Below are 70,966 nucleotides of genomic sequence, written 5' to 3' on the forward strand. Positions count from 1 at the left end.
AAGGTTGGATTAAAAATACCATTTATGGCATCTTACTTCATGAACTTAGTTGGATCTTACGTTCATAAGTTTGACACTCAAAAGCGTCTAAGCTGTCCTACCAAGAATCTTAATTTTAAACCATCTGACTTTATCAAATTCTAAATCTTTTGACATATGTGCAGTGAAAGAGTGCTCATGGAATGGAATGTAAATGAGGCTTAATAAACGGAATAAGGAACTGGATCCGAGTTTATTTCTTGTTTTTTCTTTGTTACTTTGTGTTGTGTGTGCTTAACTCTGCGACTAGTGCGTTGTGATTTCTACTATGAAGACTTGTTTTATTGTGATTTCTTTGAAGTTCTCTAGTAATGGTCTTCCTAGCCCTTTCATTTTTCCCTTCTTCAACTTGGTTCATGTGTTAATAGTGCTTGAATTAACTTATTTCTCGGTTTGGTTTAATTTTCTGTCGATTCGATTTTGGATATAAACTGAGCCAATTGCACAACTCAACAAATGGTTTCTATATACACCAAGGTATTATCTGATATTTATTTATGGCCGTATTTGGGAGCCTATGAAGCATCCTTCAATAGCTTTGAAGACTCGATGAAAAAACGGAAAAACAAAAACAAATTACTCCCTTGTTTTGTTCTTATTTTGTTAAGTTTATTGCATTTAATATTTTAAATAAATTTTTTTTTTACCATTTTTGTTATTCTAAAATGACACTATTGCCTTTGTTAAAAAAAAACTACCAACCGTTCTACATATTAGTATTTTGTATACATGTGTTGTATGTTTATACGATCTTTTTTTAGAAGAATCTTTTAATATGTTAAGTCAATTTTCATATAAAACTTTTGCAAATTTTTTTTTATGTGCTAATTGTTGTAATTTGTATTTATTTAGTGAAATAAGTGTAGTTTTGACTTATACTTTCGTATTAAACCACTTTTGATATAAAAATTTAGTAATTATATTAACAAAATTTATTTATTTATTTTCTTGTGATAGTTTGCCATTATTTTTGCTAATTTGTTCTGGGGTTAAGTTTACAATTAGTATGCAGAACATAACTAGTGATTGTAACACAAGCTAGAATTTAAAGAAAACATAACAAGCTCTCGCATCGTGTCATGCAATCCTCTCACTTCTTTGAACTACTTCGCCGTTGTACATCCTTAACAGTATATTCACCTGCATCATTCGAGCATACTGAGTCTAAAGACTCAATTATCATATTCAAGTATTAATAAGTCCATATAAAAACATATCACATACTTGTGATCTGAACATAAACTTAACTTTCAAAAATACATCGTTCTTTTTAGATGAGATATAATATAATTGTGGTAACCATTAATATGAGATCATATCGTGTACATGATCAAACGTATAGTCGATCAAACTAATCATAACATATGACATAACCTGCATTAGACGAAGCCAATACGCTGCATCCGTACCGAGCTCATCCCATAGTACTAATCTCCTACTGTCACCACAAGTATTCATACAACATCAAAATATCCTTTGCATTGCCATATCGCTCATTCCATGTAAAAATATTTAAGTCGTGTAAGTGATAAGCCCGTCTGACAGATAAACGCATTGGGTATGTATAAAACTGTTCTAAGGCCTAGTCTGGGGTTCGTATAGTGAGCACGGCCACGAGCTCGACGTGACATAAATTGTACCATTTACTCCCTTGGTGTTTCTCTTAGTTCGGAAGCTAGGTCGGGCACCAAGTTGGTCAACTTCCTCGAGGGTCTCGGGGCTTAGGTCAGGCAATATTTTTGTACATTCTTGTGACAAGCATGCAATAAGCCTAATAAAAAATTCAAAGATTATTATTATGCCACTTAAATATTGTATATAAGCTTTATATGTAGGAAGATATTATTTAAAGTGTAATAATATAAATATATCCGTAACTAGAAATTAAAGTTGAGATCTTTATTTAAAAATCAATAGTCTGGTTCCTTATATATTGAATAAAACAATCTTATGGGGATTTTTAATAATGAGATTATTTTAATGAAAATGCTTTCTATAATTAGATTATATAGGACTGAACACGATTAATTTTGAATCTCTAAGTAATTTTAGTAATCATATTGAGGATTCAATATTAGTCAAGATCATATATTAGTCGATCTTAATTGAGAATAATAATAAAATCCTATTTATAATGTTATATTTTTTTGACATATCTAGTAGTGATAGAAATAAGGTAGTGTCATTTGAGAGGATCGAGATTAATACATTCATTCCTAATGAGGAACCCAAACTTCCTTCTAAATCTTAAATAGTTGAGTTTGATGAAATTTCTTTTGAATGGGATTTTGGATTGCATATTTTGATATTACAACACCAAATCATCGTGATAAAATTAGACATGCTTATGTCAAAATGGGACCATATCAACCTAAATTGTCAGAGTAGCCACAGTCTGAATTGTTAATATATGTGTGGGATCTAATTATTTATTAATGATACTTTAAGTATTTGACATATATTCTATTGTAGCCCTAGTTCTTTTTTTTTTTTTTTTTTTTTTTTTTTTTTTATTAGGTGTTTCATTTTTTAATTTATTTTTGACATACACATAACGAGAGACAAAGAGTAACAATAAGTCAAAAACTTGAATGAGACAGACTCACGGGTCGTATTTTGTGAGACATATATCTTATTTGGGTTATCCATGAAAAAATATTTTTTTTATGCTAAAAATATTATTTTTTATCGTTAATATCGGTAGGGTTGACTCGTCTCACAGATAAAGATTCGTGAGACCGTCTCATAAGAGACCTACTCAAACAATAAAATAGTTCTTAGAAGGGACATGTTTTCTAAAATTCTTGGTTTATTATAATGTAAATTTGCAGTGGTGACAAGTGGATGTAGCTATTACATCAAGAGTGAACAACTATACATCTTGTGTGTTCTTGTATTTATCTTTCGTAATCTTTTATTGATTTGGGTAATCAAACTAGAATCATAATTCTTAACCCATATAAGAGCGCCAGGTTGAATTTGAAAGGGATTGATGGCGAAAGAAAGTTTGACACAGGAGATTGAAAGTTTTGATGATAACGCTTTTGCTTTCTGGAAAATATAAATTGAGGATTATCTATATGATAAAAGGATGCATCTGTCTCTTGCAACGATTCTTTATTTTATTATTCAAGCATATATAAACTACGATAAAGAAGAAACTATTAATATTGCAAGATAACACAATTTCATAGTTTGCCATGAGATTTTTAGAGAATGTTCACTATCTCAGAATTGTACCTGATATCCCATGGATGAGCCCACTACCTCTGGCCTATCCTTAGCCCAAATGGAAGACAAGCCCATCAAGGGTACTTGTATTCTCCTATAAATATCAGGGTTGAGTGTTCAGTTAATTCATTCACTATATTATTTTCAGCAGCACTCTTAGCAGCTCCCCCATATATCCTCAGTCTCTGACTTGAGCGTCGGAGGGGCTACGCCAGGACACCCTCCTTGCCCCTTCTAACGGTCTTATTCGTGATTTCAGGCTCATGTTAATTTCGAAACCTGCGTCTGGACTAGTGACACTTGCTGGAGTCGGACCCTAAATTTCCTGTGAGTATCAGTACCGATGGTTATTTGAAATAAAAAAATTGCAACGCTATAGTTTAATCGGCAAATTGACTCGTATAGTTTTAAAATTTCTAGTTTCCACGATAAATACAGAACATGCATATTGTATGTGAAGCATATATCGACAAGTTGATCAGTCAAGTTTTAAATTTTCTTATTTCCACGACAAATACAAAACATGCATTTTTGGTTATGAAACATTATAAAATTGTTCTTCGTAATAGAATGAGATTACTTTCAGAAATATTTTATGATTATAACTGAGAGAGAGTTTGATTAAAAGTATTGAATCATATTCTATATTAATGTATATATCAACAACATTGAATGATTGGTTTTAGAGATACTAATTTTATTTAAACTTGATTAATTTCTTGTAGGATGATGGATGTACAAAATATTACATTATCAAAGTTTTTGTCGAAAGTTTTTGTCGAAAGTTTTTGAATCATATGAGTTCCATAACAAAAATATTGAATATCTTATTAATGAGAAATTTTTTGAGACTATAACGAACAAATATCTTATGATTTAATCTCGATCAAACTAGAGTTTTGTTCATCAACATTCATCTTATCTGTTCACAATTTATTTGGGTCAATTAATGTGTTGAAGGATTATTGTAGGAAAATCGCACATTGAGTGGGAGATTTTGGACATGTATGATGGTCCAAACGATGATTAACATACCCATATTGATATTGTTTGATGGATGTCTCTTTGTTTATTTCGACACAAAAGAGGATTAAGTAATTTTTTTTAAGTAACTACATAGTTGTGTTGAAAACAAACCAAAGAGGGAGATTGTTAATCGGTAATTTTAATTGGGTGGTTTTAATTTTGTGGACTCTGAACATTGTGATATATTAATATGATGATGTGATATTTTTGGATTATTGATATATTTTGGTATCTTGATATGATTGTTGATTCTCATTTAGCATCGTCTTTTGAATAATGATAAGCACGATCGTGAGATATTTTCATGTTGTATAATTGTGACAAATTGTCCTCGTACAATTGTAGCATTATTGTTGTTTAGTGGATTTTCATGATATTTGAGCGTGAATATGTAGACGTAGCTTTTTTGACTGAAACTACGTTAAAATCCTAGTTTTTTTTATATCTTTTATTTCATTATTCAAGCATGTAATAAAACGATAAATAACAAGTCATTAATATCGGAAGATAACACAAATTCATAATTTGTCAAAATTAATTTCAAGAAAATGTTCACAGTCTCATACTTGTGTCGGTGGTTATTTAAAACAAAAAAAAAGTTGCAGCAGTATAATTTTNTTTTGGATTATTGATATATTTTGGTATCTTGATATGATTGTTGATTTCCATTTAGAATCCTCATTTGAATGATGATAAGCACGATCGTGAATATTTTCATGTTGTATAATTGTGACAAGATAACACAAATTCATAATTTGTCATAATTAATTTTAAGAAAATGTTCACAATCTCATACTTGTGTGCTATTGAAAACAAAAAAAAAAGTTTCAGTACTATAATTTAATCGGCAAGTTGATCTGTCTAGTTTAAATTTTCATGTTTCCGCTACAAATACAAAACATGAATTTTCGGCTACGAACCATGTATCGACAAGTTGATTCGTCTAGTTTTAAATTTTTTTTTCCACGACAAATACAAAACTGCATTTTTCTGCTATGAGGTATGTTAAAACAATTCTTCGTAATATAATAAGAGACGATTTTTTGACATTTTCTATGATTATCTTTGAGAGAGAGTTTGCCTCATGTATCGACTAAGATTCTATAATTGATGAATATTATACTTTCAAAAATCATAAATCACAACTTCAATAGTAATAATATGTCATTGCGGATCATTTTTGTATAAGAAATGTTTAATTTGATCATAATATTGAATGATTGATTTTTAGATAGATTATNTTCATGTTTCCGCTACAAATACAAAACATGAATTTTCGGCTACGAAGCATGTATCGACAAGTTGATCCGTCTAGTTTTAAAAAAAATTTTTCTACGACAAATACAAAACTGTATTTTTCTGCTATGAATTATGTTAAAACAATTCTTCGTAATATAATAAGAGACGACTTTTTGACATTTTATATGATTATCTTTGAGAGAGTTTGCCTCATGTATCGACTAAGATTCTATATTTGATGAATATTATACTTTCAAAAATAATAAATCACAACTTCAATGGTAAGAATATGTCTTTATGGATCATTTTTGTATCTTTTAGTTAAGAAATGTTTAATTTGATCATGATATTGAATGATTGATTTTAGATAGATTAATTTTATTTAAACTTCATTAATTTCTTGTAAAATGACGGAGATATAAAAAAATTAATTTTTTGGAACATACAAGTTCTTTAGTAAAAATATTGAAAATCTTGTTAATAAGAAGTAATTCAAAAGTATAATAAACAAATGTATTATAATTATGATTTTNTTTAGTAAAAATATTGAAAATCTTGTTAATAAGAAGTAATTCAAAAAGTATAATAAACAAATGTATTATGATTTTAATTACTATGAATTATTTTGTTTTCGTTGGAAATAAGAACAAACGGTGAAAAGTACCACCGGCCACGTAGCATTTCCGCCCCGACCCACCCCACCCCACGTCTTCTATAAATAAGCGTCGCCTGCGTTTCCATTGCAAACTTCCAATAAAAAAAAAAAAAAAGAAGAGCAAACCCAATATCTACACTATCCCAACCAACCTAGGGTTTCTTCATAAATTTCGATGGGAAGGAAGAGGAAATCGGATGCAACGCGGCTAGACGAGGTGGATCGGAGCATGTATACCACCTTCTGTGGTGCGGCCAACTCTCTCTCCCAGCTCTACACCCAGGCCATGCACCAGCAGCGGCTATCCTTCCAGGCTGGTGAACGCCACGCTATGGTCTGTTGTGTTGCCCTATTTTTGTTATTTTCTTGCTCAATTCTTTATCATGTTGGTCGGTATGCATTTTTAGTGGTTTGTGTAGCTTTTAATTATTCAACGTTTGTTAGGAATTGCCGGATTCATGAGAATTGAATTGATGAAATTGGGCTAATGCGTGCAGATGTACGTAAATTGTATTAATACTGGGTCTAATTTTTTAATGAGTATGATTGTTAGTAATGTGTAACAGTAATAAAGTTCAACTTTTTAGGTGATTAGTTTTCCTGATGTAAGGTTTTCAAATCTGTTTTGTTTCTTTGTTTTGAAAGGATTACTTTGTTTGTTTGTTTGTTTGTTTGTTTTTTTACGTTTTTTGTTTTCAATTATATATGATTATGCAAATGTTGCTAAGAAATTGTATTTTGCGTTTTTGTGAATGCTAGTTTAGAAGCACCAATTAGACACGTGCAATTTTTAGTGCTGAAGAAAGTGTAAACAAGTTTCTATCAGTTTTTATGGCATAATATGTTATTGCGTTGGTGGTAAATAACTGATCAAAGCTAGTACTTGTTTTGCGCAGGAAAAAGTTAATAATTGGATTTTGAGACAGCATGAAGATGGGTTGAGAGTGACGATTGGTGACATATTCACATATCTACAGGTTTTTTCTCTTGCATTTGTGAATTTGTGATGCATAATTGTTTTTATATATCTATCACTATGCTTATAAACTTGAGTGCATTTTCTTGATTCTTATAGGATAATTGCCTTCTTTAGTTAGTTTGTTTATTTGTTAATTTCGGTAGTGTTGTGTGATTGGCTTCAGCTATATTGATTTCGGATTGCATTGCAAATTACTAATGAAGACATCTTTGATTATATTCTTGTATAACTATATGTGATTTTGTTGGCTCACTACTTTTTCCATGAGAAGGATCAGAGTGCATCTTATTATCATTTGTGTCAGCTGTTCTCTGGTTTTTGATATGGCTAGTTTTGATGACGTAGCTTCAATTAACTTGATAGGTTACTGTATCCAGTGGGCCTGAATGGTAGTGTTTTGACTTGTAAAGAAGGCTCATCAGAAACTCAAAATATGTAATAGTCATAGAGCCTACAATCTAGGGTGTGCTTTTCCAATCATCTTCTCCATTCCCAAAAATAAAATTTTATTTTGGGAAACTTATATTCATCCATTTTCACATTTTTAACGTAATCATCGCTTTTAATTTAAAATTCACCCGAAAAATGTTTTTATTATTTTTATTTTATTTTTATGCTATCATTTTAAATTTTAAAATAACCTGCATGCTATTAGAAAGTTATAAATTAATCTTGTGACTGAACTGAGCACATTCGTGTGTAACAAGACATTTTCAACAAAAAATATCTTGTCTGAAAACAAAGCGAATATATACTACAAGTGGATGGGATTTGAATCAGTTGATTCCTCTTTGAGTACTTCGTGTCATATTTTAGCTTAGATATTTCATGATTTCTGTTTCTTCTTGTGATCTTGTATGATGGTTCACACACACAAAATTTTCTAAGATACTATGAATTTATATTCCTCTGCGTGACATCCCTAAGAAGTTGCATTTATTTTCTTATTTTTTGGTTGTCAATTTATTTAGATGATTCAATCATCTACTCCTATTTTGTATTTTTTGAATTTTTTACAAATTTCTGTATGATTCAAATTTGAATCGGTGTCTATATGCTTTTTGGTGTTTCACAATAAGTTAAACTTTCTTGCAACTCTGGAAGTTCGAAATACAATTTTTAGCGAGGAAGTGTGATTTTGTGAGTTTCAAGACCGAATCTTTTCATGAATTAAGGCCAGAGTAAGCTGCTGGACCTTTTCATATGAAATTATTATATGGTACTTGTGTTCCAAGTCATGGATTTTCACTTTTTATATTCATAAAGTTATTCGTGTATCTCAATATCGGAAGTACTAGTTTAAGATATACAGGAAGAAAATGCACTTCCCCTTTTTTTTGCCTTTTTGTTTTTTAAATGATTTTTTCAGGTTTTAACAAGTTATTCTCCTGAATATGTTTAGATACCGTACTTCTGTGCAATAATGCCATGAATTTTATTGTTCTGTTCAATTTATTGTGAAATACAAACTACACTCACAAATACTTTTTTCTGTATGCAAAAAACCTATGTTTGAATTGGGAATTCGGTATGAAATTCATGAGATATCTTTTAGGGTCATGCTTGTTCTGTTGAGAAGTTGACCAGAAGGTCTATCTTAATTGGACATTTGGTCTTTGCTTTCAAAATCTCTATTGGAAAGCAGACTTCAGTTGTTAGGATTTGAGATGATTGACATGATGGGTGATTGAGAAGCTTAGCAATTCAGTATCACACTCAACAGTTGAAAATGTTATGAGGCAGAAAAAGTGTGTACAACAGATTTTCTTTCGAATGCTAATCTTTGGTTTGTTAAGTTGATGGATTAAATTGATGCATACTCATGCATGGCGAGCTGTATTATATTTAATTTTTCTTCCGAGTCATTTTGGCTCTAGCTTCCGTCTCCTCTTTCCCTCATTTTATTCAGTTTCTCAGCTTCCATTTCATTTATATCCTTTGTTTCCCTGTCATACCAGCTTTTGTAGTTTAAACGGAGGATAAAGCTGTTGGAGACCATAGAATTTGACACGTACTGGACTACAAGATGTAATTTTTCTATTTTTTTGTCGAACTCCTTACACTTACAAACGTGCAGAATGAGCTCGATTATGGGACCGATGAACTTCCGTCATCACCGAGGCTGCCATTCCAGCAGCATCAACAGACTCAAAATGCAATACCGGGAGCTGCTGCATTATCTGTTAACGCATTTGGCCCAGCAACTATAGGACAAGGATTCCGTTCAGGCATCTCGGACCAGACTAAAAACTCCGTTTTTTCAAATGCTCTCTCTAGTCCTGTCCGCCGGAGTCTCCAACACTATCACCAGTCGAACAGTTGCAACCAAACCCGAGACCCAAATCCTCCCAGTTCCAACGACTCTTCAATGGATATGCATCCCGATAGTCCTGGGCATGATTCTCCATGCTGAAACCTAATCTGCATTTTGTAATCGAAGAACTATCACCATGAACTTGGTACGAACATAAATACATGCGAAAGTTAAGTTTGTAAAGAGCCTGGTTCGCACTTAAGCGTTCGACAAGAATAGCCAGTTGATACTACTAGTTGAAGGTGTGTTTGGCTTGATATACCTGCTATTGGTTTATTTTTCATGTTTGAATTCATCTAGTAGTTCACCATGTTTTCTTGTTCAGGAACAACAATATCAAGATGTTGCATGCATGAAATATACTCTTTGCATATAGTTCAAGTGATTGTGTTTTTAATTTTTACTACTGCTTTGGGATTTCGATTTTTACATAAGATGCCTTGGGTGTTTGGGCATATCATGTAATTGGTCTTTTAGGAAGACTAGATGTTTATTCAATATTATAGGATGTATTAAACGTTCTCAAATGAATACATATTTACCAATGAATGGTAGTTTATCGATTATAGATTTATATCAATCTGAAAATGCCTTCAAAAATATATAAAAAGAAAGAGCAAGAGAATGAAAATTTTGGTTAAACGTGTAGGATGGAAAATGAACATGGTTCTCTTGATGGAAGGTGTGCAATTCGAATGGTCCAACTTTGGCGAAGTGGTTGAGTGATTTGCGGATATTCAGTATATGTTAAATACTACAGATTGGCGATTATCATGACAAAAATTGGTTATGTTCGTCATACATTAGAATCCCCACGATTTTTTCGAGTTTCTTTTTCCCCCCCTTTATATGTGTATATATCATTTTGTCTTGTGGATTCAATTAATTTGAAGATATAAACCAATATATTTTATAAGGCTCTATTAATTTGAAGATATACAACCAAGATATTTTATAAGCCTATATTTCGTTTTACGGCTCCTAAGTTAATAGATACTAAATATTTGAATAGATCATTCCTATATTGGTACTAATCACATTCATTTTTCATTTATTTATTCATCTTGTAACTAATAAACAGAAACTAATTAAAATAAATTTTATTTTTCCAAAAGAAGGATTTCTATATTGGATTTTCTCAATTAAATTGAGGGTTTATTCTCGCATATGTACGAGTCCAATATCCAGCTAAAACGTTACTTTCTCGACGAAACAGTCCACTTCATTGGGAATGCTTACAATGTTTTCGGACTCTATTGTTTTTACACAAAATGCCGGCTTCAAGTTATTGTCTTTTTTCCAGCTATTTTCATATCAGTCTTAAACAAATTAAACACAAACACAAAATGTCACCGTTTCATGCATCCTATGTTATCACCTAGTCATTATCATCATTTAGACACCTTAGCTAACGTAGAGTCGAGAATATTTGAGATTCGCTGTCGAAAATGGGGTGTATTCATGGCAAAGGGACCAGCCCCTACAGCCCACAAAGAGGTGGCCTCGATAAGTTGAAACTCGAGTACGGATATCATGTCAAAAGACCCGAAAAAGGAGAGATTTTAAATGTTAATAACTCGGTAAAGGGTGGTGGTGAAGCTTTCCATGCGGTCATTTCAGTTGGTGGTGGAGGCATTTCACAGAGGACATCGGTTAAGAATATCGCTGCTGACGAGTTCGTTGGGGGATGGCCTCGATGGCTAGTCGAAAACGTTCCGAAAGATGCTTTGGCCGGCTTGGTTCCAAAGACTGCTGATTCATATGATAAGCTTGCAAAGGTGGTAATCATTGAACTTTGAATCACTACAAATATAAAGAACAGGCATGTGTTTACGACATGATGGGCATTGAGCTAAAATTCTTATTCTTCTCTCTTGGTTTAGATTGCAATCTATCATTTTTCATAAAGGTTGGTACTAGATATTTTTTCGAAAAAATAAAATTATTCATCTTAACAATATCAAATTTGGCCTTATATAACGATGACAAATGTGATAGCTGCGGAGAAGAAGTTTGTATTATCAAAGTGTGCTGAGATAGAAGTTCTTCTCAGATACTTCGTTTGGTTACTTATCTCGTGATAGAACGTACGGTTTATAGATTTCTATATTTGCAGGTAGGCAAGGGAACCTACAGCAACGTGTACAAGGCTATGGAAAAGAATACAGGAAAGATTGTCGCCTTAAAGAAGGTTCGTTTCGATACGTCAGAACCTGCAAGTGTGCAATTCATGGCAAGAGAGATCATAGTACTGAAGAAACTTGACCATCCCAATATCATCAAGCTTGAAGGAATAGCCACTTCAAGAATGCAATATAGTCTCTACTTAGTTTTCGATTTCATGCCTTCAGACTTGATGAAAGTTATCGCTCGTCCTGAAGGAAGGCTCACGGAACCTCAGGTAAACAAAAAGAAAAGAAAAACTGTCCCGCTAAACTTTACTTTTGAATCGTGAAATGATGGTGCTTTTAAATATTGAAGGTCAAGTTTTACATGCAACAATTGCTTGGGGGTCTGCAGCATTGTCATGAGAGGGGGATCTTGCACCGGGATATAAAGGGATCAAATCTTTTGATCGACAAGAATGGTGTGCTTAAGATTGCTGATTTTGGGTTAGCAAATTTCTATAAAAATAAGCCGAAACGCCCCCAAACAAGCAGAGTAGTGACATTATGGTATAGAGCTCCAGAGCTACTACTTGGCTCCACAGATTATGGAGTTGGAATCGATCTGTGGAGTGTAGGATGTCTTCTCGCTGAAATGTTTGTTGGACGACCTATTATGCCGGGTACCAATGAGGTAAACAAAATGCTCATGATTTATTGCTGTAGTTGTACCAAAAGCCATAGCTATCGAAACATTATATTATGCTAAAATGATCCTATTTTAACTGTAAAGTGAGGTGGTTAATCTACTCTGTGTTATTTTTTTCATGACTTTTTTGTATTAAGATCGAGCAACTTCACAAGATTTTCAAGCTCTGTGGTTGTCCATCAGAGGATTACTGGAAGAAATTGAAGCCACCGGCAACTTTTCGACCCCAACAACAATATAAACCAAAATTCCGAGAAACATTTTCGTATTTCCCGGAGTCAGCATTCAGCCTCCTGGAAGTACTTCTAGCACTTGATCCAACCAATCGTGGATCCGCTGTTTCTGCCCTTCAAAATGAAGTAAGTGAGAAAGAAAGTAATCATAGTACAATGCATCCTGAGATTGAACTTAATGAATGACAGACTGATAGGCACTGTCACTCCCCTATTCGTGCATATTTTATGCCTAAATTTTCACTGCTTCCTCTGTATTTTTTTTCAAAGGTATCTTTCTACATAAGAAACTAGTATATAGTGCAGAAAGCTTACTCTTGAGTGATTTTTGGACACAGTTCTTCAAGACGAGCCCATTGCCGTGTGATCTCTCTAGTCTACCCATAAATGAGGCAGAGGAAGATGGCCATATTCAATCCATGGATAGGAGGTATGCTATATAATTACAAAATGTGGCATGTTTTCTTGTTTCTGGACAATGTTTCATTGTTCACATTTCATTTCATTTTCACCAGAAATAAGAACTTCAACAAAATGCTACAACCTCACGAAATCCAAGCACGCCATAAAAGAAAAGTCTCATTCCCTGAACACATTGGAGAATATGCTTTCAACACCAAGGTGGTGATGAATTATTTCATGCTACATTTTCATTTAATAAAAATTGATGATTTGATTTTGTATATACCTTATTATACTTATAATAATAACAACAACAATAAATTTCAGAATCAATAATATATTATATTTACAGGTCATTAATATGGCCAAGAACTCCTCCCAAATCCAAGAAACTTTCAATAGTTCAACAAGTGAATCTTCAAGCACAAAACCGAGCAGCAACCAAGAAATTCCACCACGTTCGCCTACACCAGCATTTCGTTCTCAGCACACTCGATCTGCAAAAACCGAGGCTCATCCTAATGCCTTGAAGAACATCAAGAACTATCCTCTCTTGCTAGCATCATTGACCGAGGCTGCTCATCACCTTGAAGAGAGTAATTCGAGACTTTACCGAAGGTCTATCTCGAACATTGATTTTAGGACTCTTGATCTCGAAAAGATCTCAAAGTTGTTTGGATTAGAAGATCAATAAGCCACTATTCTTGTTAATCATGATACTTTTAGATGCATTTCTTGATATGATATGACGCAATATATATTTGTTTTTAGAAGCAGAACATCAACTAATGATAAGTAAATAAAGTTTTTTCTTATGTCTTGCTTTATATTTTTAAATGTTTCATATTGCTGTAAGTTATAATAGCTTTGTTTCATGGATCCTGATCAGATCAACCAAGCCATGATTCTGCAGCATACTGTTTAACTTGTATGCTAATTGATTTAATCTGATCATGCAAGTCTAGTGCTTCTGAAATCTACTTTAACTTCTCAAATTTCGTGGATTATCTTTTGCTCAACGTTTTCGAACTAGTTGCTGGTGAGAGCCTGAGACCACCCAAAGAAATTCACCATTTTTTGAGATGGAGCTAGAGGAATATCCGACTGCAATCGGGGCCCGGTTTCCAGAGCATTTTCCAAGCTTAAAAGAGTACAAAAACAATCGAGTGATGTATATTAATGCCAAAAGAACATCACAACAAGTACACAAACCAAATATATATTACAGAACCTCAGAAGGGAGGAGAGAAAAAAAACTATTCAAAACTAGATGAGAATTACTTGATTATATAATCATACACTTGAAGCAAGCCATGTACGTTGGAGCAAAACTTCTTGAAAAGCAGCCAATCGAACCCCTTGTGTCTTCTTCTTTTACCTCAGGATCATTCATAGAAATTATCCGTGAGTTTGTTCTTGATCCACTTAAAGCTGTTTCTTAACGATGACTTGAACTTACCTTCCACGGCGAACTTATTATATCCGGCCACCCTCTTCCTCCTCTTCATCTCCGGGTTGTCAGTCGGGCCATTGAAACTATAGGACTTGGCACGATCTTCGAAGTCGAATCTTGCTTCGGCGTATGAAGCAGAGTAGTAAGGGAAAGATATGGTAGTGTCCATGATCAAAACACAAGAGGTTGACAAAGGAGAAGAAACAAATTGGTTGAAATTTATAATATTAGCTAGAAGATCAGAGTAGGAAAGCATTATGTGTACTTTTAATGTGGGTTGTATGGGTCATGATTTTGACATTGATAATATGAGGATTGAAGATTTGAGTGCTTATTTGAATGTAACATCACATAGATTCATATACATAAATCCAAAACCTCCCACGCTTGAATTGCACACAAATATTTATTTGATACTTGGCAAATACGTGCATGTCTCCAAGCTTTTCCAAAATAAATAAATAATAAATAAATAAATAAAAAAGAGAATCTTGATTTCACATTTGAATCTATATATAGGAGCATTGTATATAGATTTGCAAATATTTTATTTGTTTAATTATATTTTATAGTGGGGTTAATTATATACACCATGATAAGATCGACTGAGAGATTATTATTGAGATAAAATAGCTCGGTTTTTTAAATATTGATCATTGAGAAATTAAATCGAATTTGATTTTATAACCAAGCGGAAAGAACTCAAACTAATCCCTCTACAAATCGATAAAATATTTTGTAAAATATTTACAAGAAATACAAGTTGAATATGTAAAAACGTTTTGGTTGAAGCATTTGATCGATCACTTGATATACAATATTTGGTATTTCAAGGACACATAAAATGCTCCAATGTTCCATATTATAAACAATAACAATAAGTAAATGCAATATAATAAAGATGTACAAGTTTGTTTATGGATGTTTGGAGAATAACAACTCCTACGTGTCACCTCTTCTTCTACATAAGAAAGTATTACTAGAAGACTTTGATTTATACAACTCTTGTACAAACTCATTTCGACTTAGAACTTATCTCTTACTTAATTGAAACTCTTAGCACACTCAGTTGTAGGCTGCAACATCACAATCTATATAATGTTTAACGACTATTATGTCAAGACTACAAAAACAATATTTAATGTCTTTGTGTGAAGATTCGCTCATCTAAACTTTGAAACTCAACTCTCATGTATATGTGTGAGTGATTGTGTGTGAGGATTAAATCTTTTTTAGTGTATGTATATCTCAAATGTATCATCATAGTTGGGCTTGCTCTCATTCTATCTAATTTTTTCATGTAGGTTGCCCATATTTTAAATCTCCTTCCAAAGCTTGTATGTGAAATTACCACATATGTTACTTGATAATGAATAAGTAAACATTTGAAGTGTAATTATGTCCGTTGTTCACAATTGAAAAACTTTTCAAGTAACCACACTTTTATAGATATATTGATATAGATAGATTGAGTACACATACCCTTAAAAACACGTACAGGCAAGGGTGCATTTTCTCGATATTTGAAAACACGATTATATATATATGCTCAAGATTCGAAAAACACGGGGAGTTAATAAATAATTTTTTTTTTCATATGGTGTTTCAGCAATGTCGAGATTTCACAGTGCTTGTGCAAGCAATTAAAGTTTTATAATCCTTGAACAATTTACCATGTGGGTTGTATATTGTATTGTAGAATATAGATCACTTTAGCGATGTATTCATATTTTTAAAGAAGAATTATTGATAATTTGTCATGATTTTACATATATTATGCACAACCGTGTGGGAAAAGTTGGTATTTTGTGGTGCGCTTGTGTTCATCCCTTTCATTTTCTTATTGGGTGGTGGGCCCCGATATTTATAACACGATGTCCATGAGCTCCGCTGGGGCCCAATGGGTTCTAAAACAGACAGCATAATGGAGGATTGGATGGGCCCACATAATTGAGGCTTGTTTTGTTCATTCATTTGTGGGCCTCCAATGTCTTCAGCATACCATTCATCCCAAACACATCATTTCCAGCTAATTCCATTTCTTTTGTTTTTTTAAAAAATAAAAATAAAAAAAATAGAATAGGCACAAGTTGCACTGTGCAAAATTAATATTAACAAATTATATTATAGAATAATAATTATAATATTGCATATAAAACTATATACTTTAAATATAGTTTCTTAAATATTGAAATTACAAAAATTATATATTTAAAAGAAGTTATGGATCAATATCCGTTATACGGATCGACTCGGTCTATGTATACAATCTCATACAAGTTTTTGTGTTAAAAGAATTATGTGACATTATTCTTCAACTTTTGATTTTTCGAATTTGAGTTCAAGCGAGATCAAATTTATTAGCTTGATCCTTGAATTGAGCTTCATCAGCTTACAATTTGACAGTACCGCTGCAATATAAAAAAAAATAGGGACACAAGGTCAACTCCGAGGTAGTTAGTAAAATAATTTTGATCGATTTTTGTTTTAAAAAATAAATTTCCTTCAAATTATAATAAATTTTAAATACAGAATTTTTAACATTGAATGTGTGTAGACAGAAACCTAGCTATGATAAAAACATATATTAATATCTGGAGAAAAAAAAATCCTAAATTTTGACAAATTGAATGTTTTTTGCGTCAAAAAATCTATAAAGAATTTTTAAATATTTTAAATAATATCGCCATACATAAATACGATGGCTGGATCACATGATGCTGGGCAGGACTCGAATGATGCAAAGTTGAAACATTATGTTGGGAATGCTGGCGCACATTGTAAACCACAGCATTTAGTTGGCAACAGTTTCTTGTCCTAATTCATTCGAGACACACAGCTTCTCATACTAAATAATTACGCTTCCAAGAAAATATCTTCCCTATGAAGGGTTAGTGAAACAAAATCGGACCGACATGATCTGATCCGAAAAAATCAGGTTTGAATTTGGGATTTTCGAGTTCGGATCAAGTCGAATTGGACCCGATATCTGACCTCCAAAAAAATCGGGTTCTTGTCGGGTCCGGGTCAATCCGGATTTGTTATTTGATTTAGTAAATATACTTTAATTTTCTACTATTAGAATTTCAGATACAAATCATATATAAGAAAGATTTTGTTACTATATGTTTAAACTAAAATATTTTTTTTTGAATTTTATTAATTTTTTTTAAAAAAAATGGGGTTGAGTCGGGTTCGGGTTGAGCAATTTTTAAATAGTATTATGGGACAACCCGACCCACCGGAATTGACACCCCCCTAAATAAAGGATCTTGAACTAGAATTCAGGCCGTGGTCGATGTATTTATATTTATTATTATACCTTTTAAATAATTATTTTATTTTGCGTAGTACGGGTAACTTAGTCTTTTTCTTTCTAACCCTAGAGGTATATATTATGATCAAGCGCTTATCCTTAGGTCAAAAGTTATACTTGTTAGTCAAAGTGCAACTTTATTTTCTTATAATCGTGATAGTGTATAGTGCACATACTTGGATGCTAATGAGTCGAGCTTTTTAAGCTCATGAGTTCGGGATGTGCGTTGTGCTGTCTCATATCCTTTAGATATCAGTCTTACATTTTTTCTGCCGTCGATCATGTCCTCTTCAGAGATAATATTACCCGTTAAGATCTGACGTCACTCTTTTAAAGCCCACTTAGCCAACCAAATCAAACAGCGCAACATCAATATTACCCTCTTCAGAGATAATATTACCCGTTAAGATCTGACGTCACTCTTTTAAAGCCCACTTAGCCAACCAAATCAAACAGCGCAACATCAATATTACCCTCTTCCGAGATAATATTACCCGTTAAGATCTGACGTCACTCTTTTAAAGCCACTTAGCCAACCAGTACTCTCACTCATGCATGCTTCACGCAACATCCTTAAAAGGTATATAAATATGTTTCATAAGAGATTTGAACCCATGACATCGCTCTCATATTAATTATTAAGATCAAACACTTATTACGAAGTCAAAAATATAACCTGATTCCTTGAACTACCTATATCAACTGACACTACTCTCGCCCGGTATGGAGGTGATTCTTCACCGATCACATAAGAAAAGGTACATCCTCTTCGTGAAAGGAAGCTAAAATGTAAAAAAAATATCTACTATTTTCCACATTTACGTACAGATCAAATAACTATTTTGGAACTTATTTGTTTTTTGGTTTTTCTGAAAAATTATATGATTGATACCTCGAATACCGATATATTACATTTTACTTTTTGAAGATTTTGCATTTAGTTATATGTTTTGCCATTTAACGACACACCTTAACATTTCGATGACATCTTAAATCCAAATATGTTGATGCTTCACATCAAGGATATTATCGAAATCAATCAATAAGCAAAACACACAAGTGAAAAAAAAAAATCAATCAAAAAATATATTAAGACGATGTTTACAAATCCACAAGTGTACATTATACACAACAAAAAAATGAGGACGAGCCCCTGATTTCGGAGTGAGTTGAGAGAAAGGGGCGGACAGATTGGGAGGGGCAATTAAATTGTTCAGGGGAGCAGGCAAATTTTGTTTTTGTTTTTCTTAAAAAAATAAATTAGTTGCATGTAAAAACTTAAAAAAAAATTTACTTGAGAGGGTTGGCAGCCTCTCGCCTTTAGTTCCACCCCTGACTACAAGCATCACTCAAGTAGCAGAGGAGTAGCTAAAGAAATCGGCGCCGTTTTCAACGTCTTCTGTTTTGATACTCCCACATTGAGCCATTAGTATTCTGTATATTCTCTTGGAACAAACTTCACCCAATCTCCTATCATCACCAAATAAGCCTTCCAGTATCAAGTCCTTGAGCAAAAATTCCTTCTCGTACACCTAATATTTTTAGTAAGATATAATTAAAATAACACAAACATTCCATCATAATGTCCCCAACAATATTCGAGCATTTTCTGCATGAGATGAATGAAATTCCTAATGGTAAACCAATAAAGGTGGAAAAAAAACAGTAGAACCCCCTCCACTAGGCTAAGCAATACTGGTGAATATCTTCAGACGGCAGAGAACTGAAGTTGAAAAGACTGGTGCAGAAATTGGTGTTATAAGGAAACAAGCATGAAATAAGTGACTTTATAAACATAATTTCTCATAGCTTGCTATCCTAATAACACATGATAATTCTCAAACACGATGAAAATTGTCCTGGAAAAAGTATGTTTTCTGGTAAAAAAATTCAGTGACCCTTACTGAACAGAATTGCAACCATCGAAATTGAGAAGTATGGCAGAGAGCCTTCTTTACAAAACTAGATCGGCAAATCTAACCTACAATACCAGGCTTGCAACATTGTAAAGCTAGAAAACGTCACATCAAAACCAAGAAACTTGATATTCAAGACTCACAGATTTAGTAGGGTCCATGTAAACTCTCAAAAGAGATTTCATCGTGGGGTATTTCTTCCATATAGCCATGGCAAACCTTGGTTGTACCTTGGGTATGGCTATCAGCGCCTTCAGCCTACATGAGAAATGAATTCAAAGGATATCTGATACACAAAAGAGAATCAATTTGATAACGAATTTAAAACAAGAACGCATTCGAAGACAGGCATGAGAAGGTAGCATAACAGTTCTAAGAAGATATTTGTACGTCAATTTGAAAAAGAAAAAAAAAAGAAAGCAAAAACAGAGACTCATATAATAGCATAAATGTATTACAACCTTGAATAAGATGTCAACTAAAAGCATACAAGATGTTTCAGAGTGAAGGAACTAGTCATGTAGTACTACCACCTGATGTTCAATGGTCATGTATTACTACCACCATTCAGTGACTAGGACACAACCATTTTGATGCATCAGTACCTCTAAACATTTACTCCAGTTTCCCACCAAAACATCTGCAATTTGTTTACTGATCAGGCAGATTAGTTGGAAATAATCTCGTAGATAGTATTTGATTGACTTTTTCTGTAAATAGAATTGCATAAATCTCTGACTTTGAGGGATTAATTATTTCCTTATTTTCCCTCAATTTCCTCTATATATAGGACTCTAAAGACCATGTATTATGGATCAAATTTTTTTATAAAACTTACCACAGTTCTTAATATATTCTCTTCTCTTTTGCCATTAACTATGTCATACAAACTTGGAAAGATAATCATGCATCCATAAATACTAACACTGACACTGAAAGAGCAAATGTTGATCTCATTTTGTGAAGATATAAATATTTTCACTCTCTACCATCAACTGATCAATATGACAAATTTTCGTAGCTCGACAATTTTAAAAGACTACATACCACAAGTTTTTCTTTATCAAACTCTTGTCAATACAATCGTTAGGAATAATGGATCCATTAGCATTGACAGATAACCTAGTCAACTTTTTCCTGCATCATAAAAGTGGAGAAAATGAGAGTGAACAAGAGGGACACTAAGTACTGCTTTGGATCAAACAAATAAATCATACAAACATATATAAATGTAGGTACACTCATAGGATCAAAACTAATATTTTATTACCTAAATTGGCAAGAGGCGAGGCTGCATGTTAAACCAACTACGTGTTCAGCCAATTCAGCTTCATCAACACACTGCCTTGAATGTACTTTGAAAAAATCAGTGGCTAATTTTGATAAAACCTATGAGAAAAAGAATATTCTTTATAGTCAGACTTTCACACGGCATAACCAAACATACGTTGAGACTCCACACACTCAAAGTTTGTCATTCAGTAACCTCCTCTATCGCAGGGCGCCTCCAACCAAAGCTGCTGGCAGGATTCTTGTACTGTGCTTGTTCCCTGTGAATAGAGCCAGACATCAGTCACTAAAGTTATTAACAAAATGAATTAATTAATAAATAAATAAACAACAGCAAGAAAGTTATAGACTATTGCTGAATAAAAAAAGTGAGTTTGGCCTCATGGAGGTCGTGTACTTGGGACATTTAATTTTATCCCAATGTGTAGCAGTAGACAAAAGGAAGGTGGAGAGTGTTGAAGTGGCCAGAACTTATCAATACCAAGGGGGTGAGAGGACTTCTCAGTTTGACGGGATATTGCCAGATATTTATTTGTGATTTTAGGAAAATCATGCCATGGTCCTGAGTTATAGATTGTGTTACGGGCCATGCAAAGGAAAATTCTCTTTATTACCAAGGATCCTAAAATCACCAAATCCTAGATATTCTAGGGTCCCTATGAAAACCAAACATTAGTATCCTAATATGATTCAAACTCAAATAACAATTCTAAATCAAATAAAACTAGACCAAATCAAATCTAAAACAATAAAAATCTAGACTCCTACTTTAAATTACTAGTCGCCAAACATGAAATGAACTCTTGACCGCTACATTACTCTTTCACTCGAAAGGGTGGTTGTCCTCAACTACCAATGACAGGTAATGTTATGTCAACGGCATCACGTACTCCCCTTAATTTGTTGATGTGTCTTCAATTCCTTCAAGCAAAAATAGCTTCTTGCAACGGTGTCTCGCGATGTAAACTTCATCATAGTTGTAACAAAGCACTTTTGCTCTTCGATCCTCCATCTCAGCACATCAATTTTTTTATGGAGTGTGCAGTGGGTTGTTGCTGGGATGCCTGGAAGTGTAGGACAGAGCCTCCCATTGAGAAGTGTATCACCGTTCACCAATTCCTCTAGTGAGTAGCTTCGGATCGGTGGTCCAAACCGTAAGTTGCACTGATTCTTGAACTGTCCCCACTGCATATTGGGTCTGTCCATTTCCAATTTCAAGAACCATATTTGTGCATTACCCATGGAAGGATGCGATCTCTAGTTTTTCGTGCTCTAGTGTCTTCTGATGCTGAAAGAATTGGTTGCAGCGACTAAGCCATCCAAGTAGGTCTTCACTACCATCAAATCGAGGAAAGTCCATCTTCGCAAATTTTGGCAGGTAAAAATTTCCCTCTCGTCCCTTGTTGCCTCGCGGATCCTCAAGGCTAACATCATGGCAAGCGCGATGGCTATTTCCATCTAGATCAGATTGGATGTGGTGCGAGCGTCTGAAACTTGCAAAGATAACTCTGCCAATTGTGTGGCAACTTGCTTCTTTTCTTCCTTATGCATCGCAAGGAAAATCTAAAATTGTTGCTGAAATAAGTGAAAATCTCCCAAGTACTTTTGGTTTTGATACCAATTTGTTATGGTCTTAAAATCAGCAAATCCTAGATATTCTAGAGTCCCTATGAAAACCAAAAACTAGTTCCTGATATGGTTCAAACTCAAATAACAATTCTAGATCAAATAAAAGACTAGACCAAATCTATATCTAAAATAATAAATATCTAGACTCCTAATGCTTTCAACTACTAGACACTTAATATGCATGAACTTTTGACCATGACAAATCACTAAATCTCACTGAACTATCAAAAAAATTTGGACGGAATGAAGAAGCAACCAGAAGAGCTTAAGGAAAGAATTTGTTCAGCCCAATGCTTAGATTGCAAGATTTCAGTCTACAGTTTGACATAGAGTGTGATGCACAGGAAAGGGTAATTGGAGCAGTGTTAGCTCAAGGGAGGCCAATTGCCTTTTTTAGTAAAGCATTGTCTGAATGGGCGCTAGCTTATTTGCTTTCTCTTCCATTGTTTTCTCATTATTTGCCTGCTTATTTGTTTCATCGAATCATTTACTTGATTTTACGTCCTACATTATACATTTTGTTTAAGTTGGCAAATGATTATTTTAAGTATTGAATCTCACTATCCTCTGTTCAACAATATATGTTTAAAGACCCAATCAGAATGTCTATGGAATATCAAATATCTAATCTTAGATCAGCCCCATACTTAGATTCATGTACACCGAAATAACTCTAAACAGGTACATCCTACTCAGCAAGGACCTTAAATGCAAAGACAAATTGGTAAAGGCCTAAAGGGTCAAGGCTAAGAAAAAATGTTGCTTGACGTGTTTCAAATGGAATAAGTTTATCCGGCTAAAAGAATTCTATTTAGAAACTAAAATAGCAGAGAGAACAAAAGGCAAAAAGACTACTCCTCTCTACCTTATAATATGAATACCAAACAAACGCATTTAGCATAGACAATTTAAGGAGCATAATTGAAAGTCAATGACACTACTTTAGATAAATTATTAAAGTTGGAATTCTTTACTAAAGATGAGCTAAGGACAAACACTGAGAATAGTATAGTTTTCAAAACCAAATGGTACAAGCAACTACCTTCAAATATTGTCAGGCTTATCAGAAAATATCAAATGGCCACTAACTTGCCTAAAATTTAGACTTCTTTATCTCAAAAAGATTCTACAGAAACCATCCACCATCTGACAATTTGACTTGTCAGCTGATAACGATTTAAAATTATCTCTTATGTATTCCGTTTAACAAACAAATTTGGGTACATTGATTCCAAACCACATATAAAAAATCCTTAAAACAAAGTCAAAGAAAAGTCACAGCATGTCTTTGTGAATTTCATTAAATTTTTAGTCAACATCTGATGGCACAGACCCTTTCAAAAGCAAATAAGAAGGGTATTCCAAAGATTCTAAACAAGCACTGAACAATTAACTAACACCTACTCTCTATTTCTATGCAGGGCAATTAATCCATTTTCATTTATAAGAAATAGTGAGTTATTGGAAAGTCTACTAATGGACTATCTAGTTTAGGCAAAAAATTTGGTGAATTGCGTGTGCGAGGAAGATTCAACGTGCCAATACAAATCAAGTTAATCTTCAAAATTATCATCAGGGTAGAAAAGTTTCGCTCACCTTTTATTGATGTAGGCCATAAGCCTATTTGTTAGATAACAAATAGTATGATGAGGATAAAGGCGTTGAACACCCTGGATATGATCCAAAAGAGACTCATTCACAATTTCATTACAGAACTCCTCGGCCTCGTATATAATTAACACATAAGGAACCTTAATTCTTTCAGATGAAATCTGCGACAAAGTCATGACACAAAACGTTTACATATAGTCATGAAAGGTATGAAAAAAGCATAAAGGCTGTAATAATCTAACAGTACCACATGGTTTTCATCTGACATCAGAATTCTACAAAATCTAAAGTTAATCGCGTTGGAATAGTAAAAGAATCAATACAGTATGTGTTTCATAATCCTGATAGGCATAAATGAGTCAAAGATAGAGATTCAAACCATTAAATGCAGTATTCATAGAAATTTTTATTTCAACCAAAGTGATTATATGCATAACATGATCATCCCATGACCATTTGCCAAATTCTTGGCAAAGCATCGACAATTATCAAAATGTAGACATGACAAACAGTCAAATAAGTGGTATCATTTTAGTCAGGCCACCAAGTTTCATAAAATCCTTTTTTTATAGATAAGATGGTGAATGATGCAACCATAAACAAGAAATCAGCCATTGGTAACGTTCAAAGAAGACCCATAAACAGAAAATAACATAGAACAGGTGGCATAGCTATATGAGATGCCATCCATGGAAATTGAATAAAGAAAATAGATGTAGTATTTCATAATGTGAACCAGCATTTATCCAGGAAAAAAACAGCAATTACCGCAGAGATTTCTTCCGGAGCAACCATAGTCCATACAATAGATCTTTCGATTGGATTTGTCGTTACACGGTATGAAACCCCTTTTTCTGAAAATCTTGTGAGCAGTTGACCTAAAGTAAGAAAGACAGCCGATGAAAGTAATTGCTAAGGGAAGCATCTTGCTTAGATAGAGAAGGTGATGCGAGGGAAAAAAAGAAGGAAAAACCGGTAAAAGGAAATAGCATTACCAGATGAAATAATAGAAAATAAACCAAGGGAGCCTTTACCTCCAATGGACCCCAATTCAACAACTTTTCTGTCAATTTCAGCCACAATAGATTTTAGGGCATATTTCCCTTTTTCCCACTTTTGCATTTCTTTCTGACGTTTCTTCAACTCAGTAGCTTCTGCTTTTGACTCAGCTTTGAGCAACCGTTCTCGCTATTTTAAAGAACATGTAGGATCAATCAATTTCAATACAAAATAACTATTAAAATGCAAGCTTGCATACAAATATAAACAAAATATATTAAATAATTAAAAGTTAATAGTTACAAAAAGCGGACAAGAAATTCGTAAAGGTAAAAATGGAAAAACAGAAGCACTTATCATATCAATAACAAATATTACTCAAATCCCTCGCTAAATTAGAGATCGAGAAATTTCTAAATGCTACATGCTTCCCAATCCAGCCAAATGGCCAAATCTTAATCTTGTCCCAACACTTTTTATCTGACTCTTCGTGATTATCGAAAATCCTTCTATTCCGCTCCAGCCAAATTGATCAGCAAATATAATGAACTAACATTGTCCAAAAAATTTCATCCCTCCTACTAAGATCACGTCCAAGATCTCCAGCAAAAAGTTCATGCAAAGATCTTGGAACCATACAAACCAAACTCGTCTTCTTCGAAGCTCCGAACCAAAGACAGCTCGTGAAACGACAATGAATAAGTATGTCCCGAGTCTCCACCTTTTTCCGACAAAACACACCAATTCAGACAAAGAGCACAGATAGGCCACCTCTTTTGCATCATATTACAAACCGGTAGCTTACCCATAAACACAATCTACCAGAATATTTGAACCTTCGGTAGGATCGGTGCTTTCCAAATAACATGAAAAAGAGGGAAAAAAGGAAAATAGTTGATCGGAAATGACTCATAAAAATATTTAATTGAAAAAACCCTAAAGGACCCCCATCCCAAACCCTGATATCTACACCCTCCTCAACCAACATGACCCTCTCTAAAGACCCTAGCAAAGATCAACTCATTCATTTCCTCATTCCTCAAGTCCCTCAAAAAATGCAAATCCCAAGATAAAAAAGAAGAAAGAGAAAATTCCTTCGACCGAATAAAATGAGAAATAGGCTTTTCATGAAATCGATGCATAATGGACATTACTTCTTTCTGTCGTTTCTTTTCTTCCATCAGGCGATATCTTTCCTCTTTTGATATTTTATTTGGCTTCATTGCTTTGGTTTTCTGCTTCTTGTAACCTTCATTATTATCTTGTTCAGCCATGAGTCGATCCATAGTCTCTAAATTATTAGCTTTATCAGCATTGGTGGCATATGCCTACACCAGAAATTTTAAANAAAAAAAAAAAAAAAAAAAAAAAAAAAAAAAAAAAAAAAAAGAGAACCAGTCTAGGCATCAAGCTCACAGCGAAAGAACATAAATAAAAATTTCTAACAGCAGTCAAAGAACTCTTAAAAATCACAATGATATTATCAACCATTTCAGCCACTTTTCTGTCTGTTGTTGAATCACAAAATTAAATGTCAAAAATAGCAGCAAAATAGTAAAATAATGTAGTAGCGTAAGTAAAAAAAAATTATCATAACTAGAAAAATAGCAAATTTTTTAAAATATTGAAACAGTGAACATAAGCAGAAAAAAGGTTCAGATATTAATATTATCCACGTACTGTAAAATCCTTGTCTAAAAGAGAAATTGCAGATCCCTTGGACCAGAATCCACAGAAATTAAGATATTAACATATAGAAAGTGAAGGAAATTGAAGGTTCTAGGATATGGATTATGGGGTAATGAAAACTTCGGAACAAATGCGTCGTAGCCGAATCTCAATATCTGAACCTGAGCAATTGCTGGTATACATAATCCAAACTTGGAGAGCAGTCATCTCTCTCTACGGTCGTAAAATGATTTGTCCCCAACTTAAAATTCTTTAGAGAAAAAAAATTATCTTATTTGATGAATAAAATTTTATGAAAATTAGCTTCTTCAAGCGGCTAAATCTGTGCATATCTAATTGTGTTTGTGATCTTACAGTGCAGTCCCCCTGCGCAACTAGTACCAACAGAACAAAGTAATAACTAAAGTTGAAATATATCGTGTACTTTTTATTGTAATCTTATTTAAAGTACAAACGCTATTTTCCAATTGGGGTCTTTTTCATGCAATTCTCTATTTATCTTCTTGATCCCCAATCCATAGTCTGTCCTCCCATATTCGTCGTGTGAGGAAACCTAAAGTGCCATCAAGGTACATGCATTTAATTGGATTTATTGACAAAAATATTGAATACCCATGACGCATTTTATAAAGAGATTGTGTGGCATTATAGTTACGCTTCATAGAGTGGTTACCATGTAGGAATTCATCATTTTCTCTCTTCTAGTTAGACGGCATAAGATAAAATTATCGATGAATATGGTGCACACAAGATTTGGCTCAAAGACAATCACGGCAGAACAGTTATGTTGTCTGACAGGAGAGTAGAGGAAACACATCAAACTATAGAAGACCGTGTCAGCAGCGAGTACTTTGATGCACAAGCAGATTCTCAAAGGAGTGTAACGAGACCAGATTCAGATGTTGGAGAACATCAAGTAATGAGTTGCATTACGGACACGACACAGCTAGAAATAAATCTTCAGAGGAGCTCAATTAGCTCATGGCAAGGAATGTAGGATACAAGATCCTATCTTTAGCTTAAAGTTCCGAATTTTGGTTCTATTATAATTTTCACAATTATGGCTGAAAGTTTGGATTCACTAAACTATATTCTTGTAGTGTGAGGCTATCTTATTCACTAAACACACTCTTATTATTATCAATTGAGTTGTTTCTCATCAAACAAAAATCTTATCAAATTTTATCATAATCATGAATCGCACATTTTCCTGGTGTAGATATTCAGGTGTGTGCAAACAACTTCAATTTGGAAATGTACATCTCAACATTTAAGCTACGCATGGAAGTAAGTAGCAGTAAATCTCATGCATTAAGGCAACTCACCAACGATATGTCCTTTTCTGAAACCCTTGGGTAGGAACAGCCTTCTGGCATCTGCATTTTATCCACACTGTCCTTTGAAAGTTTCTTCTGTAATTTTATGGAAGAGCCTGAAAATCATTTTTGTGCAACTTAAAATAATGGTTTCAGCTTTCGTAAGTAGGTTGACATCAGATGACATAATAAAATCAAGTATTAAATACATACTAGCACAAAGAGAAGATGAACACTGAACAAATCTGGAATCGGATTCTGACTTCTCCATCAACTTCTCTGTAAAAGCATTTTCATTATGCTTACAATCTCCAAATGCACCAATATTTTCAGACTCGGTATCTGATTCCAAGCATATCAATCCACTGATTTCTAAATTAAAAAAAAATTTTAATTTGTGGAAATATTGGTCAAGCTCAAGAATAAACTGAAAGGAGCACATTGCATGTTACATCACATCAAATTTTCAAAGAAAAGCTAGCATGCAATACCATATCACGTGCAAAAGACATTCCATAGATGTAAAATTCATGATTTAAATTCTTTAAAACCATATTTATAATATATGGATTTCACAATTAATTTGAGTGTAAGAGAATCATGTCAAATAGTGCACAAATTTGCATGGCCTGCACATACAGAATACTAAACCATGGTCAATTGCCAACACCAAGTGAACTGGTCCGGGGCTAACACAGTCAGTCTACTTGATGCATGATTGTCTAATAGACAAACAATTGCTCAAACATGCGCATAATAATAATAGTTGCACTCATATGCCATTTTGTTGCCTACAAATGCCATTGTCTCTACCAATGGTGGAATTTAAAGGGAAAAAATATTTAAGATAATGACCACACACCCTAAATTTTATCATCTAAAAAGTAGAAGACTGCAAGAAATGGATATATTGAAAGAATTCCAAAAAGAAAGATTGCAGGTTGTATTATCATCCAATTGTGGTATCTGCTTCTGCGCCTCTTAAAATATGTGATACTGCATCACAGAACTTTCAAAGATATTCTTTTGTTTCAATCCGTAATTTTTACGCATTTAGAAACAGACGTACATATAAATTTGAAGTATTTAAGACAAAAATGAACTCACCAGGACACCCATGGTTTAAAAGCAAAGAACAAGTTGGTTCGCATCCAGAGACCCCTGAATTGCATTTGACAGTAGTAACTTCTGATTTCTGAAGTTCAGACATTGGAGTGTCTGGAACTACACGTTGCTCTGTAGCTAAAGCTTCAACAGAAATAAACAAAAAACCCATTCATACACAGCGGGTATCAATTAAACTGATTTGATTGCACTGCATTTTGTGCAAGTCTGAAATCGAACATGAAATGGAGATGTACATATTATTATAATATTATATATCATGAAAGAAATCTAAACATGACCAAAACAGTAGAATCTTAAAATAGAAACAAAAGAGCCCATGAATAAGCTGTGAGGCCTATATTCCTCGCAGAATAATGACATTAGGAAACGAGTCAAGACCTCTGCACCGGTAAATAGGAACATTAACATTGCGCAAATGCTAGGTTTGCCTCTGCTTACACGGGAAGGCTAGCCCCAAATCAGAATTCAAATTTTTTTTTTAAAACAATCACTTCCGAAACGAATCACATTCCAGTAACTGAATTTGATGCACAAAAATAAAACTCTACGCTAATCACTGAAATATTTGACTTACCCGCGGACGAACATTTCCTCATAGAACATTTGACAATGGAAGCCGTAGAGGAGAATGGTGTCTCGGCGATGAAAGAACCGGAGGATAACGCAGGACACATCGAAGACAACTTTTGTTTATCCGGCGTTAGATCATCATCGATGATAAGGACTGCGGAATCGCTAGGGTTTGAGAATGCATCTGTCCTCTGTTTCTTCTTGGAGTGAGGGAATGGAGGCGGGGTGATGAGGTCTATGGTGTTGATTTGAAGAGCCCGGGTTCGCCTATCTTCTTCTTCGGAGTCGGAGGGGATGTCCACAGGTACTGGCTGAGACATTTTCGCCGGCGAAATTCGCAGAAATCCGGAGGTAAATTGTTCGCGTGACTGGTTTGCGCGGGATCAGAACGTGGCGGAATTTCGGATCGGGCCTTTCGGGCTAGTAGTCTAGGCTAATTTCGGGCTCCGAGTAACGTCAGCGTGACTCAGGTAAATTGTCGGTTTAACGGCTCAAAAATTCTGGAACCTTAACAATGGTATTTTATGTATATCAATGTAGCATTGATATTATTTATTTATGTTGATAGAGTCGTTGTATTAGCATTCATATACAAATAGAAAAACATAGAGCGACAAGAAAATAGTTCTGAGAGTGAACATGTTCTTGTAAGAAAATTCTCTTTGTTTTCTTGGTTTTATTATAGTGGAAATTTGCAGTGGTAGAAAGTGAGCGTAGCTCTCACATCGAGAGCAAACCACTATAAATCATGCGTGTTTTTGTGTTTATCTTTCTTAATGTTCTATCGCTTTCAATAATTAAAATCAGGACCATAATTCCTAACAACTGGTATTAGTGCGCGTTAGATTGAATTTGAAAATGATGGATAACGAATAAGGATTGGCACATAGAATTGGAAAATTTGATGACAACTATTGTATTTTCTGGAGGATGCAAATCGATGACTATATTTATGATGAAATGATGCATGAACTTCTTACAGGGAAGAAACCAAAAAAGTTGTCAGACGACGAATGGAATCTCCTTGATAGACATTTGTTGAGTGTTATTTGACTGACATTGTCGAAGAATGTGGCTCATAACATTGCAAAGAAGAAATTGACTTCGAGTTTGATAAAAGTTCTGTTAGATATATACGAGAAGCCTTTCGCAAATAATAAGTTATTTCTCATGAAAAATCTTTTAAATTTGAAGATGACTGAATGGGGTTCTGTGGAAGCAAATCTTAGCGATTTTAACATAATTATCAATCAGTTGTCTTCCATTGAAATTTATTTTGATGATGAGATTTGTTTCTTGATATTTTTTGCTTCTCTACCAAACAATTGGAAACCAATGTGGCAAGCACTTAGAAATTCTGTTGGCAATAAAAAAACTGAAATTTAATTATGTCAGAAATAGAATTCTTGTAGAATATTCGCATAATTGACTATGTTGAAACTACGACATAAAATTCTGCTTTAAATATTGAAGGCAGATGAAATAACAAAAATTTTAATCATAACAAAGGCAAATCACAATCAAGGAACGATAGAAGTAATTCCAGATCTGGCCAAAATATGGAGTGTTTGAACTATAAGGGATAAGGTCATATGAAAAAGAATTGTACGACACCAAATATTGACAAAGGCAAGGGCAACACTGCAAACGTAGCAACTGATGAGATTCAGGATGCATGAATTTTGTTTGTTGTTAGTACTGTTGATTCATGGATTTTGGATTCAGGTGTGTCTTTTTACAATACTTTTCATCATGAAATTATGAAAAATTATGTTGATGGACATTATGGAATAGTATATCTAACTTATGGAGAACCTTTGGATATTGTAGGTAGCTGGGATTTTTGTTTGAAGATGTCATACAGATCCATGTGAAAAATACAAAATGTGAGACATGTACCAAAGTTGATGCAAAATTTAATTTTGGTGGGATACCTTGATGATGAAGGGCATAATGTCACTTTTTGTGGTACATTATTACAAAAGGTTTTATGGTTGTTGCATGTGACAACAAACACTAGAACTCTTTATATGACTTTCAATTGCAGAAATATGATTGTTGTTGATGACAGCTCTGCCAAGTCAGATTTATGGCATTGCATACTCGGACAATAAAAATAGAAATATTCAGTTACATGAAAGTTTTGTTCTTGAAAAGCAGAAAAAAAAAAAAAAAACCAGTTTTTCTAAATCTAGGAAAGATATGAGAGAAGGAAAAGTTGGTGCATACTGATATTTGGGGACCTTAGCCGTTGAGTTATCATGAAAGATCTACATTCATTGATGATTCTACCAAAGAGGTATGTTTTTATTTTTTGAACTTTTAAAAAGTGACAATTCATGGTAGAAAATGAGACAAAATTAAAAGTGGGGTATCTAAAATATGATAATGGAGGTGAATACATAGCTGATAAATTTAAGTATTATTGTGCTAAGAATAGGACCCTAAATTAGCGTCCAAGGAGCATGCAAATTCATTCAGGATTTCCTAAGTTATTTTGGGCTAATGCAATTAAGACAACAACTTATTTGATCAATAGGAGTTCATCAGTGCCTCTAATTCATAGTATACCATAGGAGATTTGGAGCAACAAATAGGTAAATTATTCATTTTTGAAAGTGTATGGTTGCCTTTCTTTTGTTCATGTTTGGTGAAAAAAGTTTTAAAATTTTATGAGCATTGACAGTTTTTTGAGATGTCAGACAGATCATTACTGTTACATAAAAATGTTTGATATCTCTTGTATCATTTTACTAATCTATGTTGATGATATAATGATTGTCGGAGCAAGTCAGGTGGAGATTGATAAGTTGAAAAAAAAATGTCTGTAGTTTTACGATGAAGGATTTGTGTAGCAAAACAAATAATTGGGATGAGAATTATTCAACAAAGATATTAAGTTATCTCAATAAGAATATGCGAACAAAGTGGTTCGAAGATTTTACATAGATAGAGCACAATCAGTGACCACACTTTTAGCTAGTCACTTTTGTCTATCCAAAGATCAATCACCTTCGTGTGAGGAAGAGAGAGTCTACATGAAGAAGGTACCTTATGCTTCTATTATTGGTTGTCTTATGTATGCAATGATATGAATTAGACCAGACATTGCACATGCAATACTGGGAGCTATGATTTGGTGTATGAGTAATCCAGGAAAGTGACATTGGGAGGTGGTGAAATGGATTCTCAAATATTTTAGAGGTATTGAAAATTCCGTTTTATGCTTCAAAAATTGGATTTTCACTTGCATTGCTATGTTATGCTGACATGGCTGGTGATGTAGATGGTAAGATTACCACTTGATTTGTCTACATTTTGGGTGGTATTGCAGTTAGTTGGTTTTGAAATTACAAAAGATAGTTGCACTTTCTCTAACTGAGGCTGAGTATGTTGCAGTAACATAGACTAGTAAAGAAATGATCTGGTTGCAGTCTTTTATGAAAAATTTGGGTCATAAATATAAAAATAATGTTTTCAATGACAGTATGAATGTTATTTATTTGGCAAAGAATTTTGTTTATCGTGTTAGGACAAAGCATATACAAGTTTGATATCACTTCATAAGATCGGTGTTGATGATGAAATTATGGCTCTTAAGGAGATTGAAAGAAGTCGTAATACAGCTGATATATTGATGAAGAATGTGACAGTTGAGAAACTGAATTTGTGTACAACTTTAGTTGAACTTCTTTACTGAAGAATGAGGAGTCGCTGCCATTGTAGGTAAAAATGGTGGATGGTGGTGGATTAGTCTCCAAGTGGGAGATTTTTAATATTTCTCTCGAGCTTAATTATTTATTTAAGGGTATTTTTTATGCATTTACATATCAATGTAGCTTGATATTACTTATATATGTTGATAGTCATCATTGTATTAGTATTCATATTCAGATAAAAAGACATAGAATGACAAGAAAATAGTTCTGGTAAGAGGCAAGTTTTTGTAAAAAAATTTATTTATTCTCTTGATTTCATTATAGTGGAAATTTGTAATTGTGCAAATGAATGTTGCTATCACATAGAGAGTGAACTGCAATAAATCTTGAGGTGTTATTGTGTTTATCTTTCGTCTTCTTTTATCGATTTCGGTAATCAAAATCATGATCATAATTCCTAATAAAGCTTGCTTGAGAAGGCCATAAATATGTAATATTCCAACGCGGTCTTGTAAACTTATAACAAAAGAGAGTATGCAACGTAGTATTAAATCAAGCTAGCATATGCAGAAACCATCCACAGGAACATGGTGTTGCATCAGGTTGAGCGCCGAGGGGATAATTTCATGCTCAACACGCCACCAGAAAACTTGTATCTTGGGGGGTATCGATAAATTCCAAATGAAATTCCATAAGTCATCTCGGATAATCAAATTGGTTTTCAGGGATGCTAAAGAGACCATTTGCCTCTTTATAACAGTACTGAATAGAATAATTCTCTTCGTCGTTGTATTTCCAAAATCGGGTACCCTTAGAGTTGCTTGGGATAAGCGGGATGGACAAGATCTTTGAGGCAAGATATGTGGGAAAGAGGTTCTTTATACTGATTGTATTCCAACCTCCCTTGACCATCAACTCATGGACTCAGTGGCTTCTAGAAAGTTCCAGTTTCATATGAATTTGGTTCACAAGCCTCGACAGCCAGCTATCTCTATATATGTGTATATCTTGACCATTCCCAACTCTCCAACATTACCTAGATTGTAACAAGGTTCTCCCCCAAAAGATGGATCTCTAGATATAGGACATGTTATTTCCAAGATATAAATCTATAATATCCTGATGTTTAAAATATATAGTCTTTAGAACACGGGCTAGAAGTGAGTCGGGTTGTCGGATAATCCTCTAGACTTGTTTGGCTATACAGCTTGGTTAGAAAGCACCAATTTTTGGAAACCCATCACACCCCGACATTTTGGCTGACATAAGAAATCCCAACACTTCTGGTGCACAAGTTTGCAGCCATTGGCAATATCCCACCAAAATTAGCATATAGGCTCTCTATCTCCAAGCATATGGACAATGACAAACGGAAGAATGACATGACAAAACTGAGAATGGCTTGTAGAACATATTTCACTAGAGCTTCTTTACTTCTAACTGAAAAGAACTTGTGCCCCCAATTTTTAATATGCCTAAGCACATTCTCTTTGATATAGTTGAACCGAAAGCTTTGAGAAAGTTGGGAAACCCAAGTATACATCATTGCCTCATATTACCAGAATTTTAAAGATGGATTTAATAGCCTCAATCATGGTTTCCAACGTGTTCAGACTAAAAGAAAGAGACGAATTCTCAAACTGATAAGTTGGCCAGAGATTTTCTCATAAATGCATAAGCATTTGCAGATCAATACACTTTCCTCTTCCTTGGGTCTAGAAAAATAGAGATTGTCTTTGGCAAAGAAAATGTGTGAAATAGGAGAACATGAGTTAGCAATCCATACCCCCCTCCCCGAAAAGCACGTTGGACTCTAGGTTTGTAAGAATAGAAGACACTACATGGGTGCATATTACAAATAAGTACGCAGATAGCGAGCACCCCTATCGCAAGCCTCGTTGTGGAATCAACGAACGAAGATCTTCTCGTTAACAGAAAAGGAGTATCTTACAGTATAAACACAATTCAAGACCTTCCCAAACCACACTTCGGCAAACCCCAACTTGAGCACTATTGTCTGAAATAATATCCACTCGATTTTATGGTACGCTTTACTCATATCTAATTTCAAAGCACCAAAGCCATTGTTGCGCTGCCCGTGATTATGCTCCAGTGAATGCACTCAAACCTCAAAATTATATTATATGTGATCAAACGGTTGGGTACAAAGGCGCTTTGAAACTCATCAATAACATATTTTAGCGAAGACAATTAATGAAAGTTTTAGCCACAATTTTACAGAGTACTTGGGACGAACTGATGAGGCAAAAATATTTCATTAGCATCGGATTAGAAAGTTTCAGAATTAAGGAAATTATGGTATCATTCCAGCCTCAAGAGAGCGTCCATCGTTGAGAACCCTCAAAAATGTGGCAGTCACTTCGGTCCTTATAATATCGCGCTACCTCTGATAGAAGAGTTCCGGCATGTCATCAGTTCTCGGTGCCTTGTCCGGACCCATTTGGAATAGAGCATCCTTGACATATGTCGATGAAAACGGTAGGCATAGAACCATATTTCATAGAGCTAGTAAATTTTGGGCTAATTCTTTCTAGGAAAGCATCAATGTCAGCTTCAGCAGGGGCAATAGAGCTTCGGTCATGTAGAAAATTTAATGTATGGATTTTATTATTGTATGAAAAGACATCAAGCTGATCATCCCCAATATCTCAAAGTTAGAAATTTTTAAATTCCGATGTTTTCTTGTTCCGGTCTCTGGGAACTTCCAACACTCGTTTCACTGATGCTAGAGATTGTTTTGAGATAAATGAAAAGATCGCAAACTGCTTTAAAAAGAAACCATATGGATGATGTAGAAGAAGATTAATTCGATCACTTAATAATAAACTAAGTTAATTTGATGAGGGTTGTTGTCTTTGTGTGGTAATGGAAGGCTGGACAAGTGGCTAGGATGCAAAAACAAAAAAAAAATACTTCCGGACGGAGTCACATTTGATATTTATATGGTATTGTTCAACCCATTTTACATTTGTATCGGACATGTTCTTTGAATATTTTGGACTGGTGGAGGCTGCATTGCAAGAAGTGATGATCATTCTTGAAGAATGTAAATTATTATTAATTAGCATATAAGTTGTTTTAATTCACAAAAGACAAAAACTTATGTGAGACGGTCTCACGGATCGTATTTTGTGAGACGAATCTCTTACTTGGGTCATCCATGAAAAAGTATTATTTTTTATGCTAAGAGTATTACTTTTTATTGTGAATATCGGTAGGGTTGACCCGTCTCACAAATAAAGATTCGTGAAACCGTCTCACAAGATACGTACTCTTCACAAAATTGTTGGATATTAAAAATCTAATGAATAAGGATAAAATCAAATGAAAGATATTAAAGAATATCTTAAATTATTTGATTTTTTATTCATGTTTTATAATATTTTAGACGGGTTTTAATATATTACTTTTAAATAAAGTAAATAGTATTAATGTAATTTTTCATTAGTTGGAAAGAGTATTAGTTAAAAAATGATCATTTATCACACCTTTTATTTGTGATAAATCAACAAGTTTTAAAGTCTAATTAATTAGGTAAATATGGATGAACTTTATGAGTCAATATAAATCATAAAAAAAAAGTTAAAATTGGATTGATAGGATTGTTTTATGTTTATCATAGCAAATAAACAAACTTTCTAGTTAGAGCTTAAAATTAATGAATATATCAAAATGATACATGTAGGAATTTAGATTAGAGACCCATATTTAGCCAAATGTTTTTTTTTATGTGGGATTCATAATAGATCTCACATATTTCACGTTATCACAAAAATTCTTATCAGATTGTTTCACATATCAATTTTGTTAGAAAAATCTCCGATCTCATCCGATCCACAGAAATATATTATTTTTTTATATCAAAAATGTTATTTTTTTACTACAATTATAGATCAGATCAATCCGTTTAATATATATAAATACATGAGATCGTATAACAAGATATTTACCATGGTGTCGAAATTTCCCTCTACGTGCTTCATCAATCGTCATGACATTAATAAAATAAAAAAAAAGTTCTAAATGAAATAAAAATCTATATAGTTTCCAATTAAATTAGCCCACTTACACACGCAAAAGACTTAGTTTTGTGGACTGATATCACACCTTATCAAATAAAATTCAACAAGAAAAATACGTTTTAAAACCTGAAATAAGGTAGATTTTTTTCGGAATTTTCCGAACACTACTCCAACCATTATCGATACTAGTTACTCTATACACATGATGCGTGTGTGTACAGTTTTTTTTTTATCATTATCGATGGACTAAAGTGAAATTTGACAAATTATGGAGAGATTAAATTGATATTTGAATTGTTGTTTAAACAAAAATAAAAATAAAAGTGTGTGTTGAAATTTTAAAAAAACAAAACAAAACAAAAGTGTAATATTAGTATCATATAAGGGTAAAATTGGAAAAAAGAAGTTGATGTCTTTCCTAGGTGGTTAGTATCATGTCCTCAACTTTAATAAAATAAAATAGATATTTAGTCCTTCTGTGAAACTTATAAAAGTTTTTATGCATGTAATAAAATATATTTGTGAGACAATACATCCCTCAATATAACATATATCACCAATATTAAAAAATCGAATAGAAAGCATAGGAGATAATTTAAATAAATAAATAAATAAATTACGTTGGATGAGGTTTTTCTCTTTGACATAATATCGAGAATACACGTTTCTCTCTTATTAGAAGATGTTTATTTCAATGCATCACCAAAGACGTTGGCGCTAACATAATGATTATGTACGAGTTTGGGGTTGAAGGTTACTATGCACGTAATGTTCTCAAATGTTGGTCACAAATGGTTGGCATATTACTATTTCATTTCAATATAAGGTTTTGTCAAATACTGAGAGTCGTATTTTGTGAGACAGATCTCTTATTTGGGTCATCCGTGAAAAAGTATTACTTTTTATTGTAAATATCGGTAGAGTTGACCCGTCTCACAGATAAAGATTCGTGAGACCGTCTCACAAGAAATCTACTCGTAAGTTTTTTTTTTTTTTAAGGAAGTTCATGTGGGTATTCGAGCAATACAATTTTTAATTGAGAGTAGGTCTCTTGTGAGACCATCTCACGAATCTTTATCTGTGAGACGGGTCAACCCTACCGATATTCACAATGAAAAATAATACTCTTAACATAAAAAGTAATACTTTTTTATGAATGACTCAAATAAGATATCTGTCTCACAAAATACGACCCGTGAGACCGTCTCCACAAGTTTTTGCCTTTAATTAATGATCCAAATCTATGTTTTTTTAAGGAAATATTGGTCACAAATGGTCGGGGATGAGACTTTTTTGAGATTTAATTTCCACAAAGGTTTTCCATAAATCAAAGATTATTACTTCTCTTAAAAAGATGTGATGTCAATTTCAGGAGTGCCAATATGTTAATTAGTTTCAGTTTAAATTTTTATCAATCAAAAAATATTGTGATTTCATATTATTTTTTAAAATATTATGCACGTTATTCAAAACTCAACAAGAAAAATGCACGTTACCAATTTAATGCATATTAGATTATCTGGATGTTATACTCGAGCGAGGAGGTTGTTAGTTAAAGTCGTATATTTATTTTCTTATATTATATTCGTGACGGCATGTAGTGTATTAACTTGAGTATTTATGAATTGGGATGTTACGCTCATGGATCTAAAAAGGTGTGTGTCAATCTTCTAATGTTGTTCTTATTTCTTAGACAGTGTTATCATTTCTCTATTGTCGACATTATCCCAACAGAAACAGTATTATATTACTCATTAAATATGACGGCGCTATTTTAACAGTTCATCTAACCAACTAGATCAAGCAGCCTAACATCAGCAGTTTGATGGCTGAGACTTTCTCAAACATTGATTCATCTTAATACTACTTTCACTCATACATACTTAACTGAACATCCTCCCTCCAAAAAATTCTTATACACTAGTGCAATCTAAAATAATTTGTTGGTAAATGAATCGAGTACGACTTTAATTTTTCTGGTCATCATCGTGTATGTAGACAACATTGGCCGCCTGATTAATTATGTACAATAATTTTTTTAACAATAGTAAGACATTTAGGAATTTGCAAGAAACTACTCACTACGTTCCTAAAATAAATTAAGAACACTGAATATGGTATTTGGATACATATATATATGGAAATATAATTCAAACTGATTAAATATACACGCTATTAACTTCAATTTATATACATATATATGTATTTGTATATTCAATTTATATAAATTATCTTATTGACATCTACTGTGAATGAATACCTCATGGGCTCACATGTATGTATATATTATTATGTGCATGCATTTAGTGCGATCATAAAAAATAATATTTTTTTATGTATGACCCAAATAAGATATTCGACCTAAGAAATTGATCCGTGAGACCGTCTCACAAGAGTTTTTGTGTTTAAAAATATGTTTAAATATTTCCAGATTTTTATTTTTTTATTAAACAGAAGTGATTTTGAGGTTTGGATAAATGTTGAAAAAAAATTTTGTTATTATTTTTAAACACGAGTAGAAACAAGGGCCATGGACCCATAAATTGTAGGCTGTGTTTGGACAAATACTTTAAACACTTTTAATGTTTTATAAGTGAAAAAATTTAAAACAAGTGTTTGAATAAAATTTTTGTAAAACATTTTTTGAAAAATATTTTTAGATTTTTTTCTGTGAGTATAGTTTTAAATAATAGTTTAGATATGTTATTTTAGGTTTATTTTTCAATAAAAACACGTTTTAGACCAAAATTAAAATATTTATATAGATTAATTGTTCAAACGCTTTCTTAATCATTTTAACTATTAAATTGTTTTTTTTATAAATATTTTTTCAAACACATTTTCAACTCGAAAAACGTTTTTATAAAATATTTTGTTCCTACAAATACATATTTTTATCGTTTTAATTTTTTCATCCAAACAGACCGTTAGTTTGAATTGTATTTCCAAATTCCATATATACGCGCTTCATAGTCTATTTATGGCCTTGGTGATTCATTCCTTTACGATACTTTTGATTGATAGTGCGGACTCCTAACCTGTTTCGTGATTGTTGCGATCATAGGAGGTTTTAGGGCAGATTCATATACTCTACTACAGATTTGCATAACGATGGGCAATTGCTTCTCTGATGTGAAAGGTGGTCAGCAGGCGATTGGTGGTACCAGCGCCGGTGAGGGGCATAACGACGCGGTGGACTTCTTCTTCAAGGCCAGAGGTCAGCAACCCCTTTACACGCCCATACAGGTACTTCAAGCGTGACTTAATTTTTTCTGCTAACAACAAACCCGTGCTCATGCACGTGATTGATATTGGTGTAGATTATTAATTTTGGTTTTGATGCTTAATTTTTAAATAAATTATACATAAAACATGGTCTACTTTTTCTAATATATCGTTTCAATTGAACAAAAGTAAAGGCGAGATGAAAATAGTACGTAAGTTAGTATGATTTTTCGTTTTAATCACGTAATTTGACGGAGATTGGTTTTCATATCAAAGCTTAGATATTTTGTTTTGGTCTTATTTTTACGGTAACTATTAAATCCATCTGATATTGTTTATTTGACATCGATATTAATAAAACTGAATTACACATTAAAATCTAACTTAACATAAGGGAATCGACACTCTTTCCTCCTATTTTGAACTTTTTCCCACTTGGTCTTCTGACCCCGCCTTTTCTTATGTTTAATATTTAACTGAAACAATACTAAGCTCAAAAATGAGAATAAACTAATGTTTGTTATACCCTGTTTGCATGGGCTAGTAGCTGGGGCCAGCGCCCGTTTCAGTTATGTTTTCATGAAAATAGCACAAAACTTATCCATATAACTTATCCCAGTCAGCCACCACCCGTTTATGTTTGTTGTACACTGTTTGCATGTGCTGGTAGCTGGGGCAAAAGCTAGAGAATGTGTCTCCCAAGTAATGTTGTCTTCTTCTTAGGTATTGTTTTGTACGTGGATAGGATGACCAAATGTTATGGATATGCAATTTGACACATAAAAAATACATTAGACATTATGTAATTTATGTATTGTAATTAATTATATGATATTTTGTGTGTAAGTTGAGTGCGAGTTATGCAATCAATGATTATTTTCTTATCCACACCAAGTGGTGTCTGAAAGTATTATAATGATACCTTAAAAAAGATGATGAAATATCAACAATTTAAGATTTTGATTAAGCAACAGTAGTTCAAGAAAGCTAAATTTTATCTGAAGAATTCTTTATATTTCTTGTATGCAGTCATACTAGTTTAAGAAACAAAGAGTTTCCATGTTGATCACGGTCTACGCAATAGTTATGATGCAGTCGAAAGATATTGAGAACCTATATGTTGATTCTTTTTTTCAAGATCAATTCCATTTCTCTTTTAATTTCCATGGAAGCTAATTTGACATGTGGTAACCAACATTTTGTTATGTTTGAATGACCTGCAGTTATCTCTTTCAGCTTCTAAGCTTCTTGATTGTGATATCACATCAAAGGTAAATGATAGCTTTTAACAGTCTTAAAACTGTTGATGATACTAATATTTTTTATTGAGGGGTCAAATTTTTGTTTCTTGCAGAGCGATCCCATGGCAGTGGTTTACTCCAAGAAAAGGGATGGGAAACTCGAGGAACTTGGTCGAACTGAAGTAATATTAAACAATCTCAATCCTGCTTGGGTTCGGAAGATTAATATTACTTATCAATTTGAGACTGTTCAAACATTGATGTATGTTGCCATACTCTCTGTATCTCAATATATATTTCTCTCTGAATTTTCTTTTTTCTTTTTGCATTATTTTCCTTTCAAAGGTTATTTACCCAACCTATGACTATTTTTCAGCTTTCACGTGTATGATGTTGACACAAAATATCATAATGTCCCTGTCAAGGTATGCTGAGTTTCCTGATATTAATTAAGGATTACATTACTTAGCTCACTCCTTTTGCATATTGAAATGCTTTGAGAATCTTCAAAAGAATTTCATACTTAAGAAATGTGTTGCATGACACGATCTTTTTAAATTCGGCTTTAAAGCGAATGGTAAGAATAAAAAACTATAAAGATGTGCATGCTTGTCTGCAATTGGCCAAATTGTGTCGATTATTTTGTCTTTCTAATTTCTCATAGGAAAAGTATATAAATCCTTTTGTAGATTGTTTAGGGTATATAGACAAGTGTACTATTATTTACCCCAACGGGGATGTAAGAATCGTTGTCACCAGAATAAGATTTTGGTATATAACTTTGTTAGAACTTAGAAGGCTATATGAGGAGAAAACTGATCTTCTCAGACCGATGAGATAATCATTGGTAAAGGCATTTAGTTTTAGGCTAGAGCCAATTTTGCTTTATTTTTTGTTAGAACATACTTGGATATTCAGTCTTTAATTTCTTGTAGCTATCTTATTTTTTATTACAAATGATATTTATTGCTGTTACTTAAAGTTAATTTGGTATAAAAGAAGTGTCGAGATGCACTTTTAGAAACATAACATTTGCTTGGAATGAACATACTTTTCAGAAGTTATCAATGAGAAATTCTCAGGAAGGTCCGAAGGTTAACTTTCAGTTACTTTTGTAGGAGCTGCAGTTAAAAAGTCAGGATTTTCTAGGCGAAGCAAGTTGTGTTGTATCAGAGGTGAGTTGCTTGTACTCCATTAAATTTTCATTTGTGAATAATTTATGTAGGTTAATTATTTATATTGTTCATGACAGATTGTGACTAAACGGGATCGGAGTTTAACCTTGAATATTAAAGCCAGCCATGGTTTAAAAAACTTGGGGACGCTTATTGTTCATGCAGAGGAGACAGCTGTTTCAAGGAATGTTGTGGAGATGACATTTCATTGCAAGAATCTTGAAAATAAGGACCTATTTTCCAAAAGTGTAAGTATTTTGAGAACCATTATTCATGAAGATTTGGTTTCTTTTCAGCAAATTATATCTTTTAGTCTCATCATATTTATTGTTTAATTGTTTCAGGATCCTTTCTTAAGAATCTCTAGGTTCATGGAGATGGGAGGTTCTATTCCAATTTGTAAGACAGAAGTCGTGAACAACAACTTGAATCCTGTTTGGAAATCTGTCTCTCTAACCATGCAACAATTCATGAGCAAGGTATCTTCTTGAAAATTGCATTCTGGTAATGAGCAAAATGGCCAAATTCCATTAACTTCATGTCTATCAGAAATCAAATTTGATCTAATAGTCACATATCTTCTCACGAGTATTAATATTATGAACTTTGTAGTTCAGAAATGAGATATAAATACTGAAAAAAATTACACCATGCCTTTTCTATTCCAGTTGTGTCTTAGCAAGTGTATGAATTGCAGGAGAACCCATTGTTGATCGAGTGCTTTGATTTCAATAGCAGTGGAAATCATGTGCTTATTGGGTATTTGTTGGATCTTATATTTTCCTTGGCATGTCCATCTTTTCAACCTTCCTCTAGGTTATCATATAATATCTTTTCTTCTCTTTTTTGTCAAACAGAAAATTACAAAAATCGATTTCTGAATTGGAAACCCTGTACCGAAGCAAAGCTGGTGCAAATTTAATCTCTCCATCTTCTGGATTAGGGCACCATGAAAAGGTATTCTCATTCTCCTCTAGTACGCATCTGGATTCGTAAAGTTGCTTGCAGAAAAAAATTAACTTTTTTACTCTTACATCTAATTTAGGTCCTGCAGGGTAAAATTTTTATCGAAAGATATGTTGAAAAACAAATGTACAGCTTCCTTGACTACATCTCCAGTGGATTTGAACTAAATTTCATGGTTTCTGTTGACTTTACTGGTAGCCAACTTTTCCATTTTAAATTTTTTTCCTATTATATCCCTCTATAATGTATATAGAAATTCCTTAACTCGTGGTTTAACTTTGGAAAGCTTCAAATGGAAATCCCCAAAGTCCAGATTCTCTGCATCACATTCATCCTTTAGGCCACCTGAACGCTTACCAACAGGTAACCACAAGACCAAATGTGCCTTTACTTTGGATCCTAACTAGATATTTTTATGTGATTTAATTGTTGACTTTTTCATTCTACTGAATAGATTATATTGTATACTCTTATTTATTTGCTAGCAGAGTGCCAGAAAACTTATGGGCTTAGACCAAAACGCTGTCTTATGGATCATGATGGCCATTAAAAAATATCCTCTACATTAAGTTCATCTTCATAGAATACTTTGTTTAAACGAGAAAATAACAGATAGTGCATTTGCTAGTTGTTAAGGTAGGAGCCATGACATCAAAATAAACTTGAAAATGGAATCTAAAGGAAAACGGGCTACAACTAAAGTGCTGCAATGAAACGAGACCTCTTTGATTTTACTATTATGTGGATACATCCTAAAAAATTTGTGTGTACACATGTATGTGTTCCTTTCACATTGCATTAGGATTTGAGTTGGTGTTAATGCTGCAATACCATGATTTTAGGCTATATTGGAGGTTGGGGAGGTCATACAATTCTATGATTCAGATAGACGTTTTAATGCTTGGGGATTTGGTGGAAGACTTCCCAACGGCTCAGTCTCTCATTGTTTCAACTTGAATGGAAGCCTGACAGATTTTGAGGTAAAACAACATGTACATGCTATATTTATATCTGCTTCTTTAAGGGGATTTACTGTAATATGAATCATATTCTATGTTTGGTACAGGTGGAAGGCGTTGAAGGTATCATGGCTGCTTATGCGAGTGCCTTGCGTAATGTTGTTCTTGCAGGACCAACACTATTCGGCCAAGTGATAACTAAAGCCGCTGAGATAGCAGCTCATTCTGTTTCTTGCCGCCATGCTAAATATTATGTGTTATTGATTATTACGGTATGATCATATGGTTCCTATTATTCGTTAGTAAATCATGTGTACATGCATTCATGATACCATGTTTCATTAACTTTAATTTGCAGGATGGCGTAATAACTGATCTTCAAGAAACCATGGATTGCCTTGTCAGGGCATCTGACCTCCCACTTTCAATCCTTGTTGTTGGAGTTGGTAGTGCTGATTTCAAAGCAATGGAGGTAATTAAGTAATTAAATAATGTTTTCCAGGCACAATTTTAACCAAAAAAGTAGTATTTTGATGATCATTGGAGTTTGTAGATTCTTGATGCTGACAATGGACGTCGATTAGAGAGTTCAACCGGAAGGATAGCTACACGAGATATAGTTCAGTTTGTTCCAATGCGTCAAGTGCTGCATGGTAAGTGTATATATGAATCTCTTAATTTGTAAATAAATAAACAATCCGACACATGAAAAACAAAGCATATTTCTTGGTTGAATCTATGCAGACGGGGGAGGTTCAGTGGTTCAGGCACTTCTCGAGGAGCTACCGTCTCAGTTTCTATCCTATGTACGCAGTAGAGATATCATACCATTGAATGCTGACCCAGCAAATGAAGCTGATTCTTAAGTTGTTAACAAATAGAGAGTACCATATCGTATAACGAAGAAGGAACTATGCCTTCGCTTGCTTGCTACTTTCCCTTGCTTAATGTGCATAATTACACACATGTTTGTGTTAATATAGGAAATTTAACGAGTTTTAATTATTTTAAAAGCTTAGATATATTCAATCAAGATTTTTCTATACATTATAAAAATTTACTGGCATTCAAAATAAATTTTGTAGAGTTTTATAAAATGATATGAACTTTGTCTTTTAAAAACTCTACTAAAGTCTATAAGTGTTCAAAATATAAATAACTTTTATTAACTTCATTGAATTCATTAACATACAAATGCTAAAGTTTGAAGTTCAACTATAAAATGTCAAAAATTGTCTTTGGTTCTCCTTTTCAGTATCTCCACCTCTTCTCTCTCTCCCTCTATTCATAAATCTAATCTTTTCAAAGTAGGTTTTCTGTGATGAGTAGGTCTCTTGTGAGACGGTCTCACGAATCTTTATCTGTGAGACGGGTCAATCCTACTGATATTTACAATAAAAAGTAATATTCTTAGCCTAAAAAGTAATATTTTTTCATTGATGATCCAAATAAGAGATTCGTCTCACAAAATATGATCCGTGAGATATCGCGGATATGTATATATATATACACAGATACAAATCATATATATGTGTGTGTGTGTGATTGATCGATCTGATTTATATCTGTAATAAAAAAGAAATATTTTTGACATAAAAATAACACTTTTTCATAGGCCGGATTAGATATTCGTGTCACAAAATTGAATCATGAGACGGTCTCACAAGAGTTTTGTGATCTTTTAATGGTTTGGTTCAAGATTTTAAATAATTCGTCCCACCCCATTTTCAATTACCTTTGACAATAAATTGATTTGTATAATATAGTTAAAATAGGCTAGTGAAGTAACAAGGATACTCACCCTTTAAAAAGAAAAAAAAAAAAAAAAAAAAAAAAAACATAAAAAAAAAAAAAAAAAAAAAAAAAAAAAAACGTTTGATTGAAATTTGCTCAGTCTGCCTGATCTCATACATACAATCAATTAAATTGGTGTAAGTATAATGTGAAGGCCATGTCCCCGAATCAATATCGTTCCTTGTTTGTATATTTATTCTATGCCCTAAGAGATTATATATATATATATATATATATATATGGATACAAATTTAAGGGACGAACATGATCAGAAAACACGACATATATTCACAAGATATAAATTAATTTCGTCTCCAAATATATAAATTAATGGAATTGGAATCATGAAGTAAAATATCTACAATATCACAATACATATGATGGGGCCAAAAGAAAAGAGAAAAATATAAGCCAAAGACAAAGGAGCAAGAAAGATGATACAGTGATAGTGACCAAGTGATTGACCAATAGTCCGTTAAGCATGCGACATTGCTGGATTCGCAATCCCATCCCATGCACGTCATGGACCCCAAGAAAATATCACTCCAAACATTTCCATTATCAACTCCAGAATATGTCTAAAATCGGTCATTTTATTTATCATATTAAGCATTAGCTATGATTTCGGGTTAGTGTAAAAAAATAAAAATTAATAATGAAATATTGATCAATGATTTTGCAGATAAAAATACAAGAAGATCGTTTTACATAGCGAATTATAATAGAAATCATGATATTGATTATTAACCGTATGAACATCGATCCGTCAATGTCTAGGACCGGCGGCCCTTGCTAGAAGCAGATCGAGAAACATAGTTCGACAAGATGAAATATAGTTAATGTATTTTTGGATCTAAGACAGAGATAAAATTCTCGTACAGGAAAATAAACAGATCAAAGTGTTGTTTTTTTGCTATCATGCATTTTGTTAAATTGAATTCTATAAGAAACAAACAAAAAATCGCATTCAATTTCTAGATATTTGGTGGATATTTGATTGGATGTGAAGATATTTTGTGATGGTATGATGGGTGTACAAAAGCTGCAACTTTGAATAAAATAATCTATTAAACCAATTTAATATTATGATTTCGTTAATGTTCAAAACGATATCTTAGTTATTTTGACTTTTATAAATATCTTCAATTAATTTGTTTAATAAAATTTTTCATCAGTAACTTCCAAAATTAAAACCGAACTTTTTCCGAATAAAAAATTTTATCTGCAAATGAAAAAACAAATAGCCTCCTATTCTTGTTTAGTTTGGTTAATTTGATAATTCCATAATAGAACTGTCTAATTACTTAGGAAAATTGTATTTGAAATTTCAGACAAACTAATAAGATTATTTTGATAAATTCAATTTTGGGAAAGAATTGGGAAAAAAATTAATTCTAAACTCGAAATATATATATATATATATATATATAAAAAGTTTTGATATGTTGTTCACATATCGTGTCCACCTTTATGCACATCTTCGAAGTGATACTCATATATTGAATATAATGAAGCATATTCAAATCGTAAATTTAATAGATAAGTGACACCTCATAGGTAGACACGATAGGTGTGCTATATTTTCGTAAATTCAATAGATAAGTGACACCTCGTATGTTCGGAAGTTTCTCCATTCGATCATTTTCCTTCTTCCTGTTACTGGATATTTCGTTCGTGCATATCTTCTATGTATTGCTCGGACTTCTAGTGAGTTACAGACAGAGTTCGAAAAGATCTTTGATGATTTCATCATCTATGATTGAGTTTTGAAAACTTCTGCATATGTATCTGAACCAAATAAGGATAAAATGGAGATGAGTAATATATAAAAATGAATAATATATTGTTTGATATGTTTTTAACTAGAAAAAAAATAAAATAAAGATATAAGGAGTCCTTATTTCGGATTGATCAGAATGCGTACATGATTATTGTGTTTACTATTTTATAATATCTGAAATCTCATTTCAAAATCTAAACCAATCATGACTGTCAATTGTAAAATTTCATTCGTATCATACTTTTCAAATGATAGCTAGTTTAGTTACGAACTAAACTAGAACCAGGGAAAAAATTGTGTGCGTCTTTTAATGTGATAACACATCAATAATGCCAATATAAGGTGGTTTGTCTTAATATAAGAAAAGAATAGATAAAGATCATAGACCAATTAAGTAAGGAGAACATGTTTAAAATTAATTTAAATCCACGATTTCTCGTTTAAAATATTTTCTTTCATTTGGGATTTATTTTACGAAAAATACAAATCAAAGTCACATCTTATGGGTCAATTTTATTTACCAAAAGAAAAGATAGGCAAGGCAAGCCATGTGATTTTTCATAGTTGAAATAGGCACTTTCGATCCCGATAGTGAGCGCACGTCCCATGTCTCCAATTGTCCTTTTTGCTATTAATTCCATTTCATTTATTAAAATTAGAAACACCCCGGATGGATCGGAACATCTTCGTGCAAGATTCAATTGTCCAACTTTAATTTGACTATATGAAATTTATTTGTTTTTATGTAACTCAGATATCCAAATCAATATCGAACAGTTTGATCTAGTATCAGGACGCATTACGCCCTGAGTCAGCAAGAACTCGTCCATATAAGAGACGACCACGATGATCTTATAAGTATGAAACAATAATCAGCTGGTAAGGCCTTCAACGGCAATAATCACATACTCTAGAGGAGCCACCAAGAAACCATGGTGGATTTTCATGTGAGGATAGAAAGGAATATTGAACCATGGACTTCACATCATTAATATGGTTTTTTCGATGATCTTCCCACAAGGGAAGGATGGGTCTTCAAGCGACCCCAAATTGGCGACGATTTAAAAATATTTTAAGTTACGTTGTAATTTATATATGATTAATTATACGTATTTGGTTTAACGATTGGAATCAAAGTCAATATCACAAACTATAAGGATTCGTGCAAATATATATATATATATATATATATATAACAAGAATTGCTTTATCAATCTTATATGGTTGTTTTTTTTGCAGCAATGACTTTTTACATGTCATGGCCACACGCAGTGAAACAAACTCATTCATTTCATGTAAAATTATGCTACCATTGAACGAGTACTACTCTCTGGTCTGCCATCAGGTAGTAGTGCTGTGCAGGGAACAATCTGAAAAGAAAACAATAGATATATAATTGTTTGAACTCAAAAGACTTCTGTTTTGTAAGTCTGTCGAGCAAAATAATTGTTGCATATGAAGTATACAGAGGCCAACCAAGCTAGAACTTAGCAACATTGATGGGAAGTCTGTCTGTGTCCCATAAAAGGGCCCTAAATATCTTATTCAAACTTCCCGACATATGAATAATAATACTACAAGTTTTTTTTTGTCTATAAATAAAAAGGACATTTCATTTGAGGATTCAGACTCATAAATATATATATATATATGACCGAAATTTCTCTATTTAAATTTAACTTTCAGTGCCAAATGAATATTCTTGAGATGGCTATTTGGCGAACCAAAAATATCCTTCTCGTCATCATCTTTTTCTTGGTTTTGTTCATCTCAATCAATGCTGAGTCTCAAGGTACGAGTCTAGTTTCTTAAATAAATTAGAATGATGTATGCAAATACACAATAGGGTTTTTTTAAAAAAAAAATTTAACACACACACACATATATAGCAAAAACTCACGTGTGACGGTCTTACGTGTCAATTTTGTGATACGAATATTTTATTTGGATTTTCCATGAAAAAGTATTATTTTTTATTTTAAATATGAGCATAGTTGATTCGTATCACGAATAAATATCTATAAGACTGTCTCATAATAGACTTACTATAAGACAGTCTCGATCTCGGTCTTGAAATCTCATTATAACAAACTTTTCTTCCAGTTCAAAGATGAAATCACATATATTCTGTTCGATATGGTGTTACGTAAATTCATTAATAATATTTTATCATGTTTATAAAATATTTTATCGAGTTAATTTACAGTTTGTATGGCAGGAAAGTTGGTATTAGAAAATCGCATTCAATTAACAGAACTTACGGACGTAAATACGAATGAAGTGCATGGAAGAGAAGAAGAGGATGAGATTCCAAACAAAATGGACCAAGATTTGGGTGTCATGGATTACACTCCTGCACGAAGAAAAACTCCCATCCATAACTTATAAACTCTACTACTATACTNATATATTGTATGGGTCGGGGGGGTACTGCATGTGCTTGCCAAAGCATGCGATATGTATTTCTTGTATGTTGCTACAAAAATTAATTAGCTTATGGTGTAAGAACGAGATGAAACTGCTTTTGTTGTTAGGAAACACATAGTAATTTAGTACGTTGTTGCTAAAATAGTTTTATTTACATTTTAATTGATGCACAAGTGTTCTTCAGACAAAGATCAATATGATATAGATATAGATATAGATATAGAAAACAAAAGTGTGTATAGAAATATACATCACATAAAAACTATGTTTATAAAATGAAATAAACAAATTTTTGTTCTTCAAATATGCAAATCATACAAAAGGTATGGATAAAACTAGGAAAAATTCCCTTTGGGTACTCATCGATTACCTTTACAAGAAATAATTCATCAGATTCCGTTCAGTGAGATTTAATCAAATTATTTCAATGTATAAAAGCACTGTCTTGCGATTCCTGCACAAGAAAAATAAACAAAAGAAAGCCATTGCACTTGCAGCAACATTGGATCACCTTACTACTCTCTTTCTATTATCAGCTTAAGAGGAGGGCACTGCCTCGAATAATATTTTATGTGAGCACTTCAAAAACCAGTGTGTCAAGTTTTCTCCAATTTCTGTATGATGATTCTGTACATAAACAAGATCAACCAGCTTCTATAATCTCGTATTGCTCTGCCGGGTCGGAAAATTTGTATGTAACAATTGAAAAGCACCAAAAAATTGATTAGCTAAACCTAAAATCTTGAGTCAATTCATTTTCTCGTAAAACAGCATACTAGCATTTGCACCTAAAACATCTTTCTCTGAGACAACATGCACATCAGAATCCGAAATACAATACCATTGCTCAATTGCAGATTCCAGTAGAGCTACTGGATCTTCTTCGTCTATCTTGGCTGTCACCTTTCTGTAAACTGTATAATGCCCACTGTGATCGCTTCCAAAGTGCTCCACAACAGAAACTAGCCGATAATTTTGGCGTTTTAAAGGCACCGAGGGTAGATTAACACCCAACTGCAACAAGAACGCAATTCAACAAGAACAGAGTCAAAAAATGGTGCTTTATTCATTTGCCAGACAAAAATGCAACTCATGAATAATAAAACGAGGACGAGTATCCATCAACCATATATACGCCATGTCCTCCTTATGGGGAGATCATGTGATACTCAATAGCTAAATAAGTAATAAATATAGCCCATGCAACCCTGTCAACTTACTATGAGTTCCAATTTACAAAAAAAATTAAAATATATATATGTAAATTGACTGTTCACAAAAGTACCAAAAGACATAATTGATATTAATGATACACCTTAATTTTGAAAATTATATTGCAGTCATAGCATCATGATTCAGTTGTTATGCAATATGGGCAAGCAAACCAGACAATGGGGTCAGGTAATGCTACTCGAAATTCCAATTTCATCTCCATGCATCCATCCCCAATTTTAAAATTTTTGTGGCATAGCTTACTCCTAGTCAATACCTAAGTCTCCCCCCCAGCTTCTATTCATGGTTATCTCACCTTAATAATGCTTACGCCTAAAACTCATTTAACAGAAAATAATTATACTTTTTTGACGCTAAATAAATATAACAGTAATCCACAAAAGGAGAAGAAAACTAACATTGCCTTCACTGAATTTTCTAGACCTGAACGAGCTTTGTCCTGCCTCAGAAGCTTTCAAAGAGAAACTAACATTGCCATCAGAATGTCTTCTAGAATTGTTGGAGCTTGATCCTTCCTCAGAAGCATATGGACAATGACCACCCTGGTATATAATGGCTTTTCTTTCATGTTCCCCGGAAACCTCTGTCTCAGATGGAAGGCTTTTTGCCACAAGGAGTGGCATTCCTAAATCATGTTGCAAATTTTGGTAATTCGAATGAGGAAAGGAGTGCTTTAATTTCTCATTTGATGACCCTAATGGAGATATTTTCTCTCTTTTCTCATTTCCCACTTCAAAATTTATAAATGGAGACAAATCCAATACTGAAGGAAAAGACAGATGACCCTGGAAAAGGAAAAATGCATTCTCGATTACTAAAATATAGGAAGAAATGGCAAAATGCAACTGTGGAAAAACTTTTACAACAATTTATTTTTAAGACTAGTTCAAAGTGATTATGATAATTGCATCTAAGAAATGTAATAATACACTGATGGGAGAAGTAAGTACACATAAAATAGCTACGTCACACAGGCAGGAGTGACAAAAGGCCTCAAAATTGAATAAACAGTTAGACGAATAACGAATTAATTAGGAAGAAATTCCTGTAAACTTAGTGCTCTTTAGCAATGTACCAGAAGTTTTACGGACTGCCCAAACAAGTTAAATGAAGCCCGTTGCAGATGAATACAGAGAATCTGCATGTAAAAGATCATTGTGTTAAAACAGGAAGAAGTGCCAAACAAAATTTCAAAATATACAAGTATGGTGAAAAATCTTGTGTATTTTATCAGCATACGTGGACATATAGCAATATCTTCAGTCCACATTTATTTTCCATGTCAGCAACTTTTAAACTTATTGAGAATAGCGAAATGGGCAAATATCTGAAATTTTCGCCTCCTCGAAGAATTCATTTTTACTTCCCAGTATTTTATATATTCATAAACTAGAATTTATTTCTCAACAACCCATGTAGATTTTCTCAAAAGCTATATATGGCGCACAAGATATAAGTCTGCATAAAATAACCGAGCCACAAGGAATATAGACATAAACAACAAGATATTTCTCTTTGTTTCCCTTACTTTTCCTTCTTTCAGTTCAGTTGTAATCCATTCCATCCTCTGTCGAGAATGATCGGCTATACCATTCCTTGCATTTAAAAGTGGGAAGTAATGGTGTCCAATACTATTCCTTGCAGTTCACACATTGTAATACTTCTTCCATAAAATTTTATTTCAAAAAGAGAGGGTAAAAGAAAGAGCAACAAATTCATGTGTGTCCATGTAGTTCGTAGTTTCACAGAAGTATTTTACTCATTCAAGTGACCTGACTCATGGACTCAATTACATATTCCAGTGGTTGCACATTTCAGCCTGAGTTCCTATTAAAGAGTACTCGTTGTGTAGAGATAGACAGGCACTCTAGATTCATAGCTTTTCAAATGATTATCCTCAATGGCCAAAGGTGATATTGACGGGTTAAAATGATCACCTCCCCAAACCGAGTTGAAAATGATGTTTCAATACACCTACTAAGTCCTTAAATTTGTTTGTCACCAACAATAACTCATAGTTGTAGTTCCTAAAGGCTATAGAATTAAGTCCAACTTTAACTCATAAGCCTCTTCATTGAGATAGAAAGAATTTTCAATTGGAAATGTTCATACCTTAGGACTCCGAGCCAAACTCTGTTTTTTGAAAGTATGAGAAGACATATTTGACCAGGGAAATGCTTCCAGGGAGGAGAGAGTTTTGCAGCGGCAAGAATCGTTCCTACTACAGCATTGGAGTGTTTCAATATCTGTCTATGAGAAGCATACAAAATTATATGGGAGAAACCAAATAAAAATATTGATATTAAGTGTTAAATAATGAAGTGTGTTCCAACATGTACCATAAATTGTGAATATAAAATTGCAATAATAAAAAAGAACAGCATGCAAAAGGGCCATACAGAAAGTTACCGTATCACCAGCTACAGAAGAGACATATTTAATCGCAGCATTATGCCAACAGTGGCAGCAGCGATAATTCTCGATATGTTCTGCAGCAAAAAAACGTTTAAGGCAATCCTCCAGAGTACACCCATCCACCTACATTTTGATTCCAGAAAAATAAAACTGTGTGGATGGAGTGAAATAAAGATTACTAGGGGAAAGAATAAAATTTAGGGCCAACATACAATTGCACCATCGTTGCCGAATGGAGGTGAAAAATGTAAACTGTGAAACTGCTGAAAATCAAGAGAGATCTGTAGATAGAAGGCGTAAACAAATATGTAATATATTCAAAGGAACATAATGAAAAATTGAGACAAAACACCTTTTGTTTTGATCGTAAACAAATTTTTAACAATTTCATTTTGTTATTTCAACCATAAAATTTCGCATTTGTAGCAGATCTAACAGCCACTTGATTGCTTTTGTTGAGCAATTGACGTTCAGCCAATCATACATTCCTAATGTAAGTTCAAGAAATCCTAATGACATAATACAATATTCTTACTAATACAATTCAACCTGAAACGAGCAGCTTTGGCAGATTAAGATACTCCCAAGAATTCCATCAAAAGGCCCAAGAAATATCCGCCTCCATCTTCGCCAATCACTTTCCTCTTCACTGATCTTAGTGATAATTCTTCCACAAGGAAAAGCAGGCAAATCAGATAAAGAGCTTTTACTGGGGGCATAATGTTCAGATAATTCTTCTCTCAACGAAGACAGAAGATAAGAAAATGCTTCCTCAGCATCCTACATTCAAATTAAATGAGTCATGAAGGATTATTATATTTATAAAAAAATGTGAAACGCTGAAAGAAGCACCTGCTGTCTGGTTAGATTGAAATTTGGCAGATAATGATCTAATGCAAGCATCACTTTTCGAGGACTAATTGCAGTTTTTCTATGACGGACGGTACATAGTTCTGCAGATGTAATAATATATATCTGTCACTGAAAACAACCGGTGATGTACTTCTTGCAGAAACAAAAGTGGGATAAATCGAGGGCATAATGGTACGATAACACAGAGTCACAGACACCGAAGCCAGCTAAGCAGAGCAGAAGTAGCATGCAAATAACAAAGGCAATCATCAAGGCCTTTAAACTTTACTAAACTTGTGCCTGTAAACAAACTCATTATTACTATACCTTAAGAAGAAATGTCAAAAAAGACTACGTAGAAGTTCCTTTTATTGTCAAAACTTTCCTAAACCTTTGCCGGAAAATTTGGGCTAGCAAAACAGATAAATCCGTGATGGGTATGAGGGTGCAAGACAACCTTAACACATCTATAATAATCCAGAATTTCACACATCTTAGCAAACGGCTAGTCGATTCCCCAAAATTCAAGTTCATTATGCAGCATAGCTCCAGAAAAAATAATCTATCATAACAAAATCGCACTATTGCAGACCAGTGTGTTACAACAGCAAGACAGTACAACTTGAAACAATGCAATCGCCACAACCCTACCCATGAAAATCACAATCAGAATGCAACATGAAATTTATACAATGTGGCCCATCTAGTTAAATAATCCCTTCTATATCCTACTAGGACTCAGCCCAGTTCAGTTTCAAGTCATCAGGACCTAAATTCCGTACTTCTAAGACTACTTACCTTCCACTAATGAAGTCAAAGAGTAAACCAGCGGCATAGTTTCATCTCCTCCTTCGACAGATAAAAGTTCATATTCCTCCAAAATCTCTCCAAGATACTTCCGAAAGCTTGAACAGCTTGCTAGAGCCTAAACTCACAAAATAATACACTAAGGCCATGATTGGTAGCAAATAGAAAGAGTGCACAACTCAAAACCAAACCATCCAATTATTATTGAAAAATAGAATACGATTACCTGTAAGATTACATTCAAGAAACAATTGTTCCCGTGATTTTGCAATCCAGGTACAGCCCACCCCCTAGGAGAACGAACCCCTTTATTCGATGATAATAGCACACATATAAAGTCGCGGAATTTATTATCTTTTGTAGACAATATTATGCCAATAGCAGTCAGCACGCCAACGATTGTTGATATTTTCAGCCCGGGTGAAGAAACCCAGTGAACTTGCAGTGGAAATTTTGATCCGTGCTTGAATTTGTGAATGAATGAACTGAATTTCAAGCTCTCTTGGATATTCATCATCAATCAACCGAGCAAAGGCCGCCGCTCTTCCTAACCTTTGTCAGGAGTTTTCAAGGAGACTTTGAAATTGTAATTTGCTACAAATCCAACCAAATTGTACTTTATCTGTGTCACGAGGAGATCTCAGAATTTAGAGGGATTTGGGGAAAAAACCATTAAAAAATAAATATCACACTGCCATTACAATTTTATTTTACATTCACAAATGTGTAAGAAATTTCAAGATTTTCAAAAAACAAGCTGTTAACCTAGGTATGGATAGTTGATCATTCGGTCTTAAAGAATAAGAATAGTTAGTAAAATAACATTGATCGAATATATGTATTTTAAATAACTCAAATACACCTGAAGAGAGCCATTTTAAAAAAAGACACAAATTTGTGTGAGACGGTCTCACGGGTCGTATTTTGTGAGACAGATCTCTTATTTAGGTCATGCATGAAAAAGTATTACTTTTTATGCTAAGAGTATTATTTTTTATTGTGAATATCGGTAGGGTTGACCCGTCTCACAGATAAAGATTCGTGAGACCGTCTTACAAGAGACTTACTTTTAAAAAAATAAAGGTCGACTAAAATTATTCTCCCAAATATCTCTTAATAATGTGTGTCTTATAAAGTAATAAAATAATAATAATAAAACTCTCATTCGAATAAATTTCTTTTTCATGTCATCTATTTTTGAACCCGGGGACAAGATTATATCTCTATTCTTGTGTATCAAGAGCTGAAACAATTGTATACGACTAGGGTATTCGGAAGATAAATGAATAAATGTACCTGATTGGATATCAAGTATTGCTATTCAATTGCAAAGGGTGGCTCACATATAAAGAACTCTGAATCTCACCTTCGAGGGCACCATTTTCCTTAAAGGAGCTCCCATTATATTACAAAAATTTCGAAGAATCGCCACTCTTACTTTTTACTTTCATTACTTGTCATGTGAGTCATATCATTTGAAAAACTAACTACGTACGGACACATTTATGGAATTTTCGGTCGATAAAAGATATTTGATATGACATAAATAAAAAAATTATTGCATGGTCATTTATTCCATTATTACAGTCTTAATATAAAATATTGTAGGGATTCAAATGTAGAAGGCCAATTTTTTCTTGGACGAGTATATTTGAGATAATTTAATTTAAATTAATTATATATATCTGACTCAATTGTTTCAATTTTAAATCAACTTCATGATCTAATTGTTTGAAATCCATGTACGTCAAAATCCAGTGTCTTTAACCAATGGAATAGTATGGGGAAATTGTGAAAGCAATATTTAATTTTATAAATAAAATTCACGAACTTTCAATTGTTCACTAAAAAAACACAAAAGAAAGAAGAAATGGCCAATGGGATCTCCTAGTGGCCCGAAAATTACGATCAAACGGGCTGAAACTTCTACTAAAAGCCCAAAGAATAAACCCTAATTCTAATGAACATATATATACGCGCCCCCTTCTCTTCATATTTGTTATCTTGGTGTAATTTTTTCCTCCTAATTCTCTAAAGATTAGCAGCGGCCGCCTGGGAACTTTGACGTTTGGCCGGGCTCGAGAGTTTCTGCTGCTTCAATCCTTCCTTGGATATCGATCTGAGATTGTTTCCCTTTTATTACTGATTTTTCTGTATATGTATGATTTCAAATTTCAATCCTCGCTCGAAATATAGGGGATTTTAATCTCTCTTCCATTGGGTATCGAATGAATAATTCAGGTTGCCCAAGGGGTGAAAAAAGTCTCCGAAATCAAAATCTTTATCCATCCATCACTTTGCCTGCAATTGTATTGAAATTTCTGTGTTTTTTGCTGGCCATTAAGGTATGGAAAATCGTTGGGTTTTTTTGAATTAATAATTAAAAATTGTTATAAGAAAAAAAAAAAAGTGGATGATGACAAATCCAAAGGCTTGTTTCTCAACAACATTCGCAGTGGCCGACTGAGAGCTTTCGCCTTCGCCGGGCTTGAGAGCTGATGCTGCTTTTCTCCTTCCTTGGATGTCTGACACCGCTGTTTTTCATTTTTCGATTCTGTTTTGCTTAATTAAAATTTATATGCTTCGATTTTTAGAGGTATTTTTTTAAAACATGGGTCAATTATTTAAAAAAAAAAAAAACCAATACTCAAATGTATATTGATCAATTATTTTAAAAAATTAATTTTCAAATAAATAAGTGATCAATATTATTTTATATATTTCCTCATTTTTATTAACTAGCTTGCCACATAAATATTAGTGTTCTAAAAAGCCCGCTTAAGCCTCGTTTAAGCGCGCTTAAGCTTGAAGCTCGGCACAAATGTCCCGCTTCGGAGAAAACGGAAAAAAGCGGTCAAACTGTAGTTTGACCGAATTAAGCATAATTAAGGTGTTTAATTAAACGTCCTTAAGCACAATTAATCGCATCTATTTATTTTTAAATTTTTTTATTTTGAAGGTATGTCTTTTTATTTTAAAATAATAAATTAGGTTTATAATTTAGATGTTTGTTTTTTAATTTTAATTATGATTAAGCGTGTCTGATAATGATTTGACAAATATTTAACATTTTTAATGTGTTCTAGTTGCAAAAACAAATAAAGATTGTAATTTTGATATTTTTATGATTTTATAAATATGAGAATTAATGTATCAGATTTAAATTTATCATATTTATGTATTATTTTATCTATTTATTGGTTTGAGATAATTACAATTACACTAAAGATAAAAAACGCTTTTTCACGCTTAAGCCTGTGCTAATCTCGCTTAAGCTTGAAAAGCTTGGAGCTTGACATCCGCGCTTCGGGACGCTTCACGTTTTTTAGAACCTTGATAAATATTATCATATTTTTATAAAAATCATTAAGTTGTGACATATTTTATAACATTGACCAAGTAAAAATATTTTAATGAATAATTTTTCTAGTAATTAATAATTATAACATTAGCTCAAGACGGAAAATGCTTAGAAGTAAAGAATTACATTAGCTCAAAAGGATATAATTATAGTGTAAAAGTAATAAAATAATGTGCCACAAAATTTATTTTTAAAAAAAAACTAGACCAGCCAAACATATTGTTATTTTTTAAGTTAATCAAAAAGTTTTTGTTTCAACAAAATTATGTAGATTGCGGATGTGTCAGGTGGAAATGCACCAGATTGAATGAAAATTGTAAAAATATAACTCTTATGAAATCAAATGATGTGAATCCCACCTTGCCGGTTAGTTGTAGTCTCCCAAGCTAAATCAACTCACCAAATAAAACAAATTGATGGAAATGATACTGGAAATTGAAGAAAACAAACTTTCAACATGATTTTATTTTCGTAAACCAGTATGAATATAAAATTATGGAAATTACAATAAAACTTACGAGAAAAACTAGAACGAAAAAAGCTTAAAATACTTGGAAATTTAGTATAACTGAAAATGCTTTAATATGGAAATTAGAAATTTTGAATAATGTTTGCAAGTTGAGTGATGTATGTTGTGTGTGTCAATCTGTCGATTTTCTCTTTTGTTTCATCATTGGGGAGTTTTCCGCTCCATGTTCTCACGATATTTATGAACTTTACCCACGATTTTCTCCTTTCTACCTGCAATATCACCCAGTCAAGCTATTTTGAATAATTATTGGACTTTACATAAGAGGTTTTTTACTTTCGGATAAAACCGAAAAAACCAAACACCGAACTAAAAGTCGAATTTTTTAATTCAGATACAAACGCTAAAACCGAAGTGTATTTAGTTCAAAATAAACTTCGGTTTTAGTTATATATGTCGAAACCAAACCGATCGAAAAACCTAAAATTTCATTAAATTAATAATTTTATTTATATTACTAGTGCATCGTTAGTTTAAATTTAAATGATGATCAAAATATAATTATAAGAAACAGTGAGGGAATACGCTGTAATTTTGATATATGAATTAAAAATAAATATAAAAAAGAAAGAAATAAAAAAAGACCCAAGTAGGAATTGAACCTACTACTTAATGCATAAAAAACAAAGACTTTATCCGCTAAACTACATATGACTTGCATTAAAATTTTAATACTTTATTAATATATATAATTATTAAAACAGACAATGACACCAAAAGTTAGTTACTTTAAGTGACTCAAACTTAATAATATAGTATAGATAGTATATATATATATATTTTTTAGATGATATTTAATGAAGAAATAACCAATTAGAATAATTTTTAGTTGATTGTTGTTTATTGTTTATTTAATTTATTTAGACTTTATATTTAAATATTTACTAAAAAATCATATATAAAAATAACATATTATATTTTATAATATATTTATATTATTAATTTAAATAATTATATCAAAACTAAATTAACTGACCGAAATAATTGAACTGTTTTTGTAGAAACCGAACCGAAATAATATGGTTCAGATTTCGGATTATAGATTTCTAAAGCCAAAAAAATGAAAATTGAACCGAGTCGACTGATGAACATCCCCTCCTTTAATTTATTGGTCTAATTATTCATTTGGCTTAAACCAAATTAATTGGTCCTTATTAAATTTTATCCCAAACAAATGTCTCAAAAAAAATTGACACTTGGACCAAAATTTCTGAATATTAATCCTCTAATGAAATTCATTTTTACTAGTAAATTCTATGAAACTCAAGCCGAATTTTACTTATAAAAGTTGGATGGTAGCCTTTAGAGAAAAATCCAAGAATTTAGGTTCTGGGTCCTATTCAAAAGCCACATTAAAAATTTCGATTGCCAGTTTTTTCTTTATTCTTTACCAAATTGTAAACCTTAATCTTTTTAACAAATATGTTAATCCCTTCGGTTTCCATCCAATTTTTCTTTTTCCATTACTGGTTCAACACGCAATGGCTATTTCAGAGTAAATTTACCACTTCACTATTTATTGTCCATAACCGTTGCACTACCTCTACTCCGATTATGTAGCACCCAGCCAGCCAGCCAGCCGCTGCATATCCTGCTTTGGGTTCCCAATTGACCATTTCCATTGCTCTTGTTGCTTCTGCGACCCACCATTTCATCACGCTGCCAATAGTTGTCGCTAGCTTCATGCCCAAACTTTATCACGTAATTTCTTCTTCTATCTCACGCCATTTAGGGAGTTTATGTCATCAAGATTTCCTGCTTATTACAAATTCTATGATCAATAAGATTAGAAACCTATCAGTGTAATCAAGAAATATTATCATTGTAAAGCAATTGAACTTTTTAGTGTGTGATCCAAGAACTCTTGTGGCTGTTGCTCCTTTTTTTTAAACTAAGTAATCATGAAAAGTATCACAGACAGTCAATAAACTCTTACCTTTGGCCCAAAATTTGTTGGCCTTACTGTTTCTCGGTTGTCATTTTATTGCATATCCACACATCACCAGAGTCACCTTCTCTGTTTCCCCCACCAACACCATGTATTTGCTTTGCGACCTGCATGCGGTTGATTTTCTTTATATATTATGCTTGTAGGTTTTGTTGATGATAGTTGTTGCTGGATTGGGTGGTGATAGGCCATACTTTAGCCCAATGCCGTACTTTTCGATGGGAGCTTATGCGAAAAGTAAAAATGCTCTCTTATTGCGGAAAGTAATAGCAAAAGTTTGTAAATAACAAATACAATTAACAATATATAAATACATCATAGGACCAGAAACAACGTATTACATTAATAAAAAATCAATAAATGTTTGAAATATTTGAAATGATTACATAAATAATAATAGCCTATTTGTTTTAAACTTGAAAATATTTATCAAAACAGTATAGTTAAGTTGTCATATCATTTTTTTGCCAATATACAACACATCTAGCTCATTTAGTCTGTCATATAACATTGTTGATCACAAATATTTTTTGATTAACTTCAATTTCGATAAGTTTTTTTTTTTTTGCTGATGAGTTGCGATTGATATGGATAACAAAATCATATGGACAACATAAGTATTTGAGAATAAAGCATTCAATATTGTCAAACAACGTAAGTATTTGATAATAAATAATTCAGTATTGTTCAAACACTGTAGCATGTCAATTGTTTTATTGATTTGTTGAATAGCATCTCACGACCATCAACTTTGAACAAAATTTAATGTAAAATGCACATCGTAACTCAAAATTATCGAAGTTCCATGTAATACTTCATCAAACTAGTTAAATTCTCACTATTAAATTTTTTTCAAATTCAACAAAACCCAAAACTTTCTTGATATTGTTTAAATTGTTCAAACCGATTTTGAGAGAAAATCGAGATTAATCAATTATTAACAAAAAAAATATTCAAATTGGTTTTTTTTTATTTAATATTGAACTAGATTTTTTTATTGTGTCATCAATTCAACATATAATTATAATAATAAAATAATTATTCCGCAATACTTGCATGCAATTTCACTTGGTTCATATTTCTTTCTTTTTTTTTTTCTCGGGGATATGTTATTGGTGGATATTGTTTGGAAAGTGGTGATGACTTGTATATGGTGTTGAATATTGAGAGAGTTGTGATTGGTATATACATGATATTAGATGTTTGGGATTGGTGACAAGTTTTTATATGATGTTGGATGTTTGGGGGAGTGACAATGAGATATTCTTGTTCCTTTACCTAGAGTTGTCCAAATAGTCAAAATTATTTTACCTAAATTAATGAGATATTCTTGTTCCTTTACCTAGAGTTGTCCAAATAGCCTAAATTATTTTATCTTTTCACATGAGGTTATATGTTGGCCAATACACCACAGTCCCTAAGTAACCCATAGGCCTAATTTTAATGAATTTAAGAATGTTTCTTGTTCTATATCAGAAGCTCGGACTAATTGTATTATCAAATCACTTCTAGTTTGCAGACAAGCCCTATTATGCAATTTGATTATGGTTTTCTTATTATGTAGCCTAATGAATGTTGTTATTTCTCTTTATTTATTTAACAGAGAGAATTTTTTATTTGAATCTTATTTGCTTCAGCGATGTACGTTCAATGTTTGTGTTGTGCTATTTTATTTTTTATACGTAGTATCTATTTGTCATTTTCTATATGCAGGTGAACTTTCTTAAAACTAAGAAGACTTATTGCAAGTCAAAGGAGTGCAAAAAGCACACTCTACACTAGGGGTAGGTACGGTACGGTATACCGTACCGAACTACGGTACCATACCTTTTTCCATACCGATACCGATACCGAAAATTCGGTATACCGCATATTCGGCATAACGAATTTTTGATATGAAAAAGTTCATACCGGATATCATAACGACACCGAAAATATTATCGGTATACCGACATTTATTCGGTATACCGAACTTAAATTTTAAAAAAATAATAATAATAAAATTATTTTCGGTGTTTCGGTACCGAAAAAAATAATTACGTACCGATACCGATACCGATACCGAAAATTTGATACCATACCGAAATTTTCGGTATATTGATTTTTTCGGTACGGTATATCGATATTTTGGTATATTTTCCCAGCCCTAATCTGCACAACCATCACATATTTTATTTTATAATTTAGCCATTGTAATGTTGCCTTGATTAAACTGGGTAGATTTTATTCATTTATATCAGATGTAAATTTTAGTAACAAAAAAAATCTATCACAAATTATTTTTGTGCTTACTCTAACAGTTTCTACAGTTATCACATAGTACAAAGCAATCATTATAAGCTATGAATATCGTCAAAACTAGATTTCGAAGCAAAATGAATGATATTTTTTCTCGAATACATTAATGATATTTATTGAAAGAAAAGTTGTTAAAATTATATTGATGCTAGCATTGAAAATTTTAAAATTTTTAAGGAATATCGAATTTTTTAGCTAACTTTTGTTTTTGTTAAAAATATACATGCATACGATACTTAATTAAATATAACAATGAAATAGTTGTCTTTTTTTTAAATTATTTGTCTGTTTTTTGTAAGCGGCTTCCCAAAGCCTAAATCCTATATCCGTCCTTGCAATTTGGGCAAATAGGACATTTTTTCCATAAAATTTAATACTAAATATACATCATGTTTCACGAATATATCTTTTAAAAAGTATCCCCAAAAAAATACATTGATCGGGTTTTTTTTTTTTCTAAGTATTAAGAGAAAATGAGCAGACAAATATTTGCATTTTTTGCTAAAACATCTGCATAACGGTAAATTGGAGGAAAATACCCAAAGTTAAAACTTTTTTTTTTAATTTCAGTCCATATTAATTATATTTTAACTCTGTACTCCCTAATGAGATAATATCGTATTTTCACTTCCCTAATTTAATACTATTTTTTATTTTAAAAGCAAAAAAAATCTAAACCTAAAATCTCATTTTTTGTTCTTGTACTACAATCTAGCTTATAAAGTAATACGTTTTGTGTCAAAATATACCACATTATCGAAAGTCTAGTATCACAAATTAATGCAGACTATATACCAATTTAGATTTAATTAATACCATTATTCTATCAAATAACAATAACTATATAATGTATTATATGCAAATTTAATGCAATGATATGAAATAAGATATAAAACTAAGTTTTATTTTCATCACTTATCTTAAATTATCAAACATTCCATAACTATTTTATCACATTTTGATGTTTTTTTATCACAATTCAAATATTTTTATCAACTTTTTTTTCCCAAGGAGAACAATAGAAGTTGTATACAAATTAGTTTGAACCTTTTTTAATATAAGTGTTATGGTATCGTACGTTTGTGACAAATGATATTGTCGTTGTATATGTTAAGTTGTACCACATGTTCGTGTTCATTCTACCAAAATCTAGCTTATAATGTATCACGTTTTGTGTCAAAGTGTACTATATTATCGGAGATCTAGTACCACAAATTCATGTATACTATATATCAACTTAGATTAATTAATAGAAAGTGCTGTAATAGAAGAAATAAAATGGAAAACGGAAATAAAATTAAATTAAAAGAGAAAATGAGATAAAATATGAAATAATGAATGAATTCAAAAAAAATTTGTGTATCAAAAAGTGAAAAATATAATTTTATAACATAAAAACTGAATATAAAATTGAGTTTATGATTATCGTAAAATGGCTAAAAAATCTAATCTTATTTACCAAACCTAGGAGGCATTGTTGTAATTTACCGTTTTTATGGGGGTCAATGTCAAGTTTATTCTCTACTTATTCTCGAGGTTTCCCCCATTCCGAGCTTGTTTTCGGGTTCCATTTCTGCCGTTTCTACCCCTTATATTCTTCTTGTCTAGGGTTTTATTTTTCGATCTCAACAAAATAATCAGTTACTGGAATCTAATCGATCGAAATGGTTAGCGAATCCTCTTCTTCGATTCTCAATTACGCCTTTTTTGTCCATCGTTCAGATCTCGTTCTGTGATTTTTAAGATTTTTCACTTTTATTTTGCAGGAAAATGGAGGGGGGAATTTGGAAGCGCAAATTGAGTTGTTTTTGAATGTCGAAAAGCAGATGAGGCAAGCAGGTGATGTGGCAGGCACTCGTAAGGCCGTCACTGATATTCTGCAGCTCTGCTTTGAAGCCGGCGCGTGGAAGACGCTCAATGAACAGATTGTTCTTATCTCCAAGCGCCGTGGACAGTTGAAACAGGTCTAATATTTGTCCCTCTTGTTTTTCGTTGTGAATGGTACTAGATTAGGGTTTTTTAAATTGATGTTATTTAATTGCTGAAAGTGGGTGCTTTTTCAGTTTTTGGACTTTAGTTTTTGTCTTCATTTTAATTTTAGTTCTGGCAGTTTAATTTTTCTTGCAATTTTTTGGGTTTGTATTGTTGTTTTTTGCTCAACAAAAGTTGGTTTGATACTGATTTTGGGTTGGTATGGGCGGATAGTGTATCTGGATTTCAAGTTATGATATTGTAGTTTGTTTTCTGATTGTTGGTCGAATAAGAATTATGAATTGAGTTTGATTCATTATGAGGGTCATTCTGCTGGATAAAGTATATTCCTTAGATGGGAAATCGAAAAGAACAAGCGCTAAAAATTTGCAAGTTGATGATGTTTTGAAAATTTACTCTACAAAATGATTCTTCCATTCTTTCTTAAGCTGTATGACCACCATTTTTTCTCCAATCCATCATAGTTGGTTAGCAAATATAAGAAACTGCCCAGACTACGTTAACAGTTATATATGGGTGAGAACTTGACAAAGTTTACTATAGCAATGCAATTAAGTAAGTTGTACCACAATCACTCAGGAGAGAGGGTTGGATAATGTTTAAAACTTGGATGATCAAGCTGACTGAGAGGCTGTGCCTCTCTGGTGATTCTGTTTGGTCCGTTGAAACTCGTAAACATGATAATACTGAAAACCTGAAGTAAATTATGATGCTCCTTAGCGCCTGTGATGTTGTACCTCCTACTCTATCTCCATTTTGACCATGAAGCATTCCAAAGAGCGAGTGTAGCCATCCCCTGATTGTTCTAACTCTTGTTGTTGAACCATGAGAGAGATTCGATGGGTACTTACTAATAGTCACTCTTTTTTATCTAGATCAAATCACTTACTAGACATCGTATACTTGTTTGTGCCCCACCAAGTTTCACATATAGATGTTTGAACTTGAATATATCATTATCTGTATGGAACTATCACATTGAAAAACATTGTTGAGCTATAATGTGCTTGTTGACAGATCCACTGATTGGAACATGTAAAAAGTTTCTGTAAATACATGACCATCTGTGTTGTGTCTTGCGGTGATGGCTCACTTGTCTCGTCACCTCATATCTGAATTTTTTTAGCAATTATTGTTGCATATCCTCTGGAGTTGCATAATGGGTTTTTTTGGTGTTATTATGTAGGCCGTACAAGCCATGGTCCAACAATCGATGCAATATATTGACCAGACTCCAGATCTTGATACTAAAATAGAACTTATAAAGACACTTAATATTGTATCTGCTGGAAAGGTGATCCACTCTCATACTATCTCGTCTTTTCGTTTATTAGAAGACATCTGTTTTTGTTTTGGTAAAATCAAATTTATATTATACCTGACAGATATATGTTGAGATTGAGAGGGCTCGGTTGATTAAGAAACTTGCAAAACTTAAGGAAGAACAAGGACTTGTATCAGAAGCTGCAGATTTGATGCAAGAAATTGCGGTTAGTGAATGATAATCCTCTTTATTGACGTTTTAGTTGTGATACACGAGTCATATTATTCCTTTTGTCTCGAATTGTGCTGAAGTACACTGCTTAAACAAATTCTCTATTTCATTGACTCCATGTATTAATTATTTGATGCTTTGATATGGTTGAACCTCTTGAAGTTAGTAGGCTAGTATTTTCTACTTTGTGTTACTTTTCCTCTTGCGGATTACTCATCCGCTAGTATTGTAAAACTTTATTTATTAATAATATCTAGTTTCTTTTCAAAAAAAAAAGATATGGTTGAACCTCTGGTCCTTAGTTATCGTGTTTAATGGTATTCAAGTATGTTTTTGGAAAAATTGTCTTAAGGTTTGCTCGACAATTGCGTTGAGCCAATAGACGTTTAATTTACAAGGCATATCTGATCATCCTATCTGTTAATTGCTTATGGATATAATCTACAGGTGGAAACCTTTGGCGCAATGGCAAAAACAGAAAAAATAGCTTTCATTCTTGAGCAAGTATGTGGTTACTCCGTTTTTGTAGTTTTATTTCTTGATAGTTTCTGAAGTACTGGACTTTAGCTTATCGGATGTTGTGATTTCTTGTCCAAATTCATAGGTTCGCTTGTGTTTAGATCGCCAGGATTACGTACGTGCACAAATACTTTCAAGAAAGATAAGTCCTAGAGTTTTTGAAGCTGATATTTCTAAAGAAAAGAAGAAGCCTAAAGAAGGTGATAATATTGTTGAAGAGGCTCCTGCTGATGTTCCATCGCTGTTGGAGTTGAAGCGGATATACTACCAATTAATGATTCGGTACACACCGTTTTAGTTTTTATTGTTATATTTTCTACAATTTAAACCATAACTCCTACCAAACTATTGAACATGTTCATACGCAGGCAAAACATAAGAATATTTTGTGAGGTAACTAGTAAGGCACAAAACTAGATATGTTTAGGCTTTACCATTGTTTCCTCTTAACTTTCAGCAGTAAGTTCTTATTTTCTTTTCATTCAGGGTGATTCCTGGTGCATGAAATTGTTTGTTTGGTCTTTAAGAATGCATACTCCGTCAAACATTTTCTACTGTTCGACAATTGAAGATCATAGTTTTGTCGACTTTGAATACCATAGAGTTTACTCTTGCTATTTAACCTTTTGTTCTTAAATATTTATCTGATAAATTTCTGACATCAAGATGGGCATGCCCCATGCTCAAAATGTTTAATTAACTTCCATATGGTGTAGGTATTATTCACATAGCAATGATTACCTGGAAATATGCCGATGTTACAAGTCAATATATGAGATTCCATCTGTGAAAGAAGACGCTGTGCAGTGGACACCGGTAAGGCCTTTATTGCTTGGTTCTGTGATGAACCTTGTAATAATGAACCTTGTAATTGCTTGAAATAAGGTGTATTATGAGTTCATCTTTTCTTCACTTATATTCTTGCTTCTTATCATCCCTTGTTTCTGCTGATTTTGTCTTTGCCACTTTGGCCATCTTTCATGCAGGTGTTGAGAAAAATATGCTGGTTTTTGGTCTTGTCGCCTCATGATCCGATGCAGTCTAGCCTTCTTAATGCAACTCTGGAGGATAAGAATCTTTCAGAGATCCCTCATTTCAAGTTGGTTTTTTAAATATAGTTGTGGTTGTGCCTTGCTGTTTCCTGTTCTTTACACAGTATTGTCCTCAATTTCATCAATACTTGTCTTCGCTGTGCCATTAGGTCGATGTTGAAACAGCTAGTTACCATGGAGGTTATTCAATGGACATCTTTGTGGAACACCTTCAAAGATGAATTTGAGAATGAAAAGAACATGCTTGGTGGTTATTTGGGAGAAAAGGCAGCTGAAGATCTTAAACTCAGAGTAATAGAACATGTAATGCTCCAATACCCTGGTTTTTTAGTGTACTCTGTAATTAATCTTCATTGCATATTCTGATCATATATTACATTATTCTGGTTATCAGCAATTAAGATCTATATATGATTACATTTCATCTATCTACGTTACATGATTTTCATGCAGAACATCCTTGTCGTAGCAAAATATTACTCACGGATAACTTTGAAGAGACTTTCAGATCTATTATGTCTTAACATACAGGTATATGCCATTATTCTTCATAGAACTGCTAATTATGCTCTTCAACCCCTTCTGTGTTTGTTAACTGATATTAGTATTTTTTTTCTCTGAAATGATTCTTTGATTACGTTCGGAGTTCTCCTGAATTTTTGTTTCACTTTTTTGAGTTTCAAGAAATTACTGCTAGAAAATCTGGTTACTTTTGACCAAAACATAAGATGTCACGAGCCAATACCGCTTTCTGTTCGGCTTATTGTCTCACTAGCAAGAAAAAAGCCATGCACTAGGAAATTGAGTTGTTTGTGTATAAATGTCTTATTTTTTTTTTTAAAAAAAGGAGGAAATTGAATCTGCTTAAATGTAATAACGAATATGCTGAAGCGAATATACTCTTCTCTTTATCATCACAGGAGACTGAGAAACATCTCTCTGATATGGTGGTCTCGAAAGCATTGGTGGCGAAGATAGACAGACCTATGGGTGTAGTTTGTTTCCAGGCAGCCAAGGACAGCAATGACATTCTGAATTCTTGGTCTATGAACTTGGAGAAGCTGCTCGACCTTGTAGAGAAGAGTTGTCACCAAATTCACAAGGAGATGATGGTCCACAAAGCTGCACTAAGGGTTTGATTGAACAAAACCTTTTTCGAAACAAAATTTGTGTTTGAATGAAATCTGTGGCAGACAACGTTGTTTGCCATTCTGATGAGTGGGCAACGACACGGTGTCGCTTGTTCCAATTATTTGGCTCCTGACATTTCACGGTTTTTTCTGAAGTCCTATCTAATACTTGAATCATTCATTGCTACAATTAAGATTTGCGTTACTGCTGAGGAAC

The 70,966-nt window shown here is 33.0% G+C and overlaps 7 protein-coding genes, 1 long non-coding RNA gene and 2 other non-coding genes across 29 annotated transcripts in view; 8 read left to right on the plus strand and 2 right to left on the minus strand.

The window, feature by feature from the left end:
* The window catches only part of LOC140964715 (nuclear transcription factor Y subunit C-6-like), a 6,111-nt gene extending 5,772 nt beyond the window's left edge, over positions 1-339 (plus strand). For 14 of the 15 annotated variants that reach the window (XM_073424601.1, XM_073424598.1, XM_073424591.1 and 11 more), the window contains one exon: positions 1-157. This exon is cut by the window's left edge and continues 93 nt beyond it. In XM_073424601.1, the coding sequence (XP_073280702.1) occupies positions 1-144 (144 nt within the window). In that variant the 3' untranslated portion in view covers positions 145-157. The other variant, XM_073424605.1, reaches the window with a different exon arrangement.
* A 5,933-nt stretch (positions 340-6,272) lies between these two features.
* Positions 6,273-9,884, plus strand: LOC140964889 (uncharacterized). Its single transcript, XM_073424862.1, has 3 exons — positions 6,273-6,524; positions 7,087-7,167; positions 9,247-9,884. The coding sequence occupies exons 1-3, from the start codon at positions 6,366-6,368 to the stop codon at positions 9,580-9,582; spliced, it is 576 nt and encodes a 191-aa protein (XP_073280963.1). The 5' UTR covers positions 6,273-6,365; the 3' UTR covers positions 9,583-9,884.
* A 780-nt stretch (positions 9,885-10,664) lies between these two features.
* Positions 10,665-14,692, plus strand: LOC140964386 (uncharacterized). The gene is made up of 7 exons (XM_073424106.1): positions 10,665-11,261; positions 11,600-11,884; positions 11,965-12,282; positions 12,435-12,656; positions 12,869-12,960; positions 13,046-13,151; positions 13,285-14,692. The coding sequence occupies exons 1-7, from the start codon at positions 10,932-10,934 to the stop codon at positions 13,624-13,626; spliced, it is 1,695 nt and encodes a 564-aa protein (XP_073280207.1). The 5' UTR covers positions 10,665-10,931; the 3' UTR covers positions 13,627-14,692.
* A 4,286-nt stretch (positions 14,693-18,978) lies between these two features.
* On the minus strand, positions 18,979-30,309 carry LOC140964385 (crossover junction endonuclease EME1-like). Of its 4 annotated transcripts, none has more exons than XM_073424103.1 (13): positions 29,854-30,309; positions 29,259-29,393; positions 28,365-28,523; positions 28,161-28,267; positions 26,301-26,474; positions 25,182-25,335; positions 24,916-25,025; positions 24,133-24,308; positions 21,104-21,167; positions 20,888-21,006; positions 20,665-20,754; positions 19,761-19,875; positions 18,979-19,233 (listed from the first exon to the last, which is right to left on the minus strand). In XM_073424103.1, the coding sequence occupies exons 1-13, from the start codon at positions 30,167-30,169 to the stop codon at positions 19,051-19,053; spliced, it is 1,902 nt and encodes a 633-aa protein (XP_073280204.1). In that variant the 5' UTR covers positions 30,170-30,309; the 3' UTR covers positions 18,979-19,050. The 4 variants fall into 4 exon arrangements, with proteins under 4 accessions (XP_073280204.1, XP_073280205.1, XP_073280203.1 ...); XM_073424104.1 differs by having other exon boundaries at positions 28,365-28,430; positions 29,259-29,399; XM_073424102.1 differs by having other exon boundaries at positions 29,259-29,399.
* A 99-nt stretch (positions 30,310-30,408) lies between these two features.
* On the plus strand, positions 30,409-32,168 carry LOC140965250 (uncharacterized). The gene is made up of 2 exons (XR_012172998.1): positions 30,409-31,574; positions 31,680-32,168. It is a non-coding gene; the product is annotated as an uncharacterized lncRNA (long non-coding RNA).
* Positions 32,169-40,534: 8,366 nt separating this feature from the next.
* On the plus strand, positions 40,535-46,115 carry LOC140964805 (protein BONZAI 3-like). Of its 2 annotated transcripts, none has more exons than XM_073424746.1 (16): positions 40,535-40,797; positions 42,000-42,047; positions 42,131-42,279; positions 42,394-42,442; positions 43,136-43,192; positions 43,270-43,440; positions 43,537-43,671; positions 43,890-43,951; positions 44,050-44,149; positions 44,238-44,352; positions 44,445-44,521; positions 45,001-45,138; positions 45,225-45,389; positions 45,476-45,589; positions 45,671-45,770; positions 45,862-46,115. In XM_073424746.1, exons 1-16 carry the CDS (start codon positions 40,663-40,665, stop codon positions 45,981-45,983), a joined length of 1,737 nt encoding a protein of 578 aa, XP_073280847.1. In that variant the 5' UTR covers positions 40,535-40,662; the 3' UTR covers positions 45,984-46,115. The 2 variants fall into 2 exon arrangements, with proteins under 2 accessions (XP_073280847.1, XP_073280848.1); XM_073424747.1 differs by having other exon boundaries at positions 44,247-44,352.
* Positions 46,116-51,785: 5,670 nt separating this feature from the next.
* LOC140964555 (ubiquitin carboxyl-terminal hydrolase 27) lies at positions 51,786-57,054 on the minus strand. Of its 2 annotated transcripts, none has more exons than XM_073424417.1 (10): positions 56,652-57,052; positions 56,417-56,543; positions 55,619-55,719; positions 55,316-55,546; positions 54,979-55,047; positions 54,761-54,889; positions 54,464-54,601; positions 53,427-53,489; positions 52,750-53,136; positions 51,786-52,132 (listed from the first exon to the last, which is right to left on the minus strand). In XM_073424417.1, exons 1-10 carry the CDS (start codon positions 56,940-56,942, stop codon positions 51,866-51,868), a joined length of 1,803 nt encoding a protein of 600 aa, XP_073280518.1. In that variant the 5' UTR covers positions 56,943-57,052; the 3' UTR covers positions 51,786-51,865. The 2 variants fall into 2 exon arrangements, with proteins under 2 accessions (XP_073280518.1, XP_073280520.1); XM_073424419.1 differs by having other exon boundaries at positions 51,897-52,132; positions 52,775-53,136; positions 56,652-57,054.
* Positions 57,055-58,667: 1,613 nt separating this feature from the next.
* On the plus strand, positions 58,668-58,783 carry LOC140965316 (small nucleolar RNA snoR99). Its single transcript, XR_012173012.1, has one exon. It is a non-coding gene; the product is annotated as a small nucleolar RNA snoR99 (small nucleolar RNA).
* Positions 58,784-58,833: 50 nt separating this feature from the next.
* LOC140965326 (small nucleolar RNA SNORD14) lies at positions 58,834-58,958 on the plus strand. Its single transcript, XR_012173021.1, has one exon. It is a non-coding gene; the product is annotated as a small nucleolar RNA SNORD14 (small nucleolar RNA).
* A 7,114-nt stretch (positions 58,959-66,072) lies between these two features.
* Positions 66,073-70,966, plus strand: part of LOC140964758 (26S proteasome non-ATPase regulatory subunit 12 homolog A-like) — a 5,079-nt gene continuing 185 nt past the window's right edge. Inside the window, exons 1-11 of the mRNA XM_073424688.1 lie at positions 66,073-66,228; positions 66,328-66,525; positions 67,740-67,847; positions 67,939-68,043; positions 68,496-68,552; positions 68,653-68,849; positions 69,284-69,383; positions 69,554-69,666; positions 69,769-69,922; positions 70,073-70,150; positions 70,540-70,966. The exon at positions 70,540-70,966 is cut by the window's right edge and continues 185 nt beyond it. Of these exons, the coding sequence (XP_073280789.1) occupies positions 66,226-66,228; positions 66,328-66,525; positions 67,740-67,847; positions 67,939-68,043; positions 68,496-68,552; positions 68,653-68,849; positions 69,284-69,383; positions 69,554-69,666; positions 69,769-69,922; positions 70,073-70,150; positions 70,540-70,758 (1,332 nt within the window). The 5' untranslated portion in view covers positions 66,073-66,225 and the 3' untranslated portion in view covers positions 70,759-70,966. The remainder of the gene's footprint in view (positions 66,229-66,327; positions 66,526-67,739; positions 67,848-67,938; positions 68,044-68,495; positions 68,553-68,652; positions 68,850-69,283; positions 69,384-69,553; positions 69,667-69,768; positions 69,923-70,072; positions 70,151-70,539) is intronic.

Source organism: Primulina huaijiensis, chromosome 18, assembly GCF_012295235.1.
Source record: "Primulina huaijiensis isolate GDHJ02 chromosome 18, ASM1229523v2, whole genome shotgun sequence".
In the NCBI taxonomy this organism is placed as follows: domain Eukaryota; kingdom Viridiplantae; phylum Streptophyta; class Magnoliopsida; order Lamiales; family Gesneriaceae; genus Primulina; species Primulina huaijiensis.

Bases quoted from the DNA above. Each gene is read 5' to 3' on its own strand.
- LOC140964889 (XM_073424862.1), top strand. From the start codon at position 6,366: ATGGGAAGGAAGAGGAAATCGGATGCAACGCGGCTAGACGAGGTGGAT. The intron at 6,525-7,086 runs GTCTGTTGTGTT...TGTTTTGCGCAG, and splicing joins CTGGTGAACGCCACGCTATG to GAAAAAGTTAATAATTGGAT. The intron at 7,168-9,246 runs GTTTTTTCTCTT...ACAAACGTGCAG, and splicing joins ACATATTCACATATCTACAG to AATGAGCTCGATTATGGGAC.
- LOC140964386 (XM_073424106.1), top strand. From the start codon at position 10,932: ATGGGGTGTATTCATGGCAAAGGGACCAGCCCCTACAGCCCACAAAGA. The intron at 12,961-13,045 runs GTATGCTATATA...CATTTTCACCAG, and splicing joins ATTCAATCCATGGATAGGAG to AAATAAGAACTTCAACAAAA. The intron at 13,152-13,284 runs GTGGTGATGAAT...TTATATTTACAG, and splicing joins AATATGCTTTCAACACCAAG to GTCATTAATATGGCCAAGAA.
- LOC140964385 (XM_073424102.1), bottom strand. From the start codon at position 30,169: ATGTCTCAGCCAGTACCTGTGGACATCCCCTCCGACTCCGAAGAAGAA. The intron at 21,007-21,103 runs GTTACTGAATGA...TTTTTCTCATAG, and splicing joins GGCGCCCTGCGATAGAGGAG to GTTTTATCAAAATTAGCCAC. The intron at 20,755-20,887 runs GTAATAAAATAT...TTTATGATGCAG, and splicing joins CTCGCCTCTTGCCAATTTAG to GAAAAAGTTGACTAGGTTAT.
- LOC140964805 (XM_073424746.1), top strand. From the start codon at position 40,663: ATGGGCAATTGCTTCTCTGATGTGAAAGGTGGTCAGCAGGCGATTGGT. The intron at 42,048-42,130 runs GTAAATGATAGC...TGTTTCTTGCAG, and splicing joins ATTGTGATATCACATCAAAG to AGCGATCCCATGGCAGTGGT. The intron at 44,150-44,237 runs GTATTCTCATTC...CATCTAATTTAG, and splicing joins GATTAGGGCACCATGAAAAG to GTCCTGCAGGGTAAAATTTT.
- LOC140964555 (XM_073424417.1), bottom strand. From the start codon at position 56,942: ATGATGAATATCCAAGAGAGCTTGAAATTCAGTTCATTCATTCACAAA. The intron at 55,547-55,618 runs GTGCTTCTTTCA...ATTTGAATGTAG, and splicing joins TCAATCTAACCAGACAGCAG to GATGCTGAGGAAGCATTTTC. The intron at 54,602-54,760 runs GTAACTTTCTGT...TGCTTCTCATAG, and splicing joins CTTCTGTAGCTGGTGATACG to ACAGATATTGAAACACTCCA.